At 50.1% G+C, this 68,740-nt stretch overlaps 11 protein-coding genes across 11 annotated transcripts in view; 5 read left to right on the forward strand and 6 right to left on the reverse strand.

Annotated features, from left to right (window-relative positions):
- Positions 1–4,114, forward strand: part of LOC101759057 (probable lysophospholipase BODYGUARD 3) — a 4,250-nt gene extending 136 nt beyond the window's left edge. Inside the window, exons 1-3 of the mRNA XM_004964379.4 lie at positions 1–1,119; positions 1,217–1,422; positions 3,359–4,114. The exon at positions 1–1,119 is cut by the window's left edge and continues 136 nt beyond it. Of these exons, the coding sequence (XP_004964436.1) occupies positions 130–1,119; positions 1,217–1,422; positions 3,359–3,686 (1,524 nt within the window). The 5' untranslated portion in view covers positions 1–129 and the 3' untranslated portion in view covers positions 3,687–4,114. The remainder of the gene's footprint in view (positions 1,120–1,216; positions 1,423–3,358) is intronic.
- Positions 4,115–13,161: 9,047 nt separating this feature from the next.
- On the reverse strand, positions 13,162–16,448 carry LOC101758651 (NAC domain-containing protein 43). Its single transcript, XM_022825674.1, has 3 exons — positions 15,966–16,448; positions 15,528–15,853; positions 13,162–14,259 (listed from the first exon to the last, which is right to left on the reverse strand). The coding sequence occupies exons 1-3, from the start codon at positions 16,135–16,137 to the stop codon at positions 13,531–13,533; spliced, it is 1,227 nt and encodes a 408-aa protein (XP_022681409.1). The 5' UTR covers positions 16,138–16,448; the 3' UTR covers positions 13,162–13,530.
- A 9,420-nt stretch (positions 16,449–25,868) lies between these two features.
- Positions 25,869–29,194, reverse strand: LOC101759460 (protein GPR107). The gene is made up of 2 exons (XM_004964380.4): positions 27,513–29,194; positions 25,869–26,331 (listed from the first exon to the last, which is right to left on the reverse strand). Exon 1 carries the CDS (start codon positions 28,985–28,987, stop codon positions 27,596–27,598), a length of 1,392 nt encoding a protein of 463 aa, XP_004964437.1. The 5' UTR covers positions 28,988–29,194; the 3' UTR covers positions 25,869–26,331; positions 27,513–27,595.
- A 4,731-nt stretch (positions 29,195–33,925) lies between these two features.
- LOC101759865 lies at positions 33,926–34,810 on the reverse strand. The gene has a single exon (XM_004964381.4). The coding sequence runs from the start codon at positions 34,689–34,691 to the stop codon at positions 34,155–34,157; it is 537 nt and encodes a 178-aa protein (XP_004964438.1). The 5' UTR covers positions 34,692–34,810; the 3' UTR covers positions 33,926–34,154.
- Positions 34,811–35,018: 208 nt separating this feature from the next.
- Positions 35,019–36,200, reverse strand: LOC101760280 (magnesium protoporphyrin IX methyltransferase, chloroplastic). The gene has a single exon (XM_004964382.4). The coding sequence runs from the start codon at positions 36,134–36,136 to the stop codon at positions 35,150–35,152; it is 987 nt and encodes a 328-aa protein (XP_004964439.1). The 5' UTR covers positions 36,137–36,200; the 3' UTR covers positions 35,019–35,149.
- Positions 36,201–45,401: 9,201 nt separating this feature from the next.
- On the reverse strand, positions 45,402–47,419 carry LOC101760685 (glucan endo-1,3-beta-glucosidase 11). Its single transcript, XM_004964383.3, has 2 exons — positions 46,141–47,419; positions 45,402–45,747 (listed from the first exon to the last, which is right to left on the reverse strand). The coding sequence occupies exons 1-2, from the start codon at positions 47,407–47,409 to the stop codon at positions 45,667–45,669; spliced, it is 1,350 nt and encodes a 449-aa protein (XP_004964440.2). The 5' UTR covers positions 47,410–47,419; the 3' UTR covers positions 45,402–45,666.
- Positions 47,420–50,748: 3,329 nt separating this feature from the next.
- On the forward strand, positions 50,749–54,959 carry WAXY (granule-bound starch synthase). Its single transcript, NM_001280821.1, is given in 14 exon segments — positions 50,749–50,860; positions 51,593–51,951; positions 52,105–52,185; positions 52,277–52,375; positions 52,501–52,590; positions 52,701–52,764; positions 52,888–52,988; positions 53,075–53,184; positions 53,299–53,542; positions 53,632–53,808; positions 53,915–54,106; positions 54,230–54,316; positions 54,465–54,593; positions 54,716–54,959. Coding segments are annotated over 13 exon segments (1,821 nt in total). The 5' UTR covers positions 50,749–50,860; positions 51,593–51,621; the 3' UTR covers positions 54,833–54,959.
- A 3,510-nt stretch (positions 54,960–58,469) lies between these two features.
- On the forward strand, positions 58,470–59,581 carry LOC111257005 (brassinosteroid LRR receptor kinase BRI1-like). The gene is made up of 2 exons (XM_022825879.1): positions 58,470–59,407; positions 59,491–59,581. The coding sequence occupies exons 1-2, from the start codon at positions 58,470–58,472 to the stop codon at positions 59,579–59,581; spliced, it is 1,029 nt and encodes a 342-aa protein (XP_022681614.1).
- A 2,286-nt stretch (positions 59,582–61,867) lies between these two features.
- Positions 61,868–62,392, forward strand: LOC101753115 (glycine-rich cell wall structural protein 1.0). The gene has a single exon (XM_004966559.3). It carries the CDS (start codon positions 61,871–61,873, stop codon positions 62,243–62,245), a length of 375 nt encoding a protein of 124 aa, XP_004966616.2. The 5' UTR covers positions 61,868–61,870; the 3' UTR covers positions 62,246–62,392.
- A 5,075-nt stretch (positions 62,393–67,467) lies between these two features.
- LOC101761874 lies at positions 67,468–68,011 on the forward strand. Its single transcript, XM_004964386.4, has one exon. It carries the CDS (start codon positions 67,590–67,592, stop codon positions 67,869–67,871), a length of 282 nt encoding a protein of 93 aa, XP_004964443.1. The 5' UTR covers positions 67,468–67,589; the 3' UTR covers positions 67,872–68,011.
- Positions 68,012–68,730: 719 nt separating this feature from the next.
- The window catches only part of LOC101761475, a 1,355-nt gene continuing 1,345 nt past the window's right edge, over positions 68,731–68,740 (reverse strand). The window contains exon 1 of the mRNA XM_004964385.2: positions 68,731–68,740. This exon is cut by the window's right edge and continues 1,345 nt beyond it. The gene's annotated coding sequence lies outside the window, so the exon portion shown is untranslated.

Consider the following 68,740-nt stretch of genomic DNA (forward strand, 5'->3'; position numbering starts at 1 on the left):
TGCGCCTCAGCTACTAGCTAAGCTAGCTGTACGCAGCCAGCTACAGCTGAGAGCCTGCGGCCGCCGTCGGTTGTGCTTGCTGACGGCTGCCGAGGTCGAGAGAGATCATCAGGAGCCGGCCGGGGAGCAATGCACATTGCCACCTGCGTGTGGCAAGAGAAGGCGGCGGCAGCGGCGGCGGCGGCCATGGGGGCAGGAGGAGGCGGTGGTGTTGGTGCTGGGAAGAAGGGGGAGCGGGTGTCGGTGGCGGCGCTGGTGGCGGCGGCGGGCGGCGCGCTCAACTGCGCGGTGAGCTTGGTGGTGTTCTCGGTGCTGGACGTGCTGGACGTGGTGCTGTGCCTGGTGTACAAGCTCGTGGACTACGCCGTGGAGGCGGAGTGGAAGGCGTGCTACTGCACCGCGGCGGCGCGTGACGGCGCCGGCCCGCGGATCCTCGTGCCCCCAGAGGCGGCCGCGGCGGCGCCGGGGCCCAAGGTGGTGCGGCTGTCGGCGTCGTCGGCCAAGATGCAGCTGGAGGACGTGTCCGACACGCTGTACGTGCGGCCGTCTCTGCTTGCCGACGCCACCAGGAAGGGCGCCGGCCCCGCCGCGCCGGCGCTCACCGTCAGCCCCGCAATCGCCGAGATGATCCGCGGCAAGATGGACCGCCCCCCGCGCCCGCCCCGGCAGGCCCCGTGCTGGTCCGACTGTGACTGCAAGGTCTGCCACGCGTGGAGCGCCGCGCCACGCTCGGCGTCCCACCTCTACGTCCACGTGCAGGCGCCGCCGCCGGGGGCGCCGGCAGCGGAGGGGGTGGCGGTGGAGGACGTGGTGTTCATCCACGGTTTCATCTCGTCGTCGGTGTTCTGGACGGAGACGGTGTTCCCGGCGTTCAGCGCGGCGGCGCGGGGTCGGTACCGGATGTTCGCGGTGGACCTGCTGGGGTTCGGTCGGAGCCCCAAGCCGGCGGAGTCGCTCTACACGCTGCGGGAGCACGTGGAGATGATCGAGCGCTCCGTGCTGCAGCGCTACCGCCTCGGGTCCTTCCACGTCGTCGCCCACTCGCTGGGATCCGTGCTCGCCCTCGCACTCGCCGTCAAGTACCCCGACGCCGTCAAGTCGCTCACCCTCCTCGCGCCGGTACGTCGGCGGCGATCGCCGGAGTTCTGTAATTTATTGCTAACTTGCTTATTTGGCCTTGGGTGACGACGGAACGGAACATGTGCGTTGCATGCAGCCGTACTTCCCGGTGCCGGAGTCGGAGGCGGGCGCGGCGACGCAGTACGTGATGCGGCGGGTGGCGCCGCGGCGGGTGTGGCCGCCGATCGCGTTCGGGGCGTCCATGGCGTGCTGGTACGAGCACGTGAGCCGCACCATCTGCCTCACCATCTGCCGGCACCACCGCGTCTGGGACAGACTCTTCAGGATCCTCACCAGGAACAGGTCCGTTCTTCTTCTTCTGTTCTCCTTTTTTTTTTCCATCTTCCTACTATTCCTAGTAACCGGTAGGCTAGTCTACCAGCTGCTGGTGCTCTGCTCCTGTGTGTGCCTGGCTGGTCTGTGCTCTCGTCTGGCCCCCGTGGGGACAGGGCTGACTCACTCGCTGACCCGCGCCCACGGCGCCAAGTACATGAATGCCACACAATCGGAAACGGCCACTAAGGAATGGATTTTCTTTTGTTCTTAGGAAAAAAAACAAATACATTTTCTTTCGAACAAAAAAAGGAAAAGCACGTTGGCCGCATTGAATCGGACTTAGCATGGTAGATGGTGGCCACAGCTGGCCGTGGCGTATTCTACACTCGCAGTACTCGTTCCTGTACCCAGGCCTGCACTGCACGCCTTTCCTCTTCCTCATTTCCTCTGCCAGTACAGCAGCAACGAAATGGCACACTGAATTCCTCCGAGTTTAAGGAGTTTTAGAGTGATTACAACTAGATTACCAGTTCATCCACAAAAGTGAGCGTCCTTTCATTTCCTGATGGGAAACGCGCGCGATATCTCCAAAAGAGACAGCGGTTTCAGCAACATTTGGAGGCTTGCATTGGAGCCATGCCATGCCATCGACCTATGATTATTTATTGTTGCTCCCGATCGCTTTCAGCCCCCATTAAATGGCGGCCACCGCGCCTGAAAATGCCGTTCGCCGGCGGCCGGCGCAGACGAGACGGCGCGTCGTGCGTCCCTCGCGCAGGCTAACCTGATCGCCAAACACGGCGGCATTCAATCCAAATTCGCACCGTAACCATCCACCGTCCTACTAATCCTAGGAACACGCCTAGGAAGCTTGGAATAGCAGCAGCTACCGTGCATGAGCGACAACCTTTCTTATAGTCTTATATGTGATGCATAATTGTGCCAAGTTTAAGTCCATTTAACCCCGGCCGCCGGGGTTTATGTGATGCTATATCATGTCATGCGGCCTGACCCAGAGAGGCAGAGACAGCCCAGCACGGCGGCGACGGCGACCCCCGGCCTAGATCGGCGGCGCCGGCCACATGGTCCCCCGCCTTAACCCCCCTCCACATCACGGTCACGCCCCGCAATTATTCGGCGCACCCGGCCGGGCCGGCCCTCAAAAATCTGTGTCATCCGCGGGGGAGATGACAGGGTTTCCCTGGGCATCCCCGCTTGGGGTTGGGGTTGCCGTTTCCGGGATAGATTCGGCGGCCGGCGTGGTCACGACACGGGGTGCTGCTGCGCTAGTGTCCTGCTACGGTGGTCTAGCAGGTTGGTCAGGGTACCGTGCACTTGCCTTCGTTTGTGGTAGCTGGGCTCACCCAGTACCCACCCACCCCACGTATCTTTCTTGAGGGCAAAGGCTTCGTCTCCGTCTTTTCAAGCGAGCACGGTCAAGGATGGGGGAGAAACGGTAGCCGGTAGGAGAAGGAGAGTACACTGGTACGGGCAGGGGGAGATCAGTGGGGGCCTAGCAACAACCTGCGGAGGCTGTCAGTGCCTGCTTGTCCTTTACGGCCAGTAAACAAACCCTGACGCTCTGTTCTGCTCGCACAGTTGCAGGCAGAAGGTTCAATTCCCTGCAGGGTAGGGCAGTGCAATCGCAACTTGCAAGTGTGCAGCACTGCAAATCTGCAATGCAAGTGTGTGTTCTGTGGGTCCGTCTCCATCCACATTGCAGTGACTGAGATCTGGTAGTTAAGTTGGTTCGGAGTTGCAAGATTGTTTTTTTATTTTTTTGTTTTGTTTTGCTTTACTACCGGCATGAGATTGTGCAAGTACACGCGCACGCATGGCCCACTCCAGGCTGCGTTCGGAGCTGCACTGGCAACTCGAGTTTATGGTGCGAGTCATGGCCGCCGCCGTGGGCCACACCAGGCCGCAATTCGTAACCATGTGATGATCTGATCATAACATGCAGGGTGCGGACGTTCCTGATCGAGGCGTTCATGTGCCACACCCACAACGCGGCGTGGCACACCCTCCACAACATCATCTGCGGCAGCGCCGCCCGGATGGACGCCTACCTCGACGTCCTCTCGTCGGAGCTCTCCTGCAAGGTGTCCATCTTCCACGGCCGCGACGACGAGCTGCTCCCCGTCGAGTGCACGCTGGCCGTCGGCGCCCGGGTGCCCCGCGCCCGCGTCACCGTCTACGACCGCAAGGACCACATCACCATCATCGTCGGGCAGGAGGAGCTCTTCGCCGCCGAGCTCGAGGCCATCTGGAGGAGCGCCGCCGCCGAGTAGCTAAAGCTAAAGCTAGCTAGCTTGCAATTGCAGTCACCCTGTGCTTCCTGCTTCTTGGACATGTATCGTCGTCGTTTACATACAGCTGGTTATCATCTGGTATACTGATCCGTCGTCGTCCGACAACAATGCACAGAAACGGGAGACGAAGATCGAGCGAGGTCGATTAATGGCCTGTAAAGAACAAAGATGCAATAACGTTAATGTTTTACCCTTGCAAATTCTGCAATGCCATGAGATCACGCAGCAAGAAAAAGGAAGAAACTATGTATGATAGGATGAGCGATTGTACGGTACCCTGCTGCCATCATTCCCAAAGAGTTTTATACAAAAAAGTAGTAGCTGTTTTAATTTCTTTTCTTTTCTGGTGGTATACAAAGTGTCCTGGATTATAATACGAGTCTGTATTGATTGTTTGATTGGACCAACAAGTTGGTTGGCGACTTGGCGTTCAGCTAGCTAGCTTTTGTCACCAACTCAACACCATCAATTTGTAAACGTCAAGGCGGAATTGATTAAGCTGCAGAAGTTGGTTTTCGAAACAGACTCGTGTTCGTACTGCTCTACTGCCACACGTACCTGTCTGTTGTGAGCTGTGACATGATAGACAGCCACGATTTCCTCCGTCGGGGCCTCCTCCTCCTATGGATTCATCCGCCGTTCGCATATTTCGGCCTTTAAAGGAGGCGAAAGGGACTGATTCCATCTCACCAATGTGGCAACCGATTCTCTGCTTGTCTCGCCATAATTTTCCCGGTGATTATGTGTCCGCATTGTTGTGCTCAATTGTTAAGACTTCAGAGTTCAGAATAGTCTCCATCTTCACGTCTGCAGACCTAGTTTTACTCCATCATTCCCCTGCATCCTCGCATCGAGACCTTGATCATCTTGTACTCTTGTTCAGAAAATTCAGCACGAAATTGGGAGGATGGTTGCAGCACTTTGGTGTCTTCAGTCCAATATAAACACGGAAATAAGCCATGTATACAGCTTAACGACGTTCACTTGAAGCCCAGTTCATTTAAATGATGAAGCCCAATCTATGGCACGTCTAAAAAATGTCTCTATATGGGCCACATTGGTCTGAAAGGTCCCTTTGGGCCCTTTTAAAGGCCCAGCCACATTGTACGAGTCGGCATTGTCCTTGGGCTATGATCCGGGACGCAGCCTAATGTTTAGGCGCTTTGGCTCAAAAAAACAAAGAAAGAAAACAGCAGGTGCGGCGACAACGATGCGGACGCGAGGTCGCTAGACCGAGAGTACTTGAGGTGGAGCTGTGGAGCGGGCTGCACGGCAAGTCTAGTTGTCAACGGATTGGGCCAAGGATTGTGGGCCAAAACTACTATGGTTCCTAGGCCATAATAGGGCCACGGTTTTTATGGCTTCTTATTGGCTGCAGCTGCTTGGGCTTTTGTGGGCCTGTTCGCTTCAGCTTATTTAGCTGGCTCCACCAAACAGTGTTTTTCTCTCACAATAAATCAGCCATTTCAGCTTTTCAGCCGGCTTATAAGCTGAAGCGAACAGGCCCAGTGTTTTTCTCTCACAACAAATCAGCCGTTTCAGCTTTTCAGCCGGCTTATAAGCTGAAGCGAACAGGCCCTGTGTGACTCTCCGACAATCAGAACAGTTTATTTTACCTCTCCGACTCATCCTCTCTCTCTCTCTCAAAAAACCCCTCTCCGACTCAAATCCATACGGGTTTTGTGTTAAGGAAAAAACGGCGCGCTATGCGTGCCTGTACCAAAAATCTTAATATGAAACAACAATGAATAATATTGAGGTACCAAAAATCTTAATATGAAACAATGTGAATAGCGTAATACCCTACATCTTGTGTGTTGGTTGGATTGAATTTTTTTTGGAGGGGTCCCTGCCTCACTTTATAATTGCTGGGGGTAGGGTTACAGGTCGGTTAGTTACAAAAATACTAGTTGGATTCAACTAAATGAGTTATACTCTTATTACCATCCCGCGCCATAGTCTCCATATCAGATACGTCTTAGTCATAGTCTTCATATCAGATACGTCTCAGTGTATAGTCCCATATTTAGGATTGTCCAAACCTTCTGGTAGACCCATAGATATATGTACAACACTCTCCAAATCCATAAAGATGATAGGTGCACCTACCATTTGCATTCTGAAGCATTTTCAGAGGCATTTCGATGTAAGATAATTCTAGAAAAATTATATTGAATACTAGGACTACATATTATTGCACACTCTCTGCAATTTGGAAGTGGCTACTCCATGACACATCCGCTATGACTGTGGAAGGGAATAGAGGAGAGACAGATGATGGCAGGCGACCAGGGACCATCCATCATAGATGAAATTGATGATGGCAAGGCAGAGAAGATGGTGGAAGCACAAGACCTTTTTAGTTGTAATCATCCGCTTCACTCCCGCTATATATGATTGATGGGGAATGTTAGAGATAACAGACTTGTAAACAAACTCTACCCCAAGGGTAGTTGCAATAGACAACAGATTATTAGGGTTTAACCATATTCAATCTAGCTAAACACAATTGGCAAGGCAGTAAGCAATGTTGTTTTTCCCATAAAGATGAGACAATTAGACACCTATTTTTCGACTGTCACTCCTCGTAGAGTCGCAAATATGTTTGGAATGTGGCTAGGAGGATTAGTAATGATCTAAAGCCATTTGTTTTACTTGGGGCTGCGGCTTTTTGTTGGTCCTTGTAGTTATGCAGGGATGATTTGGTTTTTGAAAAGAGAACTGTTGCTACTCCTTTACAGGTTAGCTATTCGATTATTCACTGGCTCCGTACATGGGCTATCCTACGGAAGGCAACCTCACAGGATTTGGTTATAGCGGCGTGTTAACGTTTGGCGCAGCTGGTCAAGAAGTTTTTTACCCAGGCACATGGGTGGCAGTCTAATCTGAGGATTACGAGTCACTAGTGTATTTTTTCTTTGAAATGTCTTGTAAGACTGTGTGCATCTTAACTGTGCAGAGGTCGGGAGGATCTCAAGATTTTTTAATTTTTGTATTACCTTGATGTAAGGATCTTGATTTTAATAAAACTTCTCTTATCAGAAAAAACTTAGCAAAATAGAAAAACATAACCAAGGGATTAGTTTTTTAGAATCTTCATTCAATGAATCTGATCGAAGTTGTCACCATATATACATTGATGACAAGCTGTGGATGATGCACATTTTTATATCAGTATCGCATTGCAACCAAATATTTTCAGCTAATATGAAGCAACTAATGTTATAGAACCAAATTATATCTTCAGCTAATATCAGTGTGTTTTTTCTTTCTTTCCCCTCTCGGCCTTCTAGAGGTCGATCGTCAAGGAAGCAGGTGGTCGTCTGCAGGATTCTGAGGCGGTAGACGGGAGAAAAGGACACGGCAGCCGCCGATAAGGCTCGTCGTCGCCGCCGGTTCGTTTCGTTATCTTTCCAGACCTCCGGCGTCGCTTTCCTCCTCCACGAAACAGACCTCCCAGCTCCGTCCGTCCCATCGTCGACGGGTTGGTTTCCCTTTCGTCCCCAAAAGGCGCTGCGTCACTCGCCTCTCTCTCCTATTCCATCTGCATCTTAAATTTAGACTTCAGTTAGGTTGGTGCAGAGACAAGACTGGCCACCGTCGTTGGCGTTACTCCCTGCACGTACACCAAGCATCCTACGTATCCATGTACCACAAGCTGCAAGCAGCTGGAATGTGCTTCAGATCATGCTGTTGCACTCGTCGTCTTCGAAGCTGCAGTAACATGTAGTGTGTATCATCGTTTCAGGGCACTGAAGGTGATCTTGGGGTGTGCGATGCGCTGAACGACAAAGCAAGCGTTGAACCGTCAGGATCCGAGCCCAGTAAAAATCCTCTTTGCCTTGACTTGAGATGTGGGCCGGAAACCGGTGTTAGACTTAGTTCGATACAGTAGCCCAAACCAGAATTAGGTGGACAAGATGGCCTACAATAGGTAGCTTAGTAGTAGTGTAGTACAAGTGATTGATCCATACCATGATGGAGTTCTTCCTAGTATGAAGAAAATAGACCTGAAATTGTACATCACCTCTATAAGTCAATTGCGCTCTTATCATCTCCAACCAATCCATGATACAGTATTTCACATGCATTTTTTGTGTCCTTGACTGCAGCAGGAGAGAAATAGAAAAGCATCGTCCTCTCATCAATCATGAGGCTGCTGGCCCTGGCCAGAGTGTGTAATCGTCAACAACACACTTGGTGCCGGCGAACTACCGATCGATCGATTGGCCCTCTTGGTTCCGCCAACAATAATGCAAGTACGTTTTTCACGTGAGATCGATCGACCGATCGGTTAGTTTAGAACATAATTCATTGTCACTTTTGGTAGTCGAAACCGATCATCGGTGCCCTCATCGCTTTCGAATCTAACGTGCTACATGCAACAATGTACACATCATCATGTATACTGTTGCGTACACCAGAGGTTAATTACGAGGTTGTTTTCTTTTTGGCTTATTCTTGGCTCTTTCTCCTTTGGTCTTTAGCATACACACTGTAGACATGGTCCATGGCGTTTGTAGATTTTTCTCTCAAGGAGTGATTATTCAAAGTGCCTTTCTTCATAAAAATCATTTTTTTTTGAGAAACAGAAGGAGCACTGCACATTCATGTAAGGTGGAAGCAAGCAAGAATTACATAGTAGGTTCAAATGTTCTATTACATAAAGGAAGAGCTGCACATGTACACATAAACAAAGAGAAGTGCATACACATGATAAACTAGAAAGGTTCATCAGGCCTTCCACAGGCCACAACTCGCTGCAAGATATCATCCTTGACCAAGCCAAATACCTGAACCGGTTGAAGGTTTTTTGTGCTTAAAGATACACCTGTTGCGTTCATTCCAGATATTCCATGCCGTGATCATCAAAATTCCGGCCACTGATCTTTGCTTCTTCAAGGAATGAATGAGGCTCCAGTGCCGTCTCCACCAGAGCTGGATGTCTTGCTCCTCGTGTGTGCATTGGTGTCTGAAATAGCTCGGTCATAAATCAAGAGCAGCGGCATTGCCATCAAATTAGTGAACGAGTAGTCATGCCTTTGCCCTTTTGTTTTACTTTGTTCTTTTAATGTAACCAATTTTCATGCCCGGCAAATTTCTTGCTAGTTTCTTTTTGTTATAAAAAAAATCCAAGACATTTGACACCACCAGTACTAAAACTTGTTTTAGTAGAGTAGGTATTATCTTGAAACCTGAGATGGCGATATACGTGCATATAAATAGCCAAGACATTTGACACCACCAGTAGTAATTAACCAGCTGGTTTTCTTACCTTGCATCATTTTGGTAGGTACATGTCACTCTTTTACCTACGCTTTTGAATACTCTAGTACATGCACGGCAAAGACTTTGGTTTATTTGCCAATTGCCATCAACCCCTTGGTGAATTGGTCGTCACTGTCCAGTATCAGTATCCATCTACCGCCACCATGCATGGTCGCCGCTGTCACCAAATTCTCCCATGCACGCACACATACCGTGGAGTAACTTTTTTTCTGACCGCAGCACAAAACTTTTACTTCTCCATCAGACCGACGCACATACACATTCTATACGTGCATGGGTGCGTGGCACATGTGGCAGTCCCTTGTATAAAATTGTCGTTAGCTATCATAGAGCAGTAACAAAAAAGCCAAATTAAAGGTATGGAGAAGAAACAAAACCCCAGATCGCGAGAGATTTTAACGCCACGGATTGACCGCGACAAGGCGATAAAAGTACTCGTCCATGTGGCACGAGGCTGCCGTCGAAGCACCTGCAACAACATTTCCAACACCATGAGCTAGCACAGCCGCCTAAAGAAACGCACTGCGAGCTAGCTTGGTGGCCATCCTTCACATCTCCTTTTCGCCCTGGATGGCTCGCTCCAGATTGAAATCTCTATAAAACAGCTGGAGGGGCCAAAGGAACTTGCCTTTTTCTCAACTATTTTCCCCTTGTCACGACACGAGAGACAACGATCTCCATCCAGATAACACTGTAAAAATTAAAGAATTCTTGTTTGTAATAAAATTTAAAAAAATGATGACGATCGCACTGTTATAACAAAATGCAGCACGCCAACAACACGAGGCCGGTAGCACTAGAAAGGAACTGACGTCACACCTCACTCCATTAGAAAAATCAAAAGCGGTCTTAATTATAATAGTAATTGTTGAGAAATCGGTGCCCCGAACTTGACACCAACTTTCTAGAAATGGCACCAAAGTAGTGTATTACCACGTCTTGTGTAGACTCTTACCCACACTACTTCGAGAAGACCTTCGCACTGACACTATTCTAACATGACACCACTACACTACATGGCTACCTTGCAATCTCCTACTTGAGACCTCTTATGTCATGTTATGGCTAGGAGGGAGGGGAGTGTCTCTATTTATAGGTGCTTATGGTCCTTGTGGTGTTGCCATGAGGCAACTTCCACACTCTTCTTTACAAATATCTAACTCTAGAACTTTCTCTCATCCTTATCCTACCATATAAATATCTTGTTCTAGAGTATTCATAAGTTGCCATGAAGCATGTCAACTCTAAACTCTTGACATCTCCAAAGTCTTCTATAACCTTCATACTTTGCCATGATCTTATCCTTATGCATGTCAAAGTCTCGTGATTTTCAAAACATTCTAGAATGTTCCAAGTATGCATTGTACATTTCAACACTCCCCTCAATGCATACTTGTCTCCGGTGTTCGAACCATTGCATGTCACTACCCTTGGATCTTCTATGCTCTGCCATTACGAACCTTTTTCTACACTTACCCTCGTGATTTGGTCTTCTCTTCTTTCAATTAGTCCTCTGTCTTTAGCTGGAGGTTTTCTGCAGTCTTATGTTTCTATTCAGTTCTTCTTTCTTCTTTACTCTCCTACTTGTCCGTCCTCTAGGTGCTTCCTTGTACGAAGGCAAAATCACAACAGGTGAAGCATTGGCATACCTGTGATCTTCACATCTACATCCTTCTGGAAGCTTCTTCACCACATCTCTTGTCTTCAAATCCTCATAGATCACCAATGCTCCATCTTCATCTTTGCCATGCTCTTGTGACTCCCCGTCATCATGAAGACTAGGCTCTATCTTCTCATCTTTAATATCTTCTTTCTCATCGCTTAGAGCCTCCCAATCTTCATCACTATCATATCCAAATAATACGAATCCTTCAGAAGTATCTGGATCTCTCACCTCCATGGAGAAGCCACCTTCTGCATCCTACTCTTCTTCTTCTTCAATGCTAGTTGATGGAGTTTCACCTTCTGTCAAGTCTTCCACGAAGTAAGCTCCATCATCTTCAATTGTGGTAGCTGCCTTAGCATCCCACACTTCTTCACTTGGGTACGTACTCAAGACTACTTTTGTTGTAGCCACGTTTCGTTCTGATGCCTCCGTGGACTCCGGTAGTCTCGTGCTAGATGTCCCTTCTTGCCATAGTTGAAGCACTCACTTCTTTTTCTCCTCTCGCTCTTAACTCACTCCTGGTCATCTTCATCGCCGTTCTCTTGTTGAGCTCCCCTTGAATAGCTGCTCTTCTTTGGGCAATGGCTATCACCTCTTGTCCACTCCTTCGCCTCTCCTTGGTCTCTCAGTGGACCCTTCTTCCTGATGAAGAGTGCCTCCTCTTCATCCTTCTCCTCCAAACTGATGTTGCCCATCTTCTTGGCTAATGCCTCCTGATTAGACAATAAGTTCTCCAGTTCCACCAAGGACAGCTGTACTGGCCATCCACTCACTGCAGCTATAAACCCACTATACTCGGGTCTTAGGCCGTTGATGATGATCCTTCTCATCCGAGCTTCGTTGACCTTCTCCTTCGGGTCAAGCTGAGATATCTCCCAGCAGATATTCTTCACCTTAGTAAAGTTCTTGTTAATGCTCAGAGTTCCTTGTGAGATACCTGCAAGCTCTTTCTCTAGGAGCTGGAATCGTGCCTCATTTTTCTTCGAGAATAGCTTCGCCAATGTCTCCCAGGCCTCATTTGGTGTCTCCGCGTCTCTGATGTGCTCCACCAGGTCTTCCTCGATTGTCATCTTCAACACAAACATAGCCTTGCCTGCCTTGACTCACCACTTCTGCAAGGTTTCTGCGTTCTCCTTCGGTGGAGGAGTTTTCTCGTGCCTGCTACGACCTCCCATAGGTCCTGACCCATCAAATAGGACTCTATACAGATCTGCCAATAGCCATAGTTGTGGCTATTGATCTTCCTCATGCCTCCTGTGCTTAAGAGATTCGCCATCTCAGTTGACACCCAGCATCACCTACGCTTGGTCCCGGACAAGCATTCCTTCACAGTCTCGGACTGTGATCTCCGGTAGAGTCTTCCCTTAGCGCCTCTTGGTGCCACATCGAGCAATGTAAGTGCTCAACAACTGCACCGACCACTATGAGTATCCCGCACTCACCACAAAACTCCTCCCAATGACGGTCCGAACTTGACACCGACTTTCTAGAAGTGGCACCAAAGTAGTGTGCTACCACTTCTTTTGTAGATCCTTACCCACACTACTTCGAAGACCTTTGCACTGACACTAATGCGGGAGACCAACTCTCTACAAGGAAACTCAAATTTTTATTCAGTACTCAATTTGATACAAGACTCACTTGCACGCTTTTTGTGTGGCTATCCTACAATGACACCACTATATTACATGGCTACCTTGCAATCTCCTACTGGAGACCTCTTATACCATGATATGGCTAGGAGGGAGGGAGCACCTCTATTTATAGGTGCTCATGATCCTTATGGTGCTACCATGTGCCAACTTCCACACTCTTCTTTACAAATATCTAAGGGCCTGTTTGGTTATGGATGCTTATTTATAAGTTGCTTATTTGCTTATTGTAGTTGCTTATTTATAAGTCTAGGTGTTTGGTTTGGGTTGCTTATTTGCAATAAATGAGACTGCTATTGACACATTTGCCCCTGCCATCCCATTTCCCACTACCCCTACTAATTACCAGCTCCTTCCTTGGCTGGCGTCAGAAGAAGAGGGCGGCCAAGCGCGAGCGGTGGGCGGGCGGGCGGCGGGCGCAGCGGCGGCGGTGGGCGGAACCGGCGGTCTGAGTGGTGACGGGATAGAGGAGAGAGAAAGGGGAGGGAGGAGAGAGAATGAGGGTAGGAGGTGTAAAAGTGCCCCATAAGCAACTATAAGCAACTCAAAAGTTGCTTATTTTCTTGCATAAGCAACTTATAAGCAAGTCTATAAGCAAGAGTGTTTGGGTTATAAGCAACTTATTTGCTTATTTTTAAGTTACTTATGAACAAGCAACCATAACCAAACAGGCCCTAACTCTATAACTTTCTCTCATCCTTATCCTACCATAGAAATATCTTGTTTTAGAGTATTCATAAGTTGCCATGAAGCATGGCAACTCTAAACTCTTGACATCTCCAAATTCTTCTAGAACCTTTATACTTTGCCATGATCTTATCCTTATGCATGTCAAAGTCTCTTGTGATTTCCAAAACCTTTTAGAATGTTCCAAGTATGCATTGCATATTTCAACAGTAGTAATTAAGCTATTGGTACAAATGATTATAGATAATAATACATGTGTTTCTTCCTAGCTACCACTATGTCCTTTCGATGATGTCTTTTCTTTTAATCCTGGGTTTAATTTTCTATGATCTCTTACAGATCACCATGCACACCTCGAGCTCGATCACTTGGGCACACGACGACATCAGCAACGGCTCTGTCTGTCACCCTAGGGATTATTCACGGACGTGTACACACGTGCGTGCGAGCGTGCAATACGGCCGGCGGCCATGCACGCATGTAGAAGATGATGGAGTTAGTGCGGCGGCGGCGCATGCATGTGAAGCAACTACACGTTGTCCATCGTCAAGTCCGCGTGCAACGACGACACCGACCGCGCGAGGCTCCACAGGTCGCCGTCGCCGACGCCGACGGTGGTCGCGTGCACGGAGGAGGAGAAGGCCGCGGCGGCGGCGCTGCCGGGCTCGTCGAAGAAGGAGACCATGGTCTTGGACGCGTCGGAGAGACCGTTGAGTTCGTACGCGGCCAGCCGGTCCAGCGCGTCCCAGTCGGCGATCCCCGACGCGTCAGCGGCGCCGCCGTAGTCGCCCGGCGGGCTCTGGAGTAGGCCGCCGGCGTGCTCGAGGGGCGGGAGCTTCATGAACTTCCCGTAGAGACCGCCGCCGGTGCACGCCGTCGCCGTAGTTGTCGTCGCCAGGTGGTGGTGGTGGTGGTGATCCAGCAGCGCAGGCTTGGTGTCGTGGTGCTTGGTGTTGCTGCCGCAGGGCCTGCCGCCGATGTACTGGAGGATGTGGTCGAGCGCGTCGTCGCTGGCCGAGTGGAGCAGCTGCGCCTTGGCGTGGTCGCTCACCGTCACCGACGAGCAGTTGCTGGGGCTGCCCTCCATGGGCGCCGCCATCTTGGACGAGGCCGCCCCCGTGTGGCCTGTCACCGATGCGGTGGCGCCGCCGCCGCTGCTCTGGCCGTGGTGCAGGAGGTTCTTCTTCTTGAACACCCTGCAGATCACCCACCCCTCCTGCTCCTGCGCCGCCGCTTGATCCCCCGCCGCGCCGCGGATCTGCATACGTTCATCAGCAAACATGTGTGAGAGTCTATTAATCTAGAAGGTGTGCCATGATGCATGGTAAATTTTTCCTTATAGGGTTAAAGGTGAATTCCGAAGCATCCAAAGCTGGTCACTGCATCCCCATTTCTGCCAAAAGGGAGGAGCTGCTCCCACTGGTACCAGACCACCTAAGCGGCCTAGAATCAGGCCATGTTTAGTTACTCCCAACTCCCAACTTTGACACTATGCAAAAAGAAGATTCCCCATCACATCAAACTTGCGGTACATGCATGGAGTACTAAATGTAGATGAAATTAAAAAGTAATTGCATAGTTTTATTGTACTTTGCGAGATGAATCTTTTGAGCCTAATTAGTCAATATTTGGACAATAATTCACAAATACAAACGAAACGCTACAGTGTGCTACAGTGCTGTAACAGTAATTTGGCACCTCCCAAATTCACCAACTAAACAAGGCCTCACATGCAAAGATTTGCCATGATCAGAGAGCCAGCTCAAAAGCCACCCCTCACTCAGTTGACCCCGGAAAAGCTACGGATGGAACAGAGACTACCTCGTTTGTCCTACGCCCTTGTCGACGCGTGCACGAGTCCACTGCCCACTGCCCCGTACGTACGTCCTCACTGGCCACTGGACCATGCACTACTACCATGTCAGTGAGTCTCTGCTAGCTACTCCTGCACTACACATGATTGGCGGTAGCAGTTTGTACTTGCTCGGTTTGTTAGAGCAGCTACAGCATTCTATTTCTGTGCGTGTCCCGGGGTTGTGATGAGGGTATGGTACGGCTACGGCGGCCGTGTTCGGTTGGCTCGCCGGCAGGCCGCGTGGCTGTGATCTTGCTGGTGGCGCGGGGATTCTGTGGCCGGGCCGGCCGGGCAGCCTCGACCCAAAGACGCCCGGCGCCCAACCACCCCCAGGGCCAAGGCACTGAACCTACCCACCACAACACCTTCGTCGTCGTCCCTGCTCTGCTTTGGTGACAGCGAGTGGGTGAAAGCGCCACCCCCACTCGCGGAAGCAGGCATGCCCCAGTTCCAACAACCAATGAGGTCGCCAGCCATGGATGGGTCGAGACGAAGCCTGCCGGCCCCGCCACCTAGCTAATCAAATGATTCAATCACCTACGACGACGTGTACGAGAAGATAACAGTCTTCGTCGTCGTCGTCGTCAGTTGAACAGCTGCATGCAGGTACGTACGTACGTACGACGTAGGTAGGAATAGATTGTGCTCTGTATACTGTATTATGTACGTACTGCGGCAGGCGGCGGCGAGGAGTAGTAGGGGTCGCCGGCGGTGGCGGCGGCGGCGGCGGCGGAAGGGTTGTGGGCTTCGTCGAGGCGGTACTCGTGCATGATCCAGTCGGACTTCTGGCCGTGCGGGGCGCGGCCCTTGTAGAAGACGAGCGTCTTGCGCATGCCGATGCGGCGGGCGGAGGTGTAGATGGCCTTGTCTCGGCCGGTGGCCTTCCAGAACCCCGCCGCCGTGGCGCGGTTCGTGCGCGTCCCCGTCGGGTACTTCTTGTCCTTGTGGCTGAAGAAGTACCAGTCGTTCTGGGGGCCCGACCCGATGCGGCACTTCTCTGCAAATTTACACCGGCCATGTCGGTCAGTAAGATTCAGTTCGGAGCTAGGTGGCATTGCTCATCGATCAGTCATCACTAGTAGGAAGAAGAAGAAGAATGCTCCTCGCACCTTGGATGTCCCATGGCTCGAGCTTGTTGAGGTCGACGTCGCGGATGACGTCGAGGTCGATGCGCTCCGAGGCCACCTTCTTCTTGAGGTAGTAGGTGAGGAGCTCCTCCTCCGTGGGGTGGAACCGGAACCCCGGCGGCACCACCGACTGTCCGTTCACCGAGATGCTCATGATCGATCACTTGCTATTGCTAGACTAGCAAGAACAAGGAAGAAGAAGGGTGCGGCAGTATGTAGTGGTGTATCAGCTGATCATGTACAATTCTTCAGACGTCGACCACCATTGAGAAGCTAGGCAAAGGGAATTGAGGCCGGCCGGTGATGGGGTACAAGGAAGCAAGCTACAATGGAGGGTGGTTATATATAGCTCCTGACACCGGCTAGTGGGATTAGTTTCACCAGGCTATAGGGAAGTGCCACCAACCATGAGAGAGAGAGCAACCAAAGCTGTGGACCCCAGCCGGGCCTGGGGATCGGAGGAAGAAGAAGCAGCAGCGGAAGAGGAGGAGGAGGAGAGGGGAAAGGCGAGCGGCCGCCATCGGCAGCCGTGACGCACGACCTTAAAAATCTCTGGGAAAAGCACGGCCGGCCAGGCGTGCAAAACCTTCCTTGGCGTCACGCCGGGTCGCCGGGGTAAAATCGAAATCGGAGTGGCATGTCGGGCATGGCCAGCATAACCACCACCGCGGCAGCAACATAACCACCACTGCTGCTGCAGCAACTACAACAATAACAGCAACGGCAACAGCAACGGAAAACGATATGCGACGCTGTGCAAGCTCTTTTCATTTCTTTTTTTTTTCCAGATGGCCTGCTCAGGATGTTCCAAGTAAGGTTGGTTTTGTAGTAGTGACGAGTGAATGATGAATGATGAAATATTAAAACGGGTTTTGGTTGCACTTGTTGCTGGTGGCAAAGGGAAAAAAAGGCAACAAGGTTATTAAGATTTTTAAACTAGTTTTGGTTGCACTTGATGGACAAAAAAGATTGTAACCAGTACTATGCTAGTATTAGAGAAGCCAGCGAGCAAATTAAAGCTAATAGCTTTTTGACTTGTTCAGGAAAACGATAAACAAATGACCTCGCGAGCATGCTTTTTCTAAAAAAAATTGTTATTGTTGCAGTTCAGTTGTAGTGCGCAATAGCACTTAATCTTTTTTTTTTTTGTAAATTCGTCTCCCTCTCATTTTTCCTTGATGAGCAAAGAGAGCACAAGGGGGATGGATGGAGACTGCAGCCAGCAATCAACAACAGAAATAATTATCTTTGACAGTAATTGCCCATATTAGTCATCACATGAGAACAACAGGTGCTGACTTTTACTTTCAATTATTATCTAGTTAATAAACACTAATTAATGGTAATGAAAGAACACAGAGACATATTATATATCCTTGCACACTCACTTTTCATGCATAGTTTTTATTTGTTATATAGGTTGTTGGTTTATTGCTTTGTGGAAAATGGGAATGAGGTACTTGAGATAATTGGAACACATGTGCTAATTTAGACTTCAATTAGCTAGAGAGGCTAGCTGTTTAATGATGGATTAAATCCTCATTGCAATGCTGCTTCCATGCTGACCAGTGTTATGCATGTCAAGATATATAATATCTCAGAACTAACACCACTAATCTATAGATGAAAAAGATGGGCTGAGCAATTTCTTTGACAAATTGGTCTGGTTGCCCGTACTTGCATTTATATTTCTTAGATATGACCAGTACTTAGATTGTTTTTCTTAAATAGAGTGCATCATATTGAAAGTGTCTTGTGTGTCAACGATTAATAGACGCCCTCACATGATGTATGGTACTACTCAATTTCTTCTATTATCAAAAGTGGATGGTTGTTGGAATTCCACTAGAAAATTTTAAGTGGCTTGTTATCCTACCGATACCCTTGGAATTGTTATCCTTGTATTCACCCCTTATAACCATAAGATCAAGGGTTCATGTACTACTAAAGGCTCCTTATAATCGTCGGATCGAACAGCGGTAGCCAGCGGTGGGTCATTTGCTATAGATTGTCCTCCCTATGATATTTGTTTGGTTTCGTCTCTAACCAAAGCTTGCAGCATTCTTTGAGGACAGCAAGGTATTGTTGAATCATGGAAGATCCCAATTAACAATTTATATAGTCATTGGGGTCAATTAACCCCTATGAATTTTGCTAATCCTACTATAATTCCACTAAGGGAATAGAAATTCTCTCTTTCAAATATATTAGATTTCAACATGTATACCCTAATGGCACAAACAAAATAAACTTCTACCTTTGCCCCTGGTTAGGTTGGAAACTTTTTCTCTAATTCGGATTGTTTCTCATGAGAAGGTAAAAGTGGAGCTAAGAACCAGAGGATGAACAAGGAGGATTTATCTTTTTGAAAATTTTAAGGTCGGATGTGGAGCATTTATTTTGGGCTCAAAACCTTCTGATGTCGGGTTCCAAAGTTTTTTTTGCTAGTTCGGGTTAGAAGTTCCTGATGAGAGGGCCAGGGTGGAGCTTTGGAATGGAGGTGTATGTGTGCGTGGTAGTGCTCCGTGTTCCCAGTCGTGAAACCTAGCTAGGTTCCCGTCTCTTGAGGATCGGATACCGACCTCGATGTGGCCTTGTTGAGTGCCGAACAGAACACACACACACCCGAGCCGCACCCATGCATGCTATGCATGTACGTCTCCGCATCACCTACATGCTGACAAGCGACTGCAACGACCCATCGATGGATGCCCGCTTCCGGCACCACCACCCGACCGGCCGGGCCCGCCTGCCAGCGAGCGCGCGTCGCCGTCCCGCGCCCGTGCACGCCCACGCCCGCCCGCCTCCTCCTCCTGCTCCTCCTCCGACGATCCCTCCCCGTCGCTTTCGCCTTTCGTGCGCCATATCTCCGGGCCGTAGCTTTCCGCGGAGATCGCGCAGATCAAACAGTTGCCGGCCGCGCGCGCGCGCTCGCAAGTCGTCGCCGCCCGCAACCCATCCAGCTGGCCCGCGTCGCGCGTCGGCATGGCACCATGGATCCGACGAGTTGTTGCTACTAGCTGAGCTCGGCTTCCGCGAGAAGCTCCATCGATCGAGCTCTCCGCTGGTCTTCGCCGCGATCTCCCTGTGCTCTCGCCTCGACGACGTGTTTGGAGACGGGTCGATTTCGGGGCGGGCATCGATCGGTGTTAGCTCGCCGCCGCTTGTCTGATCTGACTGCACCGTCGATCGATCCGTCACGAAACCACATTATATTACCCTGCTGCTGCTGACCGCTAGGTCTTCAGAGCAGTACTACTGTACTGCTTCCTGTTCCAGTAAAGAATGCTCTGCATCTGGAGTGACCAATTCGCTTCTTTGTTCGATCCAGAGGAACGAACGAACAGTTCCCACAGCACAGTGTCTCATGTCGTGGGTGACTTGGGGTCCAGCCACAGCCAGCCCAGCCCTACTGCCCTAGCAGCAGCTGCTAGGTCGGTAGCTAGCTGGGCAGCTAGGACACTGCACTATGAGCCAGAGCCCGTGTCGACCCGGCGACGGCCGCTGATGTGGCCCGCCGCGGGCCTCACAGAAAACATGCAAGAGGCCACCGGGTGGCGCCACCGATGGACGGACGCGATCGATCGGTCCGTGATGTGAATCTCGATCCAACGCCTCTTGACTGATTTCACTACTGACGCGGACGGTAAACAAAAAAGCATTCAGTCCCCGCAGAAGGCGATGGGGAGCCAACGGTGATGGACGCATGTAAATATAGTTTACTTTTCATTCATCAGTTTGATAAGTTTTTTTTTACTTTTTTAGAAAAAAAAGAATTTGGACGTGTTGATTGACTAGTGGTTGTGCGTGTGTGTTTTTTACTCCTAGCCAATGGATGATGGATCGTCAATTAATCTCGAGTGTTAAAAAAAGAGAGAGAAAATGTCCAGAAGCTAGGCACAGGTGGACGCAAACGGGCGATTACGGGGTAGATGGGTAGGTTTTTACTAGGGTGGTAGTAGTATAATATAATCTACCTATGGAGGATTTGACGGGGCTATTTTTTTTCCAGAAAGGTGAGGATTCGACGCATGATCGTCTCGGCTACCGGCCGGTGGATTCGACCGGTTGACGCGCCCCTTTCTCGCAGTATTTTACTCGGCGGTTACATCCGTCCACTCACTCACCGGCTAACCTCTACCTGTAGTCGGCATGTTGCCGTACGTAAACAGATGGACGGACCGTTTGCATCTGCAGCAGGATGAGTGAGGCATTTATTTTGTTTTTTCTATAACCCTGATTGGTTGGATACTTGAGAATTAAACCATAAGCTAGACTGTTTTCAAACAAGTAAGTGCTTGTTTTAGCAGCTTTGTATTACCGTCATCGACGATTACAAGTATGAAAAAAGATCTTTTGCATCATGCATTACCATCGTCGGAACCTAGGAATTTTGCCAAAAAAAAACAATAATCAGAAAGCCGTGCGTGGACAGTGTCACGTCATGTCGAGAAGAGGAAAAGCAGCAGGGCACGAAACAAAAAAGAAAATCAAAAGGCTTTGGTGTGAACCGTGTGCAAATTGGCCAGAGATTACAGCAGAGACAAACAGTCGGGTGATGGGGATCTCCGGTTACCGACGGTAGGGCCCCCAGCTCTTCCCCGGCTAGCTAGATAGCTGGATCCCAGACGCGAACGCGGCATCCGAAAGTGATGAGCGAGCGAGGCGAGCTGAGCTCGATCGGCCAGGATGGCACGTCGTCGACGGGTGGCACACCGCCTGCAAAGCCTGCTGGGCCCTGCGGATTCTGCATCCTGCACTCTGTGCTAGCGACCAAACATGGGCTTTTTCGCCGTCACGGGATGTCTGTCCCGGCCCCCAAGAATATTTCTCCATCCGCCGTGTCCACCCGTACGCGAGACGAGCGAGCCAGCGCATGCCACCCGTCGCCGGCCGGCGATCGTGCGCCGTGACGACGGCGAAGAGCCGGTTCATGAACCCGAGGAGATCGACGAAATCCCCCCCGGCGCGCCCGCGCGCGGCCACGGCGAGCGCACGTCGCGCCGTGGCGACCGATGATGGCCTTCGTGTTCTAGACGCCGGTCGTGTTCTAAATCGCAGTGGCAGCTCGTGATGCCGTGGTTAGCTCAGTGCGCGCACCGTTAAAACTGACTTGTCACACATGAACCATGGTCCCTTTAGTTTTCCTTTGCCAGGAGAAGAGGGTGTTGTTGGGTTGGATTAGTGGAGGAGGGCTTGTTCTAGAGCGTAATTATACGGGTTATTTAGCGCGCTAATCCCCTGCCTTTCCGGGCTCGTAATCATTGCCGCGCCCGTAGATCGTGCAGACGATCGCCGCCCGAGCTCGACGTAGCAACAACGGCGACGGCCAGGTGATGGACGGAATGGTGGCTGACATGCAGTAGTGCCCGTAGCTACTACACATGCATGTGGGGGCTAGCTTGCATTGCATGGTTTGTTCGTGGATTGTGAGTGGCATTTCCGTGTCAACCCCCGCTTTCCGACGGCGCCACGCGAATTCCGTTACTCCAGCGAGACACCCAGGCACAGTAAACCCTTCTCTCCTTTTTTTTTGCCCCGGTCAGTGATGAAGCTACCAGTGTCAGTGAGCGAGTGAGTGAGGTGATCGTGCAGGGTGGTAGCCATCGTGACAGAGCAAAAGAGCACGGAAAGGGAGAGGGCCGGCGAGGTGCGTGGCAACATCTGGCGGCCGTGTCGGGCCATGTGTCTGTCCTCCCTTCCTTCCGCCGAGGAATTTCTCGGTGGGGTTCGGAGTTAACGTAGGGAATAATCTGACACCAACGTTAGTGATCATCCAGAGAGGAGATCATGGGTCAGCCGGTGGCAGTGACGGACGATGGATATTGGACAGACGATGCTGCTAGCTGGGGGAGTGTGTACGTGTCCGAACGCGTAGATGATGGATGCTCTCTTTTTGAGCTGAAAGCAATTCGATCCATCTGTGTGCTTGTTTTGGTGTTTCTTTTTGTTCACTAGAGAGCTGATCGAGCTTCTGGATAGTCGGGGAGGGGTAGTGGGGGGATATCGAGAGATGATTCTGACTTTGCACGAGCTAACACTACTAGCATGTACTGGTAGTGATGGATTGGAAAAGGGACGTGTGGTTAACTAGTGTTGTGTTATGGCTATCGACGCTTGCTTCGTTCCCAATTTAACTGCATGCGCTACCTCCATGCATGGAGCGTACGTGGAGCATGGAGCATGGAGCAGGGAGCAGGGCCGGCCATCCCCCTCTTTTCTCTGCGACCTTTCTTTATTGTAGGCTCACTACTCCCTCGCTTTTGTAACATGCATGATTGTGTACTTTGCCGTAGTGATTAGTTTACTAATACAATGTAAAGGAAAGGGAGCAGCAAGCAGGGGAGGAAGGTTTTGCTTTTCTTCGTTTTCAGAAAGATCTACTGGGCTCACTCGTTCACTCACTCCAGTACTACTTCTCCATCCAGTCTTCAGGAGCATCATGTGCTTTGATTCATTCTGTCCCTCCAAAGCCGTGGGGAATTGCTTTACATGGACATGAATATCTCATCTACTCCATCAGATATCAGATATGATCAACGAGTCATAAACTTTAGTAAATTAGGTAGCTGAAAAGAACTGTGGCAGTTTCCAATCTGTGCACGGGCTCCCATAATTGAATCGATATCCCTTTAACTTAGCTCACTGCTCACCCTATGTGGGGCAGTTCATTTGAGTAGTAGCAGTATAGTTTGAGATCAATAGTACTTTCAGCAATGAACAATTGGTTGTCCATCTTCCATGGCCATGATTACCATGCATTTCCCTTCTTGTACTTTGCCATTTTGACTGCCAATTTAAATTCATCTGCTACTCCAACCAAAAGCACAGCCACAAAAGCACACACGACGAGCAGCAGCATTAAACAAATTACCCAAAGCGAGTTTGATTAGTTAAATTAGCATGATAATCTTTCCGAGTTATGACAAAGTTTTGGCATCAGGATGGCATCATGCGCGGGGCGTACGCGGGTGTGGCCTACACGGCCGATCATGCGCGCCAACGGCACAACTCGTGCATGGCGCACCGGGGCGGAAAAGGGCTCCGATTCTCGACATGCAATCATCACGGCGGCGAGCACCCGGCGTTCGCTCGCTGCATGCGTCGACGCCGCTGCCGTTGCCTCCATGGCAGTTGCCCGGGAGCTCGGGCGTCTCGTTTCCTTCTTTTTCTTCTTTTTTTCCTCTTGAGCCCATGCATATGCGTCGCACCAGCTAGTAGTAGTACGACCGCTATAGGTAGTAGGTCGTGGACGCGAGCATTAGCGAGCGAGATCTGGCATTATATTCCTGGAATGATTGATGATCCATGCTTCAGTTGATTCGCTGACATGCTTGAGCCCTTTTTCGGCTCTCATTTATGTCCAAAGTGGGGGGAAAAAGGGTGCCAAAAGAATCTTATTCCCTGGCTGCCCTGCTCTGCTTCAAACCAGCACCTAACGCCCACACTGCAAGAGTTCCTAAGGTCACATAAATGAATTTCGTTGTAAACATTTTGGCTTCCAGTTGATTCAGGGGAAATAAAGAAATTGGCTCTGCTTGCTCAATACCTTGGCCTGAATACAAAGAAGTAAAGATCAACAGCCTCAACCTTGGTTCCTCGATCCTGCCTAACCATATCCAAGTGCCTTTCCTTTCCAACCCCATCTCACCAAACGGCGGCCACCAAACCGATTACCGAATACTCCATGCTGCACGATCATGGCCCATCACAACGGTGTCCATCCGCCATTCATCAGTGGTCGCCCCAGATCTAGGCAATGCCTGAACCTGAAGCTTCAAGGAATCAAGGGCAACCTGGTATCTCCTCTCCTGCACACGTGCAAGCTGCTGTTGCCAGTTACTCCAGTTCATGGCACATATCAGTTGTACTACAAAACCTGCGATTAACTGCTTAATCTCCATCCTTTGTTGACTACAATACATGCTTTAGTCCAGGAGCTCTACAACCATCTGGCTTGGCAGAGCAGCAAAGCCAAAGTTTGCACACCACACAGGGAGACTCATCCGCAGCAGCGATATTCCCACATGCCACCTTGATAACAAAACCTGGGTTGCTTTTTCTGAATGGTTGAGTGAGTCAGACACTTGCATGCTAATCTACAGGCGCCGCAGCTGACAGCAGCCGGGGATTCAGATATCGGATTCTCGGGCACTGTAGCTCACTTTACAAGAACGTAGCTACAGGGACATAACATGAAGCGTCACCTTTTCCTTTCTTCCCATGAAGCGGACAGCTCCCACTGCATGGCTTCTCCAGTTCGCCTTTGGCATGTCTACCGAGCATGAGACCCAGGGAGCAGGCGAAGTGGCAGCCTCTATCAGCAGAAGCCTATGTGCAGGCTCTCAAGATCATCCAACTTGCAGCCCAGGGCTCAGACCAACTCCCACTCTCAGTGCAGACGCACTATGCATAGGATGGGGAAACAGGCAGGCATGCCTGAGCAACAAGTGCAGATCAAGCCAGCACCACCTGGGAATCGGATTGCGACTCATCACCAGAGCCATTCATGGACGAAGATGCATGCAATCCTCCCTGCCCAAGCCGCAGCACAACAGAAAAGAAAAGGGTAAAGAGTCAGGAGCAAGAGCAACCCAGACAAGGTAACAAATATGACCAAGCCAGCAGGTAGGGGCTAGAGTGCCCAAATAGAACCAACCACACAGCAATAACAAACTTCTAGTTTATTTTAGCAGCATGGTTCTCCACGATAGGGAAGCATGCAAATTTTCAACACCAAATAAACTCAAGGCACTAACCAGATGGAGGTGTGAGTGACATCCCTGGAGATTTGATGTCAACACACCGAAAGGAAATCATTTACTAGGCAAACTATGACAGAGGCTGTCCTTTTAGCATGCATAGCTCCATCCACTTGCAAAGTTGCTCCACCTTGTTAGTGATCAAACCTCAGTGCTTCCACCGTTATGACCTGTTTACACGCTATAACGAACTTTTATTAAATTCAAGACAAGATTCAGTAAGGTTCGTGCCAACATGCATGATAGAGACACTCTTTACTTTTTCCCCGTCAGAAACCGATGTACATACTTTATTACCATGATGTAAATACTTGCCCAATGAATTCACCATGCGATCAAAACTTTACTGCAAGCACATAGGCCTGCATGCATCGTTGCAGCTCCATAGTAATTGCCTGAGATTAAAATCAGCATCCTTTCAGACCATAATCACAGTCACTCCCTAAACTCGAGGGGTTACTATAATATCTGATAATAGGTCATTTTAAATTAAAACATCAACCTTCCAATTCATGCTATAGAATATGAACTGAGCAACTATTAAGTTGACCTCGATGACTCTTGACTTCTCTTGTTCCTATGTCTTCTTTTGTAGATCCAAAGCAATACAGCTAGCATTAAGACCCAAACTAATACATATTTTATCATTCACATTCACAGGTACACATGCGTATTTTGGTCTTACCGTCGTGCCCAGCAAGTAGTCTTAGAAATACAAAACCGGAACAGATTAAAAAAATGGGCTATAACTGAATTCTCTTGTTCAAATCAACCAAGAATGCTGAACTGGAATATAAACCAACCAGGCTTGAGGCTTCGGTACAAGTTTAATATCAGATCTGACATTAAGCTGCCAAGACCAAGACTGGGCCAGGCCTACCAATATCATCAAGTCCTAGGCCCATTGAATCTGTGCAGAGAAAGATTGAACTGACTGCCCATCTGCCCCTAGTTAAATACTAATTCAGTGTTGCCAATGGGAAATGATAAGCACACAAATATCAGTAACCACCAAAGTTTTGTTTCCATAAAAATAGAGTTATGCCATGAAATTAATATATACGAGGGAAATCTAGAAATTGATCTTACAGCTACATAATAAAGTCAACAAACTATGTGCAGATAAAAAACTGAGCCCGAACCTTTACTATTATATGAGTTTTGCAATATGGTAATGTCTGATGCCATAAATTAAATCTTATCATAAAGAAAAGACCAAATCAAGAAGATGTTCAAAGAGTCCTCATTACATGAATTCTCGAGCTGTCAGCTGACAAAATATCACTGCATCTTAGATGATAAAAGGGGCTACCTTGGATAATTATGTCCGACAGAGATTACCTAACTGAAACAAGACAGAACAGCCTTCCAATAACAATCTACCATTGCCAAGTAAAACACCTGCTTTTCTTTATCCCAGAAATACAACAGTTCTAACACCATTTTTTTAAAACACATCCAGCAAAGCAGTTCAAACGTTAATACAACTTGGCCTCTTTCTTCTAATATTCAAAACTTGGACAGACTTGAATTACAAAGTGAGAAGAGTAGTGACTTATAATCTCAGACCTTGTAACAGAGGCACCCTGTGAAATGATAGCATATAAAAGGGGCATCAGAACACCTCAGTGCCAAAAATTTCCACTGCTACTGCATACCAGGCCACTAAAAGGTAGAAGAACTACTCGGCAGCAAGGTCAATAACAGAAGGACTAAGGGCTTGACTTGAATATTAAATGCCCATCAGATGTAGCAAAATACGAGGTACTTTATACAAAGCCTAGATTAACTTTAATGATAACAGTAGCCCGTAAAGAAAAGCAAGGAACAATAGAAAACATGGTAGTCAGGTAGTATCAACAAAATTCAAAATTACCATAAGTGTTTTGACTAGGGCAGGCTAAAGAGAAAGCAGGGAGACAGGGGATGAAGGAATTAAACCAAAACTAGTATCTACAAAAATGGAAGGTCCGAATATCCTAGCCCAAGTTAAATTTCAGAACTATGATGTGCCCTCAAGCAGTCTGAGTCTCCTAGGTGGTCATGGAAATGCCAAATTACATAAACTGCTGAGGGCCAATTCAGAGAGGAGTAACACAGTAGCAAATTCTGCTTAAATTACAAACCATTGTGATTCTAAACATTTCATAGAGTGCATCCAATGTGGAACCTTCATCTTCCATAAAAGCATATGTGACTGTGACAATAAGGGGGCACAAAAGGCATATACATGAGACTCGGAACTAGGTGACAGTGAAACTAAGGGACTGCTTGGAAAGGGGAATTTGGATCCAAATCCTTGGAATCCTGAAACTCTGGAGAGCAATCCCCTTGTTCCAAACAGGTCCTGATGCAAATTACACAACCAAATAGCATCTGCAACTCCCTGTGGTGTTTTGGTGGCAAAACAACATTTGTCTTCCAAGCGAACAGAGGAAACATCAAACTTTAATACTCAAGTTAACATGTCTTCTGCCTCTAAAGAAGAAGGGATTCCTATAGCACAAGAGCAAAGTGAAAGTACACAAGTAATCTTGAACAGGTCAGAACTCATAAGTACATTCAGTATCATATGGTCAAGTTCGTTTACTATGTAAAGAAATTAAACATCTAGAATGAAAACAGCTCATCTCAATGATTATGGGTAAAACTAAAGCAAAGGCAAGCTGCATTGCTTAACACACACTGAGGGTTGTCGATACCCAATTACAGTAAGACAAAATGTAACCAACTCCAAAGGGAAAACAAAAGGATATGAACTAGATACCAGTCTATGCCCTTTTTCCTGTGGTGGCCCATTCAACACCAATATCACCGCTGGAATGAAGGAGGATGCCAATCCCTAAACCCTTATAGCTCGAATTCATCATCCAGCTTGAGTGCCTCAGCTGCAGCCTCCTCTTCCTCATCATCGATCGCAAAGTATGGGTTATGCACCTCAGGCCGGAACTTGTACCCAGTGAACACGTAGAAGGCAAGTGTGGCAAGCTCGCCAGCCACGACGCTGGTCCACAGATACCGGTATGAGGTGATGGTCTGTAATGCGTACACCACAACGCGCGTGAAGTAAATGTAGCAAATGACGACCACATAGTACTGGCGGAAGAGAGTCAGCTTCATGAGGTTCACAGCTGCCTTCCCATCTGAGCGAGCAGCCTCCCGGAGGTTCTTAATGGACCAGACAATGGGGAAGAGCACGGCGCAGCAGCAGACCACATCGACCAGCAAGAAAATTTGCTTCCAGGTGACCCAGTCCCGAGCATAGGGTCCAGATTCGTCGATGACCACCTGCGCAATATTGGCCACGACTTGCAGGGGGATGACCACCATGAGCACCTTCTTCTCCTTGTCGGCCAGGTAGGGCTTGAGGAAGGACCAGCCGGTGCCGATGAGCACTATGAGCGTGAAGAGCGAGATCCCCTTGAGGAAGCTGAAGATGTAGAAGAGCACGTCCCATCCGTGGGCGGTGCCGGTGCGCTCGATGCAGGACTTGTCCTCGGCCTCGGCGAGGAGGTTGAGCGCCTTGAGCACGAGGACGGCAAGCATGAAGTAGTGGATCCGGAAGACCGCGGCGCGCTTGCGCAGCAGTATGGCGACCCAGGCGGCGGCGAGGCCGGCGTAGGCGAGGCAGAAGAGGAAGTAGATGGAGGGGAGCGAGGAAGCCCCCGCGGAGAGGTACTGGCGGTCCCCGGTGGCCGGGTCGACGTTGTACATGGCGGAGCGGACGTCCATGCCGACCTTGAGCCCCCCGCCGAGGCAGTTGGCGAAGACGAGCGTGTACTGGCCCGGCTCGGAGACGCGGAAGGCGGTGGAGAAGGAGGAGGAGCGCGCGACCTCGACTCCCGCGGGGTTGGAGGGCGGGCGGAGGCGGTCGAAGGTGAAGGCGAGCTTGACGGACTCGGACTGGAGCGCGCAGGTGACGTCGAGGTCCTGGAGCTGGCGGAGTACGTGGACCCAGGCGTCGAGCGTGGAGAGGAAGAAGCCGAGCTGGGAGAGGTCGAGCTCGGCGGAGGCCGGCGGGTCGAAGGTGATGCCGGAGACGTTGAGCTCCAGCACCCCCGAGTGGGAGAAGCCGAACTCGTCCAGCGGGATGATGCTCCGCGGGTCGGACCGGATCAGGGTCTCCCGGATCTCGGCCGCCGCGGGGGGCACCAGCATCGCGGCGCCGAGGACGAGGAGGAGGAGGACCGCCGCGGGGCGCCTCGGGAGCGCCGCGGCGCGCGGCGACGGCGAGGCGGCCATCGTGTGGGTGGCGCGATCTGGGGGAGGAGGCGGCGGCGGTGGTGCGGTGGCCGGTGGGATTTGGGATTTGGAGGGTGGGCGAGCGGCACGCTGGGAGGAGGGGATGGCGTGGTGCGTCGGCAAAGGCACACGGTTGACAAGTTCGGGCCCGCTCGACTACGCGACGACGCAGTTCACGTCTCCCTTTGATTCCGGTTGTTTTTCCCCCCACTAGAAAATATTAGAAAAAAAAATAATTATATTACACTTAGCTTGGTCAATGAAATGGCACGATGGCACGAGTTGTAGAAAATACGCAAGTCCATTGCTCTGACTAGTGCCTGCTGGGAAAGTGCCCTTTTAACCTTGGTACAAGCAAGCTTGTTCAAGAATTTTAGTGCAGCAGTTTAGTGCAATTTTAATGTGAATTTTGCCAAATTGTCGAGCTATGCAAGACCAAGGACAAGACCAAAACACCATAGAAGCAGGCTATCTTTGTAGGTTTTCATTGTGAGTAAAATTGCACCCAGGTTTCTTATGTACAAGGTTTTGCACATTAGTTTCTTAGAGACAAAGGTTTTCTCGTCGGAATTGTTAGAGAAAAATGTGTTGAACTCGAGTATCGGCCAACTTGTTTCGACATAATCTATGACTAATTGTAGTTTCCATTTTTCTTTATTGCATTCTATGGTAGTTGTAGACTTGTAGCCTTGTAGGTAATTTTCCGCAATTTAGAACGGTACATACTCCCTCGGCGATAGTGGTTGACGTTTCAGTGTCAGTGTTGGCACGACGTGCTTTGAGATCAGTGATCTGCGGGGCTTACAGAAAGATCAAGAGGTTTGTTGGGAGTGATGCTTCAGTCGCCGTCTCAGCAGCAGACTGATTGATTAGTTTACAAGGCGGGTGGCTGGCAAGCTGATTATTTAAGCGTAAGCTTGATGACCCCTCCTAGCCACCTTCCTGGTTCCGAGATCTAGCCTTGCTGTAACACCCCTGCAGTTGTTCCTGCAACTCGAGCAGGAAGATGTTGTCACGTTCAGCTACTAGATCCGGCTCCCAGCACTGCCAGCATGATTAGTTACCGGAGAAACCTGGAACGATCCTTCGAAAAATGTTGCTAGATGCATGACAGAATCTGCCGTCAGGGTCCGTAGAAGAATGTTCTAGTTCTCACTGAAACGCTGCTGAGTCTGCTGTCAGAGTCTGTAACTACCACATATAGGATATGCCTGACGAAGGTGTGCGTATACATTGAGTGCAGGAAGTTCAGACTTCAGAGTAGCACAATTTGTCTGAAAACGCATGGAAAATTTCAGTGCAATCGCAGGCACAGATGGGCAGAACAGCAGAGAATGTAGCGCGCAGTGCGCAATCTATTTAGCGCGAACTGTCAGATGATGGCTTTGGTTTCCTAACCTTCGTTACATTCTGAATCTTGATTGGCAGTGTCTCACAGGAGAAATGAGAAAGCAGAGCAGTCCCTGCCCGGCCAGTAATGGACTAATGGTCACAAGCCGAACAGGGAATTGCCTCATCTTTCAGGAAATAAGGAATTCTCTCTAACTAAAACGATATACAATATGAAACGGAGAGAGTAAATTTCTAAGAGTAAAATCACGCACTGATTTTTTTGAGACAAAATTTTTGCACATTGGTACCATGGAGATAAAGTTTTCTCATTCGCAACGTTGAAATCGGAGTCCCGAGTATTGTCAACTTGTCTTCACATAGACACGTAACCTATGAGTCTATGACTAATTGTACCTTTTCTTTTGTTTTTTTCTTGCATTACATGGTATAGTTCGTGGTAAAATTCCAGCTACTTCAAACGTGACAGGCCATAGCATACTGGTAGTTTTTCCCTTCTAGTATTTCATTTTTCTGTGAGACGTTGGTTGGCGTTTCAGTGTCGGTGTTGGCACGACGTGCTTTGAGATCGGTGATCTCCAGCGCTTTAAAGAAAGATTAAGAGGTTTGCTGGGAGCGGTGCTTCAGTCGCCATCTCCGAGCAGACGGATTAGTTTACACGGCTATCGGTTTGCAAGTTGATTATTAAAAAAAACACCTTGATTACCTCTATCCACCTTCCTCCACGTTGCGATCTAGCCTTGTTGTAACAGCTCTGCAAGATGTTGTCAGATTCAGCTACTGGATCCAGCTCCCATCACTGCCAAGTGCCAACATGCTAGTTGCCCAAGGGATCTGGAACGATCCTTCGAAAATTGTTGCTAGATGCGTACTGGCAGAATCTGCCGTCAGGGTCAGTCAAATGGTTCCAAGTTCTCACTGGATCACTGCTGTAAATAGTGTCAGAGTCTGTAACCACCACATATGGGATATGCCTGACGAAGATTTGCTTGTACATATGGGTGCAGGAAGTTAAGAGACATTCAGCGTTGCAAGCCACCCACTGAGCTCCGAGCCTCCGCGTTGCTCACCGCGGGTGACACGGGCGGCGCTCCAATCGCCGCCGGCAACCCACCTCACCGCCTCTCGTCCCCACCTCACCGCCGCCGGAGGGGGTCGCCGGAAGCCTGTCCGGCTCCCGAGGACGGCGGCGGCGGGGCATACCGACGGCTCCCGAGGATGATGACGGGGTGGGATGGTGCTAGGTGCCGGGTGGCGTGCCGGAGTGGCGGCGGCTCGAATCCGGCCTCCCCGCCCCCGGATCCACCGCCCCAGGTCAATCCCGGCGCGGCGCGAAGAAGCGGCCGTGCGGGGCCGGTGAGAAGGAGCTGGGGTGCATGGAGGACCCGGGCCCGAGGATGAGGAGGACGTGGCGGTGGCAGCAGTGAGGAGGAGGAGGGATCGGGACAGCGGCAAGAGAAGCGGTGGTGGTGGCTACTCCGGACGACAGTCGTCCGGCGTGTCTTCGTCGTCGGGCTTCAACAGCAGGTTCCGGTCTGACGGGGCGCGCAGAGGCCTCACCGTCTGGCGGGGGGGACCGATGGGCCCAAGCGGTGGCGGAGGGTCTAGGCCGTGGTGGTCGAGGCTGACAGCAACGATGCGGGGGACGGCAACAACGTGGAGGTGAGGAGGCACCGCGCGGGGGAAGGAGAGGATCGGCCAGCGGCAGCATACGGACGGAGGCCAGCGCGTGGCTCCACAGCGTCAACGCAAAGGAGGTTGAGTGGCGCGGCTCGCGGAGGCTGCCCCGGGCGTGGAGGGAGGTAGCGCCGAGCGGGGGAAGGAGAGGACTGCCTAGCGGCGGCGGACGGAGGGCGCTGGCGCATGGTTGCACGGTGTCAGCGCGATGGCGGCCGAATGGGGCAAGTGACAGGCCGGGGCACGACAGCTCCTGTGCCTTCAACGACAGCGGCGTGGTGTCGCGGCCAGGTGGCCTGTGCAAGGTGCGCCAGCGACGCCATGGAGGCGCGGTAGGGAGACTTGGCGCAGGGGCGAGCTGGTAGCACCGAGGTGGTGCTGCGGGCATCGTTGGGCCACCTCTTCTTGGCTGAGGAGTTGCGGAGGCAGTGACAGGAGAGGAAGGCGGCTGAGCTTTGGTGGGGTTCGCGTGGCATGGAGGAGGCTGTGAAGAGTGGGGGCCCGGTGTACTGTGCGGTGACACGGCGGCGAGCAAGCGGAGGCGGAGGTACGACGGCGTGCTGTGTAGAGGTGCGGTGGCGATGTCGTCCCAGATGGGCTGTCGTGACGGTGGTTTGGGAGTACCGAGCCGTGAGCATGCAGTGAGGAGTTGGGATGCTCAGGGCGAAAGCCCTCGCCGGCGTTTGCAGGTGGAGATGACGGCGGCGCCCTAGGGTGTCGTTCTCCCCATTGAGAGCGTCATGTCTGAGCTATAGCCTTGCTGCACGGGGTAGAAAACCCTATCCAGACCTTGGACGAGCGACGGCGGCGCCATTGGCGTCGTGCCCTCCTTGGAGGTGTCATCTCTAGAGACTCATATCGGTTTATGACAATGCTAGTCCGTTGGTCATGGACGGTTGCAGCTGGTGGCGGCACTTCCGCCGCGTGGCAAGCTGGACGGGCGTTGTCGAGGCCATGTGGAGGCGATCGCAGGTAGGGCGGCAGCCAGGGGTTGTCGTATGGTTGTCGGTTTTGGCTGCTTCCAGCGGACTGCGACGGCTGGCGTTGCTTGGCAACGGTCAGTGCAGCGTGGGACTGCATCGGAGGATGGTACTTGCGGCAACAGCATCGTGAGAAGCCTAGGCTTGCAGCGGACTACGGCGGGTTGCTCAGCTTGGCTGGACTATCTGGTGCGGTACATTGTCGGAAGACGACGCAAGCAACTTTTCTGGTTTGCTGACATGGCGGTAGAAGCTTTTGCGAGGGTGAAGCAACAAGGCGAGGTCAACTTGCGGTGGCGACTTGGTTGATCGATGGAGATCTTGTGGAGCGGGGCAACATTGCTCACCACTCAGGACGGCAATAAAAGAAACGGATCCGTAACATGGAGTACCGTAACGGGCGAGGTGAGACTCCCGCGCATGGTGTTTCTTTGAGGCGACGGAGTGAGGTGGAGTCCAACGACGGATGTGGTGAGGCTCCCGCGTTGTGTTATTGTGGTGGCGACTGCGAGACAGCTTGCGAGAGGTCCGGATTCGGTGATATTACTACATCAGGTGGAGGATAGTGTTGCAGTGGCACTACAGTTGAGGATCCCGCATGGCGGTGGCCTTCTTGGTGCGGTACAGTTTGCTTCTATCGGTTCTCCATCGACATAGGGCCACGCCTGGAGGTTTCGGCAAACACATGAGCGTGAATGTTGGTGGGTGCCGCCGTGGAGAGTGGAGTGGAGAGGCTACATTTGAGTTGAGTGGTTACCCGCGTTGATGTCTCAATCCAACCGGGTGAGTCTTTTTTTTATTTTTTCTTTTCTTTCCATGACTATCGTCTCCCAAAGACTGTAGGCTTGTATTTTCTGCTATATCAATGCAACACGCGCTATCTTGTGCATCATTCTTTCAAAAAAAGAGTGCAGGAAGTTCAGACTTCAGAAGTAGCACAGTTTGTGCCCGAAACACTTGGAAAATCTTTGCGTTGTGCAATCACATGCACATATTGGCAGGAAATGAAATGCGCAATCGCGTTTCGCGCGAACCGTCAGATGATGGCTTCAGTTTCTCAACGTTTGTTACATTCTGAATCTTGACTGGCAGTGTCGCACAGGAGAAAATGAGAAAGCAGAGCAGTCCCTGCCCGGCCACTGCCAGTAATGGTCACAAGCCTACTGGTGGTGGTGGTACTTGTCGGCGAGCTGCTGCACCCTGAGCTCCAGCTCCCGGATCCTCGCCGCCCACTCGGGCCTTATCACCACTGGCCTCACCTCCCCGACAACCACGTCGCCTGCCCCCGGCTTCTCCTTGGCCTGCCGGCGCGCCACGGGCTTCTTGTCTTTCCTCCTGGCCGCCTCTTTCGCCGCCGCGGCCCTCTGCAGCGCGCGCAGCACGTCGGACCCCCGCAGCTGCCCCCCCTCGGGCGCCGGCGCCGGTGAGATGGGCCGTCCGGGTGTTGCCTCCTCCCGCTCCGGCACTTCGTCGTCGTCGTCCTGCTCTTGCCCGAAGAAGCCGTCATCGACGTCGGAATCGAAGCCGCCGCCGTCGTCGTCCCATGAGCGGTCACGACGGGACCCTCCTCTGGTCCAGCGCCGCGGCTTGGCTGACACGACGGTGGGCGCCGGCGCGCGGCGGCAGGGGATTGCCGCGTGCGGCTGGGGATGGAGAGGGACGAAGCAACGTGCGGCGGAGAACATTGGATGGATCATGGCGGAATGGATGGACGGACACACTTGGAAGTTGGAATTGGATGGCCCAAAGGCTCGGATTAAGGCAACCGGGCCCAGCCCAAGAGATTATAAAAGGCAGAAGGCTCCAAGCTTTTCTTTTTCAGTGGCAATGACAGAAACATGAGATCGCATATGAACATATTTCTGAACATCATAGCTCGGACGTGCAAAACAACCGATCGTGTAGTTGGTTCGTCTAGCCTAGTCTCTCATCGAATTGGCGACCTTGACGAGCTTGATGCATAATGAAATATGAACAGCGACGATGGCGCCTTCGGCATGAAGGTTTCTTTCTGACCACAACTCTTCTTCAATCTGCAATATTCTACAAGCTCGACAGCAAAATTTGCAAGTACAAACAGCCACCGATGCATCAACACCGCGGCGGCGTCACGGTTCTCTATCAACAATTTGCGCCAGCGAAACACGCACGCACGCTACGACGACGAGCCGGCGGGCACGGCCTCGAAGAGCTTGGCGAAGTAGAACTGCGTGGAGATGAAGCCCCGGTTGGCGACGCGCCAGCCGGCCTCGCGGAGCGCGTCCTCGATGTCCCGCTCGGCGTGCAGGTAGGCGCGCGTGGCCTTGGACGGGCCCGGGAACAGCTCGCCGACGCGCTTGAGGAAGTCGAAGTAGAGCGTCCTGGGCGCGAAGCTGATGAGCAGCCGCTTCTCCGCCAGCGACGCCAGGTGCTTGATCATGGCACGCGCCTCCTCCCGCGGGTAGTGGATGAGCACGTCCAGGCACACCACCACGTCGTACCGCCCCTGCAGGCTCTCCAGGTCGCGGACCTCGAACCGCGGCATGCGGAACGGGGACCCCGCCGGCTGCGACGCCAGCGCCAACTGCGCCTGCCGCTGCGCCTCGGAGACCATGGCGGCCGAGATGTCTGAGGCCAGCACGTCCGCGCCCTCGGCGGCGAGCGGGATGGCGAGGGACCCCGTCCCGCACCCGGCGTCGCACACCGTGGCGCCCGCGAGCTGGAGCGGCGAGTCGCGGAGCATGGACAGCGTGGCGGCCACCGTCTGCGCGTGGCCCTCGCGGATGTCCAGCTGCACGCGGTTCACGCCCTCCGTCGCCGACCCGTAGATCTTGCGCCACCGCTCGAAGCCCGTCGAGTTGAAGTAGGCGCGGACGGCCTCCTTGTCGCCGCCGCCCGCGGCCTCGGCCTGTGCGCGCCGCCGGCGCTCGGGATCGGAGAGAGAAACCGCCGCCGCCAGCGCGGCGGCCGCGGCCGCGGCGGCCGGCAGGGAGAGCGGCGGGAGGTCCGCGGCCGGCGGCAGCGCCGCGGCGGTGGTGCTGGGAGCCTTGCGCTGCGGGCGGAGGAGGACGTGGGAATGAGGGTGGTGGAGCAGGGCGGGCCGCGGCGGCGGCAGCGAGTGGAGGCGGGAGAGCGGCGCGGTGGAGACGCCGGCGCGCGCCATTGCCGGAGCGAGGAATGGGGGGGATTCGACTACGAGTGGTTCGCGGGTGATGGAGTTCGGATTTTGGGGATAGGGTTTTTACAGATTGCCCCTCGTGTGTGCCTTGCTTTTTTGTGGCAGCTTGTGGTTGAGGATGCTCTTTGGATTGGGGATTAGTGTAGGGATGTAAAAGGTAAGTGGGCCTGGTTTTGCTTGGTTTCCGGTACTCTTCTGGGCTTACGATCGTAGCCCAACACAGTCCAGTAAGTTTGTTGCCTTTTTTATAATTAAAAAATGGGTTATCACAAGAGTGAGTGATATAGCAGAGTGTTAGGCTGCAAATGGCCTATTTCCAAATTTTATAGTGGACTGAAGTAATGGAACCGAGCTCCCACTTTCGTGCTGAATTATCGGAACAAGAATACAACATGTTCAAACAGCTTGGATAAGTCTGCTCTACACTACTGTTCGCTAATATTGGGTAACTAAGGGCCTGTTTGGGAAGGGGGTGTTAAAGTTTAACACCCCCTTTTTAACAGATTTTAACACTTTTGGTTGCCAAACACAAGTGTTAAAGATGAAGTGTTAAAATTTAACACCCCTCTTTTCATAAACACATGGAGGGGGTGTTAAAATGTGCTAAAGGTGTTAAAAGTGGTCCCCCTCCCCACTTATTCCCTGGTTGCCCCCCTCTCTCTCCTCTTCTCTCTCCTCCACTGCCCCCATCTTCCTTCCCCGATCCGCACGTCGCGCACCGCCGCCAGTCCGCCCGTCGCGCCGCCGCTGGTCCGCCCATCGCGCGCCACCGCCGGTCCGCGCCGCTCCTGCGTCGGGATGCCACGCTGGGCAGCACGCGGCGGGCTCGCGCGGGCGGCAGGCGGCGGCCAGCGCGGGCGGCCTCGCGTGGGCGGCGGCTGGCGCGGCCGGCGGGTGCGGGCGCGGGCGAGGCCGATCCGGTGGTGTGGGGACCGGCGGGCGGCGCAGGTGGTGGCGGTGGGGGCTCGGGCGGGCGCGGTGGTGGCGTTGGGGGCTCGGGCGGGCGCGGCCGCTAGCGCCGCGGTAGGGGACGCCGGCGGCGGGGCGGGGCCGGAGGCGGCATGCGCAGGGGAGGGGCCGACGGGGCGGCCGGCAGCGCCGACGCCGACGTTGGCGCCGGGCACGGCGTGGACCGAGCAGGGGTGGGGCCGGAGGCGGCAGGCGCAGGAAAGGAGGAAGAAGGAAGGAGGAGGAAGGAGAAGAAGGAAGAAGGGGTATTTGGCTGCCATTGAGAGGAGTAATGAGGGGTAAAGTTGTCAATTACAACCTAAGGTGTTAAATTTTAACAGATCATCCAAACACCTCAAGATACTAAAGTTTAACACCTTTATTTGAGGGTGTTAAAGTTTAACACCCTGTTAAATTTTAACACGCCCTTCCCAAACAGGGCCTAACATGTGGGTTCGGACCCAAGTGGCAACTGTCCAATATTACAGGACAATACTACAGAAAGGTTGCTTTCTCTCGGCTTGGCTTTCACCTTTGCGGTGATCGAAGAATTGTAACCGGAGGAATCTTGGTAACAAGATAATATATCTTTCTCGAGCTCTAACGTGAATCAGGGGGTCATATTTTTGCTCATTTGATACCACATGATAAATTCTTAAGTCAAGTTAGAACCCTTTTCTTTTGTTCGTAGATGCAAGAGCACTAGATAAATCTTAGAAGCATATCTAGATAGGCATAAATAGGTCTATCCACTACGCAAGATTTGATTTGTGCTGGCATAAGGAATTTAGCGTGCTGGTGAGCGTGATTAGCACCCACCAAGTTTCCTTGGACCGGCGGGCGACCTAAGCACCCACCAGCACAGATCTCGCTCAGATAAAGCCGTGGGCATCTTCTTCCGCAGTCAACCTTCTATTTGGAGCTTGCCTGAGAGGAGCTCGGGAAAAGCTCCCAAAACAAGGGGAAGTTTTTGCTCTTGATTTTTTTGGAGGAGGTGGCTATATAAAGTGAGTTTGTGCTATTCCAACTTTCTTTTTCAACTTCTACCCATCATTTCTAGCTTCATTAGGCTGTCATCTAGATCTAGAAGAGAGAGGAGGGAAGAGAGAGAAAATAACTAGAGATGAATTATTTTTTAAATAAAATTCTATGGTCATATTATAACCATTACAATGCTATGTTTGTTATTTTAATGTAATATAGAATTGAGTTTGATTATATTTTTTCTACTTATTAATTATTGCATCCATAGTTTTAATTAATGAAGTGTTTGATTTTTTTTCCTTTTTCTTATTAATTATTACATCCATGGTCTAATTGAGTTTCATTTAGGGTAATATAGAATTGATTTTTATTATATTTCTTCCTGCTTATTAGTTACTACATTCATAGTTTTAATTAATGAAATTGATTGAATTAATATATAATTGAGTTTGTTTTTTTCCTTCTTCTTATTAATTATTACATCCATGTTTACTTGAGTTTCATTTAGGGTAATATAGAATTGTTTTTTATTATATTTCTTCCTACTTATTAGTTACTACATCTATAATTTAATTTAGTTTATAAAATTACAACTCGTAGCTCATTAAATTAGTTAATATAACATAGGATTATTGTCATAGGTTGTTAAAGATGGATCATAAAGTATGGATGTATGGCATACGGAGATATTCGCATACTTTCATGTCAGAGGTATCAAAGTTTGTGGAGGCTGCGGAGAAGCACGCTCGCATTTGCAACACAAAGCAAATATGTTGTCCGTATTTTGACTGTAGCAACAATATTGCATGGGAGGATACTGATGTCATCAAGAGACATTTGATAAAGTGAGGTTTTGTGGATGGATACATAATTTGGTCCCACCATGGTGAGGCAGGAGGTACTTTCAACAACACAGACATCGATACTAGCTCTGATAAAGTGGGTGGTGATGATGCAAATGAAAATGAGCTATTCTTCGAGCTGGGCATTGGCAACTTGGAGCCGCGCCTGAAGTCATCGAACTTGGTCTGAATTTGAAAAATGCTCTAGCTCAGCAAAGGCAGCCCCAGGTTGGCCTGGGGTGTGGCGAAGATATTGTGACCAGCCTGCTCAAGGCCGGCTAGTAGATTGCGGGCGCGCATAGGGCGCCTGCATCTTTCCCGACCACCACTATGGTCGTCGTTGTCCCAGTCGTGGCGCGGCTGGTGGTGCTGGTCACCTGCCGCATCTGCGTTAGTGACAGGTTGCTGCTGGACGTCACCTTGCTCCTGTTGTCGTCGTTTCGCGCGATTTCGGTTCCTGGCATTACGGCTTTCTTCTTGAGATTCTATTTCGCCATCCTGAGGTGTCTCGTCAGCGGAGACAATGAAAGTTTCGCGATCTGACGTGGAAGAGTAGCTCTCGGCATCGCTTCCATAGGAGTTTGGTGTCAGGATGATGCAAGGCACCTGAAATTCACTGCAGTCTGGAAACTGGGCGGGTTCGGGCGGGTCTCTAGATTGAATCTGGAAAACTTGGTCAAGCTTGGCGGAGTACTCGGCGGTCGAGTTCCGCAGACCGAAGGGGACGCGGGACGGACCCTGCGCCGACCTAGTTTCATGCAGCGCTGCCTCGGACAACTCTATGCACTTAGCGATAGTGCTGCTGATGCGATCTAGCCCCGCGATAAGGTTGGAGGGTATAGGTGGGCGGACGCTGATGACTAGATCTGCAACCCTCTTAGAAAGGGAAAGTTCGCCGACTTGCTGGGCAAGTGGCATGATGATCCTTGGGTGGAGAACCTGTTCTGCCGGAACGGATCCGGCGGAAGCCAAATTGGAGCTGGACGCCGAGTCGATAGAAGTCGCTGAGTCGACGGAAAAAATGGTCGGAACGGAATCTGCCGACATAGTCCCGAATTGAATCTGGACCGGGTTGGCGAGGAAGTCCTTCATGCTCTTGGGAAAAACAACATTGGGACGAGATGCCATCGAGGTTGCAAAATGGATCTCGCAACCTCCCCTATCTGGCGCGCCAACTATTAGATTTAGTAGCCTGGCAGTCCACCAGGAGGTTACCTGAGTGGTTGATTTGTATGCAAAGGTTATTGCGAGACTAAGAACTCGAAAGTGATCGCGAGAACATAAAGGGGACACAAGGGTTTAGACAGGTTCGGGTCTCCGAAGAGTAATACCCTACGTCCTGTGTTTTGGTGAATTGTATTGCTTGATGGTTTGATCTGATGATTCGTGCCCTTAGGTGGTGTCCTTGGCCACCTTATATAGTCCGACGATCAAGAGTTACAAGTTGGTTTCAACTTATTCTACTCGGTATTTACATGGAAGGTAATCTAAGTCGGATTACAATATGCATCCCATGATGTCCAGGTAGATTTTGATAGTTTTGTTGCCTCACTCCAAGTAACTTCATGTCCTCGGCCCGCACGCCCTGGTCGGGCAGGCCCACTTGTCAGGTCCGACCAGCACCCTGGTCGGTGGGGACCCATAGGGTACCCAAATCCCTCAATGATCATGTTATGATGGAGATCAAAATGGTGATCAAAGAGATGCGCGTGTGGAACTACAGGTGGACGAGGAACGCCATGTTGATATGGAGTACATGTTGCACCACATTGAACCGGAAGTGTTGCTAGGGAGTGCTAAAGGGTTAGAGAATTTCGAGACACTCAAGAAGGCAGCAAAGGACCGTATGTATGAGGGATCTGGGAAGGAGTAGACAGTGTTGCGTTTCGTCCTTCAGCTTCTAATTCTGAAGGTTAAATTTGGCTGGTCAGACAATAGTTTCAATTATCTCCTTACTCTACTAGGCAATTTGCTCTCGAAGCCTAACTTTGTGCTAAAAAATATATACGAAGCAAAGAAGATTATCAATCCATTGAAGATGCGTGTGCAAAGAATACACACGTGCAGGAACCACTGCATATTGTATCGCGGTGAGTACGCACCATTGGAAAAGTGACCAAATTTCGATGCTAGCTGTTACAAAAAATAATACCGATTTCTGTGAGAACCGTGCCGGTACCTCCATTGGAAATAAGAGGAAGAAGGGTGCAAAGAAAAGTGCTGGTGCTCAAGTGGAGGATGAGTCCTGTATAGGTACTGACATGATGACTCAGTGCAGAATCCCTGCCTTGGTGATGTGGTACTTGCCGATGGTGGACCATCTGAAGCGTTTGTTCTCAAACCCAAAAATAGTTAAAATTATGACTTTGCATGTTGATCGCCCAGTAAAGACTGACGGAAAGCTTCGACATCCTTCCGATACTTACCAGTGGAGGACCTTCGATGTCAATCATCCAGAATTTTCAGATGAAAAAAAGGAATGTATGGTTCGCATTGAGTACAGATGGCATGAATCCGTTTGGTGAAAGAAGCAGCACGCACAACACATGGACAATGCTGATGACCATATATAACCTTTCTCCATGGTTATGTCACAAGAGAAAGTTTCTTTTGCTAACCATTTTCATACAAGGCCCGAAGCAACCTGGCATCGACATAGATGTTTTTCTTGATGATCCAACATCGCCTTCGCTAGCATCTCCACCTCCCAAGAGACGAGCGGTACCTCGTACGGTCAGCACATATGATCAAAAGTCTCAATTAGCAGAGGTCCACAAGTTTTGAAACGTATTGAAGAAGAAGGCTTCATCTTCCGGTGAAAAATCTGTAACTCGCAGCACCTCTCGGCAAAAGGAAAAGAATCAAAACCTCAATTTCTTTGCATCACATGATGTCCCAATCGATTATGAGCATGGCAAACCATTCTTGTATCAATGGGATCTGCTGGAGGGCCCATGGGAACTGAATAAGATGCATGGATGGATCATGAATGCAATGAAGCAAGGCATTCGAGCAAGCACCGTGCATGTCCCAACTAAGGTTTTCCTTGGCGTTCTCGATTACCAGATTGTGATCGATTTCGAGGATTTGCATAGACTTTACCGTTCACAACACCTCGACGTGAATCTCATTTCCGTATGGTGCTTGTAAGTCCGAATGTACCGCATACACGAGTTTTAAATACATATGTATATATTTTAGATGTCAAGTACCTGAGCGACCTATTCTGCACGATGCAATGGAGGGAGGAAGAATTGACGAACGACAGATTCAAGGTAGTGTACCTTGACCCAGCATGAATAAGCAAGCTAGAGCACAAGCTCAAAATGACAGAAACGATCAAAGCACAAATAGAAGCAGCAGAGACACAAGCGGAGAAAAATATTATAAAAATAAAAGCCCATAGAGATGAAATGCACAAGATGTCCATATACATTGCAAGAGTAATGAGGAAAAAGGATGACAAGGATCATATCATGGCTGCTTACAATTTAGAGTAAGCTAGTTTTAATTACTATATATACTAGGAGCTATTTAATACCGTCTAAAATATAAATTATTTTAATATAATGCAGAGACCACTGGATTCTTAGAGGGTTGATCTATGGTACATGATATAAATTATTTAATCTATCTCTATGAAAATATTATATGAAAATTATCTATGATACATGATACAAATTATATGAAAACTATATGAAAATAAATGATATCTACGATACAAATTTATAAATTATTTTCATATAATGCATAGGTTCTTTTATCTATGATACATGATACAAATTATCTAAGAAAATTATCTATGATACATGATATAAATTATTTAATCTTGGATTATTAGACTTATCTCTATAAAAATAATATATCATAGATTCGTAAGAACATAAAAACTTGATTTTTTCATACAATGTAGACTTGTTATTAATAATAACTCATTATTTTTCTATTTGATTGCAGTGCCACAAGCAACCTCCCAAGCAACCTCCCAGCTCTATGCTATGTGAATATTACGTGTGCAAGTTCCTCAGAAATAATGGGAGGTACCGGACGAATCCTGAAGACGTAAGTCTCTTATACACTGCCATGTGCTAACTTTCTAATGGTAATATATCCTAATCTTCATTTACTTTATACCTGCAGATGTCTACCATCAACAGTAACTATAGCAAGGTCGAAGACAAACAAATCGACAACATTTGTACGGACATGGCGAGATTCATCCTACGCGAGATTTGTCATGAGGATGGAACATTCTTTGATAAAGATGGCGTGTTGATAGAGGATGAGTGCTCAAATCTTCGTAGATGGGCGTAATAGTTTTAATATTAGTGTGGCAAAGAATAGCTCTATTCCAAATATGTATTTTTAATAGCTCTGTTCCCCTAACGTCATTGCTCCCACGCTTCTCCGATGACGCCGTCGGATCATCCGGTGCTGAAATTATTCTGGCCAAAACCTTCTATTTGGAATCAAAGAAAATATGCTTTATCCGACGCTCCTCTTACGCATACCGTTGGATCATTATGTGTTATTTGATTTTCTTTGTCTTCCAAGCCTATCCCTCAGAATTCATCCGACGCTACTAGAAAAGTGACCATCAGAATATCCGATGGTTGACTTTACCTGATCTTCTTCGCAACGTACCAATTACTCCGACACTTGCTCCGACGCCTTTCTAGAACCATCGGAACATCCCATGATGCTATTTTCTTTCTGATTCATCCAATGCCATCACCATAAGCTCCGCTGCTCACCCAGTCACCGCTGCACGCAGTAGCCTAATCTTTCCGCGAGATGAGGGAGTAAACCTTGGATTGGCCTCTCCAGGGGTCCGTGCAATCTCGTCCGTTACTCACCTTTTGGACGCTTCATATGAAATTTGGATTCGAGTCAGGTGTTTTTTTTCCTCTGACAACTTTGAAACTACTGCCTGGCAGCCATGTAATTTGCCCCAAAACATGCCAAATATTTACGAAATTTAGATAACATGGTGAAAACATAACACTAAACTGCAGACTGGCAACATTCTTCCAAAACAGAGATTTGCTACGAAAGCAGCTCCCTATGTAAGCGGGTCAAATCACTAATCCATGAAATTTGTGCCTTTATTGTGTTTTTTCCTGAAATGTGAAATATACATCGTACACAAGATCTCAAAGTCGACGAGGCAAAGATAAAAATGAGAAACAGAACTATAGCTTCTCTGCATACCCGCTACATTCAGATCAGGTGTTGCCAACAAGATGATTATTTGACCTTTTAGCTCCCATGGACTCAAGAAAATTGTGTGCATGTTTGTCAGTTTGTACGTTTGTTCTTACTCGCGCTTCTTGTTCTTGGCATAGTAGCCCTCTATCGTAGAGAACCAATTCCACTGGAAACAAAGCGCTGCAAACCGCATGAGTCCAGCACCAATCACCTCGAGGAATGCCATTACCGGTGAACTCTGCGGGGACAAACCAGCAGTTGCTCACCCTCAAAGTTGCAGGGGACAATAAACTTTGCAGATTTGATGCCATCCAGAGCCTTGTTTGCAACATCATTGGCCTTCATTCCACCTGATGAACCCACTATGATGTTCGTCAATTCTGGCCTCCTCTTATGCTTTGAAACCGGACAAATAACATGGTCAGCATTCGTAAAAAAAATGTGCAGAAGTGAAAAATATCTTCAGCACTAGAGGGATGCCAAGTGTAGGGAAAAATGTTCTTCCTTCTACCCCATTTTTGGGGCTGTACTTGTGAAAAATGGTACATAAAACATATACCCAATGAAGCAAATTTGAGAGTTATAGCAAGACGTTTGGGTCTATGATTTTTAGTATACTAAATCACAAGCGACTGATCAGTTGCTTTCAATGCTGAAGCCAGAGAGCAGCCCCACGTGTAAGGAAAATATACCTAAGGTATGAACCAACCTTGGGTGACTTTAGCACCACATGTGTTGGCTTGGAAGAGAAGGAGGAAGCTTATGAAAGAGGAGATCCACGAAATTCAGAACAAGGCCTCGACAAGGGTAACAAGAAGTGAAGGAAAATAAGGGAGATTGGAGAGGAGAACTTGCACGAGAGCAAGAGGGTTTCGTCTCAAGGTTGAGAAGTAGCAGATCCTTATTTTTATGCCTCCAATATGTTGTTCCACCACTTTTAGTTGAGGTCTTTCCATACCCTAGTTTGTAGCCCTAAATCGTGTTTTTGCTATCCAAGATGATAAAATCTTGATGTATGTGAACCTCTAGTGCAATCTAGAAAAGAACTTGTAATCCCACGAGCATATAGTGGAAGAACATTTGGCTAGCTTGGTCCCATAATTTTCCCCAATTTGGGGTTTTGCATGTTAAATTCAATGTCTATTTAGTTGATGTGTTCTTGTTGCAATTGTTGATGTATTCCTACTGCTGATGTGTTCCTACTGGAATTTTCTCCAAATAAGTGTGATGCATACGTAGCCCTTCCTGAATAAGTTGGCACCTTAGGCTGGTTCAAGTGTTTGCTGAATTTATTCGCTTCCGCTGTCACTAACCTGCTGTGTTAGTGTGCTTATCCCAACAGCATAGTCCCTAAAACTCTACTGAGCAGGAGTATCAAATGTGTATCAATTACAAGACGCTCTTTCCTCTGCATAGCTACAAGACATACACATGAAACAAGAATCACACGTAATTGGACCCAAAACAATGATGAATCAACCAATAGCGTGCCTCAATTCACTAGTTTTAATCTTTTGTATCTCTCAAAGCGACTCATGACCAACAGAGCCCCGACACCATGGCTAGGACGGCAGCCACCAGCAAGCTCTCCACGCACCGCCGCCGCCTCTTCACCTACGAAACAGAGGAGGGAGCTAGTGAGGATTACAAAATTCAAAAGGGGAAGACGCATTGCTTGTAAAGGAGGGCTAGTATAAATCACAGTGCACTCGTACGTATGCTGCAACACGCAAGCAGCTTTACTAGTGCCATGCATGATTGCTCACTTGATGATCAAATCTACTCTTTTCTTAATCATTTTTTGACTAAAGAGAGGACCATGATCTTAGAGCATGGCATCTTTGTTCCTTTTAGAGCCAAGAACACTAGTGCCAATTGCCATATCAAATCTGTTCCACTTCTAACTTCGCAAACTGATTATATCTTCTTCTACCAAGCTCAACCACCATGGAGATTTAATCAATTATCAGTGCACAAAGCTAATCATGGATTGCGAATTGCAGTTACCTTGTTTGCTGATGCGGCAGACACGGTGTAGAATCCGGTGCCCGGCCCTACGCCGTCGGCGCCGCCGGGTCCTTGCGCCACCACCAGCCCGGCGCCGCCGCCCGTGCCATTGCCGCTCCCGCCCCCGCTGCCCTTCCATCCGCTAATCGTCGGCGCCTTGACGCCGACGTCGTACGCGGGCGTGCCGTCGGGCTTGAACAGCCCGTAGTGCCGCTCCGACGCCGGCCCGGGCTTCTGGTCCTCGTTGAACAGCGCGAACACGTACACCTGCAGCGCCTCGCCGGGCGCCGCCGGGGTGCCCTTCCCCTCCGCCACCATCCGCATCAGGTTGCCGTTGTACCTCGCCGCGTTCTCCGGCGTCGCGCCGGCCTCGTCGTCGTCGCCCTGCGACGGCCACCCCGTCTCCGACACGCGGATCTCCAGGGCCTTGCCGTAGTTTGCCCTGCAGATCGCCGCGCGCACGGCGTCCACCTGCGCGTGCAGCATGTTGCCGTAGCGCAGCCCCGTGGCGGCATCGGACACGCCGGCGTTGGGCTCGAACAGCGCGTAGCTGAGGTCCACCCCGTCCGGGTCCGCCTTGTACGCGAAGTAGGGGTACGCGTTGATGAGGAACGGCGCGCCGTTCTTGGCGAGGAAACCCAGGAGCGGGGACATGTACGGGAGCACGTCGCGCCGGAACGCGGCGGCCGACGGCGGGAACGACGACGACAGCACGCCGAGGGAGTGCGCCGTGGTCACCGCCACGCGGGAGGTCAGGTTGCACGCGGCCAGCGCCGCGTGGAGGGCCTCCATGGCGGGGAGCAACGACCGGAGCATGGTGGTGTCGGTGCCAGTGAGTACCTCGTTGCCGACGGTGACCGCGGTGATCGACGTCGCCGGGACGTGGGGCAGGATGTTGGCGCGGACCCACGCGGAGGCGGCGGATGGGTCCGTGGCAAACCGCGGCACGAGGCGGTCCGGAACGCCGATGGTGAAGTCGGCGCCGGAGCCCGCGAAGGCGCTGAGCACGCGCGCGTCCGCGTCGTAGAGCTTGACCTTGGTGGCGTTGAGCGCGCGGAGGAGCACGGCCGCCGCCTGCGGCGGCGGCAGGTTGTCCGCCACCTGGCCGTAGTTGATCCCCAGCGCCGGGGCGCCAGCCGCCGCGAGAGCCGGTGCGAGGACGGCGAATGCAGCGGCGAGCACGAGCCGGAGCGCCATCGCTTGCGGCGGCTTGCCGGAGCACGGAGGTGGAGTGGAGTGGAGTGGGAGCAGAGCAGAGGCCTTTGGCATCGTTGGAAATGGCTGCCATATAAAGCGCGTGCATGTGGACGCCGATGCCAAAATGGCAGGGCTCGCTTTAGCGATAAAGCCTTGCTGTGTTCGCCGTGCTTTGGGGGCGGCGGTGTCGTGTCCACCGGTGTTTGGGTTAGGCTATGCCTTTGGCAACGATCGTACAATGCTGCGTACAACAAGAATGTGTTCTCGTGTGGCCGTTTTGGTGCAGGAATCACCATGGTCAGATACAGTTCGAGATGGAGTGATGGACAGATCAAGTATGGAAGCAGTCAGAACGAGACACAGAACGGGATAAAATTGCAGGATCTGCTTACCTTCGTTTTCCATGCCATTTCAGGTGCACTACGAGCCTGCGAGGCAATCATCATTTCTTTCGCATTCAGGAAACTTGTGTTCCCATGAACCGAAGTCAGAGATCGGGGCTCCTCTAGATTCTAGATTTTTTAGAAGCGGCAGAAAGAAGAATGTTTCTCTTTAGGGCCTGTTTGGCTCCCTGGTGTTAAAGTTTAACACCCGTCACATCGAATGTTTGGATGCTAATTAGGAGTATTAAACATAGACTAATTACAAAACTAATTGCACAGATGGAGTGTAATTCGTGAGACGAATCTATTAAGCCTAATTAGTCCATGATTTGACAACGTGGTGCTACAGTAACCATTTGTTAATGATGGATTAATTAGGCTTAATAGATTCGTCACGTGAATTAGCACAGGATTATGCAATTAGTTTTATAATTAGCTCATGTTTAGTTCTCCTAATTAGCATCCGAACATCCGATGTGACACTGTTAAAGTTTAGCACCTCGTATCCAAACACCCCCTTAGTATATGTTCTTTCCTTCCGCTGGGTGATCATCGGACTATCTGAACAAAGAAACGGCTAAATGATGTTCAGATTGTTGTCACTTACAACCCAAGTCGGCAGGACACAAAATATCGGTCCCAATTTGAACCAGCACTTCGCGTATCTTTCACCACTTTTTCTCCCTGGCCGCTCGGCCTCTGTTTTACAGCTGCATCCGGGCTCCGGCCCATACCATACGAGAGAGAGCCGAAAAGGCAAAGGAAGAAGACCAAGGGAAGCATCTATCTCGAACAGTGGCCACCCCCATCATCACTTTAAAGTGACGGTGCGCATTGCACTTGATGCAGGCCGATCGATCCAGCTCCCTGCAGGTTGCCCCAGTCCATCTCCTGACCGCCTCGATTCCTCGTGCTGAAGAAGATTCAAAATCATTTATCGCCTAAACTACTCATCATTTTTTGAATCAGTTTGAACCATGAGGTTAGTTAGAATTAATGTGACAAAATGAGATTCAATATGCATACTTTTTATTAAAAAATAAATATTCAACATTTTTGCATGAACCATTTCAACATTTAAACTAACTGTTTCAGCATTTTTCAACATTTTTTTGAAGAGGAACTTTTTCAACATTTAGACTAAGTGTTTCAACACTTTTATGCTGTTTCAATATTTAGACTAATTGTTTCAACATTTTTATGCTGTTTCAACATTTAAAAAATGTTGAGCCATAATGTTGGTGTGTGTAAAAAAATGTGGAGCCATAATGTTGGTAAATGTAAAAAAGTTGAAGAAAAATGTTGGTGCATATAAAAAATGTTGCTCAACGTTAAGAAATGTTGTTGACAATTAAGCTCGGCTTTAAATAAAATGTTGACGAATGCCATGAATGTTGATGAAAGTCAAAAAATGTTAAAGAAAAATGTTGGTATATGTAAAAGAGTTAAAGGAAAAATATTTTTTTGACCGAAGTCAGCATGGAAAGCCCCTACATATTTTTTTTATTCTAAACCCGTTTAATTCGCTCCCACGAGGAGTCGAATCCAGACCTGCTGGGTGCTACTCAAGTGATCTAGCCACTAGGCTAGAGGCCGTTTAACTAAAGAAAAAATGTTGAAAAAAGAAAATGTTGATCAGCATCAATAAAATTTTGGTATATTCAAAAAATATTCAAAAATAATTTGATTCAAAATATGCTCAAGTGTGATCTTGTTTTGTAGATCTCATCGTAAAATATACAACGGTCTAATCAGAATTTGATTTGAATAGCTGGTTTGGAAACTACGGATTTTTTTCTTTAAATGTTCGTTTTGCAAAAAAAACCGAAGTATATGTCAGACGCTTGTTGTCCGTAGCTGGTTTCAATGGGGAAGTCAAAATTTAACAGGCCGGCCGAGATGGTTGATCAATGGCCCTGAGCAGACCGTGCGATACAATGCTTATTCACCTTCGGAAATACATATAGGAGGCAAAAAAAAAATCCCAAAATCTCTTCTAGAAGCAAAATTGGTATGCACAGTTGTCAGCATCGAATATTCGGATTCATAGCTTGAACGAAATTTTGTAAAATCCGACATCTTCACCACACACACGTCCTACGCGGGTTGCCGGTATCTTGTGTGCTCATAATACTTGGGAGATGCGAAGCATTCCTGACGAACCTTGTTTTCTTTACGTTTTTTTGCCTGAAAAGACAGAAGACACACAACTGTATCCTGGCGTAGTGGCGTCCCCAGCGCTACTACCCACAGGTACATTTGCCCTCACGCGAACCTTGTCACGGCATCAGTAGCAGCCTCTCCCACCGTCACGTCTTGAAAAAAGAAAAAGATAAAGGAAAAGAAAACACACGTCGCATTATCCGGTCATCGGCACCGCAGCAACAACCGGCACAGGAAATGTGAGGAGAGGAGCCACGTCGTCGTCTCGCAAAGCTCACGTTGCCCGGCCGCCCATACATGGTGGGGACGGCTCCTCGCTCACATTTCCCATGCAGGGACGCCGTTCTGGAAGGCATCCGCTGGTACAGCACGAGCCACCCAGGAGCGCGCTACCGTGCGAGCGATCAGCAGGCAACGCTGGAAAACCAAAAGCGTCGTAGCAGCTAGAGGCGGCGGCGGCCCTCGGCGGCCGTGCACGCCACGCACACGCAGCAGGACGAGCCGAAAGCCGGCGCATGCAATGCAAGCCGCGGGCGATGCGGCCAAATGCTACGAGCCAGCGAGGGAGAGCGCGGAGACGAAAGCGCCCAGCGACTCACAACAAGCCCCCATAGCGTTAGGTGCGCGGGCCTTTGGCCGGGGGCGCTGCCGTGCGGGTCAGCCCCCAGCCCAGCCGTGCAGCGCGTGGGATGGCCTGGCGGCCTGGGACACGACGACGCGGTGCACGGCACGGGGAGCGGATCCAGCGGCGGGAGAGCGTGGCCAGGAGGGCGCGAGAGCAGCGCGCGGGTCACGCAACGCCAATACAAATACCCCGACCCGATCCCCCCCCCGGCACCCACCCATCGCAATCGCAAACACATCACTCCACACCACCACCAAGGGTTTGAAGAAGAGGAAGAACTAAACCACTGCAAGCCAGTGACGGATCGACGACGACACGCCCACCCCGGGCTCCCTGCTCATCCATCCGTCAGGTACGCCGCACTCCCTGCTCGACCGAATCCTGGGCTTTCATTTCCCGTACCAGTTCCTGAATTCAGACATGTATTTGAGTTGTTCATGTGGTAAATGTCTAGAGATTGGGTCATCAGATCCTTAACTTGTGTGGTCGTACATATTTCCGTTTCGGTCGGTAGGAAGTGCAGGTGCATGCCTCTAGTTTACATCAAGTTTTTTTTTTTTCCTTTTTCGATCCAGTTCGTTTGCCTGTTTCGTATTCTGTCTGAAATCTGAGTCCATGCCGATGTATAGGAAGTGGATGCCTTTAGTTTAGATCAAGGTTTCTAGATCCAGTTTGTTCGTGTGCTTCGTGTTCTGTCTGAATCTAGCTAGGCCTCTGTTGGAGTGGATTAAGTTAGGTTAATTTTGTTTCATGGAAACTGTTTAGTACAACTCATGTTCCTCATTTCGATGCATGCAACCACACACTACTGGAAATATAAAATCTTCAGTTCGTACTCACAAGTCAGAAGCACCCCCGGATAATCCGAATCTGACCTCCAGTGGTAACTGTAGCACAAGTCCACACTTAGATCCGTCCGGAGGGATAATAAATCTGTAATTACTTTTTGACTTGTTGTAAATATATTTGTCATTTTCATGCAGTCAAATCCAAATTTAAATCACCTGAATCACCCATGGTTCAAACATCGAACCCACTGTTTGTTACTGATGACTCAGAAAGTGCATCCACCTTTCCACCGCAGCTAGCTAGCCCTCCACGCTGGTCACCGGCATGGCGGCTCTGGCCACTTCCCAGCTCGTCACCACCCGCGCCGGCTTCGGCCTCGGCGACGCCTCCTCCTCCATGTTCCGCCCCGGCGTCCAGGGCCTCAGGGGCTCCCGGGCCTCCTCCCCGGCGGCCACGCTCAGCGTGCGGACCAGCGCGCGCGCCGCGCCCAGGCAGCAGCACCGCCGGGCGCAGCGCGGCGCCAGGTTCCCCTCCCTCGTCGTCTGCGCCACCGGCGCCGGCATGAACGTCGTCTTCGTCGGCGCCGAGATGGCGCCTTGGAGCAAGACCGGCGGACTCGGCGACGTCCTCGGCGGCCTCCCGCCGGCCATGGCCGTAAGTCCCATCGATCGATCATCTCTTCCCTTCTCTTGTCGTGGACTCAAAGCTCATCGTGTCTTGTTGTCGGATGTACGTGATGGCGTGCATCGTGTCATTGGTGCATGCGTGTGTCATGTGTGTGACGTGCACGTGTGTTGGCTTGTGCAGGCGAATGGGCACCGGGTCATGGTCATCTCCCCCCGCTACGACCAGTACAAGGACGCCTGGGACACCAGCGTCGTCTCCGAGGTACTTGACTGCTCACACCTTCAGAAGAGAATGAAACTGTCCATCTCTCGCTGACAAAAGATCTGAACGTTTGTTGTGCGTCTCCATGCAGATCAAGGTGGGAGACAGGTACGAGAGGGTGAGGTTCTTCCACTGCTACAAGCGCGGAGTCGACCGCGTGTTCATCGACCACCCGTCCTTCCTGGAGAGGGTGAGATTTCATTCATCGTCCCTTCTTGTTGTTGTTGTTTCTGACCATGGCAGGTGAAAAGAAATACTACCATCCGATTGGCAGTTTCAGTGAACCTTTTTCTTTTGGACGGTGATTTCTTTCAGGTTTGGGGAAAGACTGGTGAGAAGATCTACGGGCCAGACGCTGGAGTGGATTACAAGGACAACCAGCTGCGTTTCAGCCTTCTTTGCCAGGTCAATCACTAGCGATTGTAATACTGAATTCGGATCGGTCTGTATGTACTGCCATTTTTGTTGTGCTAACTCTTGGAAATGTTCGAATGAACGCTACTGAATGAATGCAGGCAGCACTTGAAGCTCCTAGGATTCTGAGCCTCAACAACAACCCTTACTTCTCAGGACCGTACGGTAAGAACATAGTAGTAGTTGTGCTCTCTGATCTGCATGAACTTGATAGTTCTGCACCAAGAATGGTCCATCAGACATTCTTTCAGACTGCAATTTCACACCGATTACTCTGCATTCATCCAGGGGAGGACGTCGTGTTCGTCTGCAACGACTGGCACACCGGCCCTCTGTCGAGCTACCTCAAGAGCAACTACCAGTCCAACGGCATCTACAGAAACGCCAAGGTTCAGTTCTTCTCTTGGAAATCGTTTGATGTTCGTGTACACCATTTCGTTCTGAAACTGACCGTCTGCCCCCCGGCACGTCCTAGACCGCTTTCTGCATCCACAACATCTCCTACCAGGGCCGGTTCGCATTCTCGGACTACCCGGAGCTGAACCTCCCTGAGAGATTCAGATCATCCTTCGATTTCATCGACGGGTACGTGCAGACTTGCAATCTTTCTTTCAACTGTTTTTCATCATATCGATACTGTTGGGGTCGATATAAGTTGACGTGATCAATACATAGCTCACTGTCCACTCTGGTTTGCAGCTACGAGAAGCCTGTGGAGGGCAGGAAGATCAACTGGATGAAGGCCGGGATCATTGAAGCCGACAGGGTCCTGACCGTGAGCCCCTACTACGCCGAGGAGCTCATCTCCGGCATCGCCAGGGGCTGCGAGCTCGACAACATCATGCGCCTCACCGGCATCACCGGTATCGTCAACGGCATGGACGTCAGCGAGTGGGACCCCAGCAAGGACAAGTACATCGCCACCAAGTACGACGTGTCAACGGTGAGCTCTCGCCAAATTGTCTGTTTGAATTGTTGTGCAAGTGTTCAGTGCGTCGGACAGACCCTGACAGCATGACCCACCATTTTCAGGCCATTGCGGCCAAGGCGCTCAACAAGGAGGCGCTGCAGGCCGCGGCCGGGCTCCCGGTGGACCGGAAGATCCCGCTGGTGGCGTTCGTCGGCAGGCTGGAGGAGCAGAAGGGCCCCGACGTCATGGCTGCCGCCATCCCGCAGCTCATGGAGGAGGATGTCCAGATCGTCCTTCTGGTACGTAGCTACTACAGCTTTACATCCGAGTGCTGTGGCTATACATTCAGATTTCAGAGCAGTGTGGTTGATTTGATTTGATCGCGGTGAACAATGAATGGTGCAGGGCACTGGGAAGAAGAAGTTCGAGCGCATGCTGATGAGCGCGGAGGAGAAGTACCCCGACAAGGTGCGCGCCGTGGTGAAGTTCAACGCGGCGCTGGCGCACCACATCATGGCCGGCGCCGACCTGCTCGCCGTCACCAGCCGCTTCGAGCCCTGCGGCCTCATCCAGCTGCAGGGGATGCGATACGGCACGGTACTTTCACTACTACTGCTGCGCGCAACTCCCCCTACTGAACTCTTTCTTGCCTTGCCAATGGCATCCTGAAAACGATGGACCGTGCCTCGACTGATCGATCTCTTGCAATTGCTCTTGCAGCCCTGCGTGTGCGCGTCCACCGGCGGGCTCGTCGACACCGTCATCGAAGGCAAGACCGGATTCCACATGGGCCGCCTCAGCGTCGACGTAAGGCTCTTTTCTTTTGTTTTCTTATTGGTTGCAATTGAAGATTCAGCGTCGACGTAGGGCTCTTTCTTTTCTTTGTTGCAATTGTAGATTCAGGTAACTTCTTCTGTATATCAATGGTGTAACTAAACCAACGCCTCCTTCCCAGTGTAAGGTCGTGGAGCCGGCCGACGTGCAGAAGGTGGCGAGCACCCTGAAGCGCGCCATCAAGGTCGTCGGCACGCCGGCGTACGAGGAGATGGTCAGGAACTGCATGATCCAGGACCTCTCCTGGAAGGTACGTTACGTCAGAGCAGAACAATTAAGCAAAACATCTGCAGCTTAGACGATCACATTTGTATGCTCGTGTTGGTGATGGTGGTTTGACTGACAATGCTGCATCTGTACGCGTACGTGCAGGGCCCTGCCAAGAACTGGGAGAACGTTCTGCTGAGCCTGGGCGTCGCCGGCAGCCAGCCGGGGATCGAAGGCGAGGAGATCGCGCCGCTCGCCAAGGAGAACGTGGCCGCTCCCTGAAGGCGGCCAAGATGATCCAGTGAACACCTACATAGTATATAGTTGCTTGTGGTAGTGTATTGTAGTGGCCAGCGGCATATATGACCTAATAAGTATGAACTATATATATACACTATATATTGCGAGTAAATAAAAGGATATATTAGTATAATCTCTGCTGCTGTTCTGTGTGCTCTCTGTGTGATTACTGAGGAGTGAGTGACCATCAGAATTCAGAAGTGGATCGGAGCAACTTGGACAGCGTTGTTTGCAAGAATGACTGACGACTGATGAGAGCACCTTTTTGTTTTTGCCTACCCATTATTCCCATCGATCCAACGAGCACGTAGCAACGTTTCGCCGCGCCCCTTCACTGCGCTTCCTTGCCTTCTCAAAATTCGCGGCGCCTCGTCGGCGTCCTCGCCTCCCCAAATCCACCGACCTCCTCTGCAATTGCACGGAGCAAACAGCCTGTCACCAAGCTGCCGGCCGCTGGCATGCAGCCGGGGAGATGAGAGCGTCAAGTCTTCAACGCCCGATCGCCCAATTGCCTGAGATGTCTAACTGCCCGAGCCGCAAATCTCCGTCGTCACTCCGGCAGGCAATCAGCGATCAAACCGTCGAGGCAAGGTGAATCACTTTGTAAAGTCATTATCGTGTAGCTAGTAGCTAGTAGCCTATAAACTGTAGTACGTATTCTAGTTCTAGTTGCTGATTTCACAGTTATTTTTTAAGGATAATCATGATACTTAAGAGGAAGACACTTGTTTTTTTTACAAGAAGAAAGACAGTATGGCTGATTTTCTTGCTATATATCCATGCATATAAATATATAATAATTGAAATTTCTACTGTACTAGACGTGCATTTTGATTGTTTGCCCCCCTCTTGGCCTCGCCCATGAGTTGCGGTGGCGGCACTGCTCGACTCCGCCGGCGGGGACCTCCTCCCGTCCTCCCACGAGCGCGCCATCTCCGTTCTCGCCGCCTTCGCGTCCGGGGAGAGTTGGCGGCGTGGGACATCGGCTTCTTTGCGCAGGTCCCCTAGCATAGCGGCAGCGGTCCGCTTCCCCTGTTCTTAGCAGCGCAAGCTGCCGATGGATGGTGGCGTGGGGGAGAGTGGCGGAGGTACCAGCGCTGGAGCCGGTCCACGCGAGCGACGCTGGTGCCCGTCCCTACAGGCTGCCTGCAGCGGAGCCGCGGAGGAAGCCAGGAAATCTCCAGCGTGTTCACTCCATCGGCGACATCGCTCCGCAAATAGCCCAGCCTGTACGTGGTGCCGTCAACATTGCTCGTCTGCAGGTACGTCAAGGGAGGGGCAGTGCAAGAAACGAGCCAGAGAGCGGGCGGTGCGGCGAGCAAAGCACAAGCACAAGGGGTTAATTAATGAGGGGCAAATCCTTCATTGTTTGAAGTAAGACTAAATTTTAGCCTATGGATCCAAACACCCTAGCAGAAGTAAAGTTTAGGGACTAAAGTTTAGAGCTAAAGTTTAGCTCATGAACTAGTGATCCAAACACCACCTAAGGAAGATAAAAAAACCCATAAGAAGTTAGAGCCAGCAATCAGAATTCAGGACGGTAACATGACCTGTGCTCAAGCACCCTGCAGAACGGTTACAGGCTCCTGTTAGTACACCTTTACTAATTTGAAGGATTTCAAGGCTCATCACTGGAAGCAGTATCAACAAGCAAGCAACAATGGTCCTCATTTTATCCTTCTGGAATAACTTCCAAGGATCACACAGCACCAAAAGGAATCAGCAAGAACAGTGTCGGTCACAAATGTCCTCAACATCAGTAATGTTTAATCAACACTTCAGAAGATCCCTAGGGGTGGGGGAGGGGGGAACGGGAAGGAGAGGCTCTGCGAGCCTCGAGTGCCGTCAGCATCACGGGCTCTCCGAGGGACTCATCATCGGATCCGGTCACGTTAGCCACGAATCCGGGCCACCATCACCGCTCCACGCCAAGGGGAAGCACCAGTGATGGTGGTGCACCAGGAACATCCGCATCGGATGACCTGTGGAAGATCCACAGCGACGCAACGATGCGCAGCCAGCGAGAGCACCGGTACGAGATGCCGATCCGGTAGTAGCACCTCACAACGCCTGGTTCCATTTGTCTCTCTCACATGTTCAAATTTTTTGCAACAAATGTTGCAGGAATAAGCTGGCACGCACCACCTTGTGATGATTGCGCACACACGGACGCCAGGGGACAACAACAAGCCAGTCCCTGCCGTATCTTACTCCGACTTTCAGACCAAAGCCGTGTATGTTTTTTTTAAAAAAAATTGTTGATGATGATGCAATATCATTTCTCTAAGAAGCATCATAGACCTTATAAAAAAGCAGCATCGTAAAGAAGAACTATACTACTTCACCAGAGGATGGACGGGAGATGATCAGGTCGCGTTGGTTCAGGAGGATGAAACAAGTAGCAATAGCAAAGTTATATTATAGTTTGAATTATGAGGGCAGGTGATGTGGGTCTGACAAGGTCCAAAAGGAATTCCATATAGTACATTGTCACATCGAGTTAGGAGGTATTGCCACTTGGAGCGGGTTCATCTTTCCCTCACTTTGGGGTCTACAAAGATATCCAGTCAGGAAATTTTCTAGTAAAAATTTCTTCTAATCTTTAGGCTTCCTCCAAAAGAATCTAATCTTAACACTTGGAGCATACAAGTGAAAAGTTCAATCCAATCCTAATTTAAATATAATTATAATAACCCTTCCATTGATCAGGGGGTGATGACCTAGTCAGTGTTGATTCAGGAGAGATGATTAAGCACCATACAATAGGATGTTATAATAGTCTTCTTGGTTGGTTCTGGACCTTTTTGGATCCATTATTGCTAAAATAGTTTGCTGGTTAATAGCTAATAGTTGCTAGCTGACTAACTATTAGGAGGGGCATTTGACTAGTACTCCTCCGTTCTCTTTTAATAGGGCTATTTACAAAACTAAATTTTTCTTTTTTTATAGTCCTATTTAAGTTGCCACCTCGTGTTTGACACATGACTGTTCGATTCCCGTGGAGAGTAACTTTTCTAAAAAAATAATTGGTGCATGCATATGATGACATGATTCATTAGATGATAAGTAGAGCTGCTAATTTTAGCTTCTAGCAACGGTGGCTCCAAACAAATCCTTAGTATCCAAACTTGTGTAATCCTTAAATTGTTAGGGTAGTATTACGTAGGATGAGAGGAGGCTATAGACTGCAGTAACGAACTTCAGGAGGGACTGGACCAGTTGTTCTCATTGCGTGGTGTAAACACCACTGCTCTTTCTTTAATACAGCTGCATTCTTTGACCATCTTGGCATACTAGTGTGGAACAGGTGCCTTCTCTGGCACTTCTTGTTGTTTCTCATATAAACTCCTAAAGCTGCAGCAGGGCCAACTTGAAAAGCATCATGCGCCTTTCACTGCTTTCTTTGTTTCTTATTTTGCTACTAGTAACCACCAAAACCACAACAGCAAGCGGGTGCATTGGAAATGAAAGGAATGTGCTATTCGACTTGAAGGCCACCCTGAAGGACCATCAGGGCGTACTTTCGTCATGGAGGGGTCTAAATTGTTGCAGCTGGTATGGTGTGACATGTAACAAGACGGGGCACATAATCAAGCTCAACCTCGGCAACAATAAAAGCATGGAGTATGCTCTTACAGGTGACATCAGCCCATCATTGGTTAATTTGACTCATCTAGAGTACCTTGATCTTCATGGCAATGATTTTGGTGGTGGAAGTATCCCTGAGTTCATTGGATTGTTCAAGAACCTTAGGCATCTTGACTTGTCTTTTGCTGGCTTTGGTGGGAAAATTCCCCCTCACCTTGGAAACTTGTCGAAGCTGAATTATCTTGATATAAGCAATATTCCTGATAGCAGCTTCACTTCCAGTAGCTCTGTGGACAACCTTCTGTGGCTCTCTGGGCTTTCTTCACTGGCCTACCTTGGCATGTCATCGTGGAACTTTTCTGCTGCTTCAGACTGGCTTGAGTCCTTGAACATGCTTGCTTTCCTTGAGGAGCTTCATTTGTATTCTACTCATCTTCCACCCACCGACCTGAACTCTCTATCACAGTCTAACTTCACGTTTCTCAATAAAGTTGATCTGTCAGGCAACTACCTCAGTTCTACCTTCCCACATTGGTTAACAAACATAACAACTATGACACACATTGAGTTGTCCTACACTGGACTTCATGGGTCGATTCCTGAAGCTGTAGGAAATTTAACTGCCCTTGAATATGTTTTTCTGTCCGAGAACAGTTTGGAAGGAGCAATTCCAACTTCAATAGGCAAACTTTGCAACTTGCAGGTCCTAGATTTGTCCTCAAACAATCTTGTTGGTGATATGGACAACCTGGGGAAAGCTATGGCCAGGTGCATGAAGCAACTGGAATTCATCCACTTGGAGAGTAACAATCTATCTGGAAGTCTAACTGGATGGCTTGGGTCCTTCAAGACGCTCTTGTCAATCAACCTCCACAACAACGCACTATCAGGTCCTGTACCTTCCGATATCGGTCAGCTCACAACCTTATATGAGCTGGATATTTCTTACAATTTTCTGCAAGGCGTCCTGTATGAAGAACACCTAGCCAATCTATCCTCGTTAACTGTGCTTGATCTATCCTCTAATCTTTTGAGGATTTCTGTACACACAGACTGGGTGCCACCTTTTCAGCTGCATCAACTCCAATTACGTTCTTGCCCACTAAAATCGGGAGTGCCGCAGTGGCTCCGGACACAGACTAGTATTTCAAGAATAGATTTGCACAACACGGGAACTGTAGGCACTTTGCCTGATTGGACTTGGACTTCTCTGACGTCTCTGACTGACTTGGATCTCTCCAACAACCAGCTCACAGGCACTCTTCCAGCCTCTATGGTACACATGGAGTCACTTAGAATCTTGGGGCTTGGTTCTAACCATTTAGAAGGTCAGATTCCTGATATGCCAAGAAGTATTGAAGTGCTGGATCTCTCTAACAATTCTTTCACTGGGCCGTTGCCCTACCATTTAGGAGGTAGCGGATTGCTATTCGTTTCCTTGTCGAACAATCATCTGAACGGAAGCATACCTGTGTATTTCTGCGACATGGAGTTGCTGTCAGGTATAGATCTATCAAACAACAACTTATCAGGTGAGCTTCCTAATTGCTGGAAGCAGAACACACGCCTATTGGTGCTGGACTTCTCGAACAACAACCTTGAAGGAGAAATTCCATCGAGCATAGGCTCTCTTACTTCGCTTTGCTCTTTGCATTTAAACAAGAACATGCTCTCTGGGGTGTTGCCCTTCTCTCTAAGCTCATGTGACTCTTTGATTTTACTTGATCTTGGAGAGAACCATTTCGAGGGAACCATACCTACATGGATAGGGAGTAATATGCACTTACTTGTTATCCTCAGGTTGAGATCAAATCAGTTCTCCGGAAATATTCCTGATGGATTATCACAACTTCAACGCCTTCAAATGCTGGATCTTGCAAATAACAAGCTTTCTGGGCCCCTGCCGCGAAATATTGGGAATTTAACTTTGATGGCTTCACGACAATCAGCGCGTATTATATCGTTAACGTTTCGAGGCCTCCCTGCTGATATTATTGTATATTACAATGCGAGCTTATACATTACAACCAAAGGATATGAAAGATTATACTCTAGGATTCTTTACTTGATGAAGAGCGTTGACCTTTCTGATAATGCTCTAACCGGAGAAATTCCTGTTGAATTTGGAGCTCTTGCACAACTCAAGAACCTGAATCTGTCAAGAAATCGCCTTAGTGGACGTATTCCAGAGAGAATTGGCAGTATGGATTCATTAGAGTCCCTTGATATCTCATGGAACCATCTCTCTGGTGCGATTCCTCAGAGCATGGCATCATTGCACTCGCTAAGCCACCTGAACATGTCGTACAACAATCTTTCCGGGAAGATACCTCAAGGTTCTCAGCTTCAAACTCTCGGTGATGAAGATCCATACATATATGCTGGCAACAAATACCTCTGCAGTCCTCTTGTTTCTGAGAGCTGTTATGAACACAAGCTAAACCCAATATACAATGACGAAGACACACATGGCCATGATGTATTTTTGTATGTAGTTTCAGGACTTGGTTTTGGACTTGGATTCTCAGCTATATGGTGGCTACTTATATTCAGCGAGGCAGTAAGAAAGTTGTACTTCCAGTCTATCGACTCCGTATGTGAGAAATTTTTTGTCCGGATGATCCTACTGAAGATAAATGTGAGCAGTATATTAATGGACAGAAATCGGAATCCAGTCAGTTGAAGCTGTATAGGTAGAAAGGGATCCAGAAATTATTTGCAGATCCTGTACAGCTGCTATGACTAAGCGAGAATGTGCATGGTACCATCAGGCTGGAACTTGAGATTTGAGAACGCCAATGCAGTGTACAATGTGTAACTTTTTGTCTCAATCTTTGCATGTAGTCTTCAGTATTGTTATTGCCCATTTGTTGAAACTGGCGCATGCCTGAATGATAGATGCTGCACGCATAGCAATATTAGTAGTGCTCGATGCTTTCTAATAGCAATTCTGTCCATGGTTAACATGGGCTCTCAGTTGCCGGCAGCAGTTAGGGATCGTTTAGTTGCTTGTGATAATGTGACAACGTAATAAGCTTTATGAACTAGTAGTTGCTTGCGTGTGTATTCAAGTACATCAAAGGATTGTTGTAGTAGTTTAACCTGTGCTGTTCTGCGTGGTTGTTGCTGTCCGATGCTAAGTACCTCTCTGTGCGATGAGTGTCCATCACAATTCAGAAGTGGATCGGGGCAAAGCAATTTGGACGTTGTCGTGGAAAATCAAAATGGACGTCGTGCAGAGGGCACAAACCTATTCCGTGGCCAACATGGACGGCCGCCGTCGTTGACTCCTACTCGGAGTCGATCCGAGCGCGATGGGACACGTACCCGCCATTGGCGGCGGAGCGTGATCCGACTCGGTTTGACCATAGGGCGCAGCCTATACATGTCAGAGTCAGACGCCATCGTTTCCCCGGCCGTCCTGTCCCGTACATGCAACACAGCAACCGCCGCCGCGTCGCGTGGGAAGTGGGCAGCAGTCAGGGCGGCGGCATGGACAGGATCCTGGGGTTGTCCCTCATCGGCGCGGGGCCCGGCAACGTCTTCGGCCCGGGCATGAGCGCCGGCGTGCTGGAGAGCTTCGCCCGCGGCAAGGCGGAGGAGGGCAACGGCAGGGGTGCAGCCGGCGGGACTGGATCGGCGGCGGCGTGGAGTGGCGGGAAGATCGCGGCCGAGAGGGGGAGCGAGGCGGAGACGAAGGGTGCCGGTGGCCAGGAGCGCCGCGGCGGCGAGGCGGAGGCGCGGTTCTACCCGGCGTTCGATGGCGTCCTCTGTTTCGACGCCGTCGCTCCGTATTGGCATGCTTAGCGCGCGCGTGCTCTCTGTTCTTTAATTTGGCAAAAGTTCTTTTGGTTTGGACAATTTCGTAACGTCTACAAAACTTGGATCCGATTTCATAACTTCAAGTCGACACGTACGGGTGTCTCCTAAACGCTAGCAATCGAGGGGGCACATGGCCTCACATAACGCAGGTACATGCTTTTTCACATATTATTTACTGTGTTTACCGCTAGGTTTCTTTGTACCTCTTCCTGCAATCCTTGCCTCAGCAAACCGGCGCACATGAACTTTCATAGGATAGCAAAGTTAACTAAACGGAGCTAGGTTCTAAAATTTAAATTTTAAATAAACTGACTCACCTAAGCACCAAAGCAACCTTAATGTTCACTGGGTACAACGGAGGAGCCCCCCATGGGAGCCCCCCACCAATGCAAGTTTTCACAAAAAAGTATTCAAAATTTCAAATGGAACTACAATTTTTTAAAAAAATTTAATACTATTGCCCCTCCCCTTTTCAGTTTTTGGCTCTGCTGCTGGATGGATACGCAACTTTTTTCACCATGCCATGGCACATTTCTTTTTAAGAGGGAAGAGAATAACATGCCAATATTAAAAAAGCTTATGGAAATATAGACTTTGCTAAAGAAATGTATCCGCACGCGCACCCACTGAAACCAACCTTAGATATATCATGTTGCAGAACCGTCCGTAGGTCCGGCTCATAAAACTAGTCAACCACCAATGGAGGTATTGGTTCTCCCTTACTCGATTAGAGAAAATATCACGTAGAGGTGACATGACACACATATGCACGTCATGTCACATGCAAGTGTCTTGTGGCACGGCTTGCACGACACTCGTGAGCCAAACACCTTGACCACGAGATGGTGTCAGATTCATAATCACAACCTCATTATGTAGTAAATTAAATATATTGTTAAGTTGATCCATCCATATTTGGATGGAGGTCATCTATGAGAGCATCTAGCTCCCTGGATGGAGCACCTGGAGGGTTGAGTGCGCTTTTGCCCCCACCCTCCATCCCCATCTCCCACCCAATATGAGACTAAAGAATCTAATATCCTTGCATCTTGTTTTTTCAATGAATGCATATTTATTGAATATCTAAATAATCAAACACATGATGTGAGACTTTCGGTCAGAACAGCATACCATCATTGATTAGAGACTTGTTTTGGAATTTTCTCAAGACTAGCAGTACATCTAAGATTTGTTAGAGATGTACTTATTTTGAGGAGTAGGCCATTATAATTAGTGCAAAACTACACCAACATTAATCAAGTGATTCAAATTGAACGAGGAAATATAAGCATACCTTGGAGTATTGCTTAGTCATGTCCAAATTTTACCGGCGGGAGTTACCGATGCTAGTCCTGCCCTCGTCCATCAAGACGAATCAGCACCGCGAAAGTGGAAACACGTGCAGGAGATCGAGAACGGATCTACGATAGGGGATGAATGGATGATGCCGGGAGGCGAGAGACGTCGTCTTCGATTGTTGACGGCTCAGTGGAATGCGAGATGTAACTGTGGCGCACCACCACCTGACCACCGCCTCTAGTTATTTGGGAGTAAATTAAGGGATGCATACGTATACATGAACTCTGAACGATCAAAATAAACATCTTGGACTAGGTTCTGAAATGTCAATCAAATAAATTAACTTACCTAGCAGGAAAACCAACTGAACGAGGCTTATTAGTTTCTTCTTCCAAAAAATAACTTTTATTTTAAGCAAAACACAAAATTTCCTGTTTTGAATTTGGTCTTTGGGGAGTTTGCACCTTGCTGCAAAACCGACTGCAGGTGTGGCCCGATTCTTAGGCCTCGTCTGGATTGAAGGAATTTTAAAGGAATTCCAAAGGAATGCAATTCCTATGTTCCACTGACATCACATGCCACTTGGAACGGAGGAATGAACATCGTCGTTCCTCCGGAAAGACTCTCCTTTCTTCACAAGAAAACGCAGGAACCAGAACATCCACTCAAACCTAAAGTTTTCGCGGATGCCCGAGGCACACGCGTGTGCAAGAGAAATGGAGCGCGCGAATAAATGGAGGTAAGAGAAACCAGAAGAGATTGGATCCCGCTGGCTGGTTGCCGTCAGCCCCAAATCGATATGTAGAGCTACAAAGACACCTCACCATCAAGCGCCCTTTGTCTCACCTCTACACCAACCAAGTGCCTGCTCAAGAGCGGGCGTCGAGCTTTCCGATGGGAAAACGTTGAGGGTCTGCTCTAAGTGCGTGGGAGTCAAATGCAGAGGCTACACTTGACGCGCTTGAGATGAGCGAAAGGCCATGAATCTAGAGCTGGAGGAATGGACAAAGCTTGCGGAAGAGATAAGGTTACCTGAGAAATTCCTTTATTTTGTTTTCCTTTTCTATGTTTCCGTTCTTCCATTCCAAATAGACCCTTGCACCCCACAAATGGACCGTTGAGCCTCCGTAAGGTTTATATATCGTGCGGATCACACAAACAAAACAGGTCACGTCGCGTCACACCCAACCATATATTGCGGCACGTCTTCCGCGTGCGTGACCCTGACACGTGAGACAAACGACCAGACTGCAGGTTGCAGGCAAATTCAGCGGGTGTCCAAGGCAAAGCTGTTGCTGTCTCTACATTCGCACGCGCGCGCATGCCATCCGGGCTCCTCCTCCTCCTCCTCTGGCACTAACGGTGACTGAAGGCTTGCCTGGCCCCACCTCTATAAAAACCTGCACAGGAGCGTGCCATTACAAACGCACAGAACGATCCATCGATCCATTCCAACCAACCAAGCTCTTCTCCGCTCCAACTCTGACTAACGACCCATTCCGAGCTCTTCTCAACGCCGACGCCGATGGAGAGGCTCCTGAGGTCGCTGGTTTTTTTCCTATATAATATCTGAAGAGCTGCACATCTTTATATTAAAATGAAGAAATTAAAATTTTACAACATAATGAGCTAGAACTCATGCAAAGCATTAGTCGCCATAGGGTCCAACGAAAAACAACAAGAAAACTAGACCCTATTACTCCCCTTTTAAACTTTTCAACCGGTGAGCTCCTGCCTGTATCCAGAGTTCTGCCTCCTCTCCTATGCCCTTTAGTAGCTGTTGCACCGTCGAGGAACAGTCGTTGAACAGGTGCACATTGCGTTCTTTCCACAAGCGCCAGATGATCAACATGAAAAGTGTATCAAATCCTCGCCTCATCCCTCTCAGCTGCAGCCTCCTCACATGAGACCGCCAGTCCTGCAATGAGCTAGGTTGATCCAGAAAGGTGCAAGCTCGCCCCAGCTAAGACAGTGCACCCCACCATATTTGCTTGGTGTAGGAGCTGTTCACTAAGATGTGATCCCCCGTTTCATGCGCCTACTCACATAGCCAACAAACATCATGTGCCTCTAGGTTGTGTCGTCGTTGCAGTTCCGCTGTCCAAAGCTTGCCTTTCGTTGCCAGCCAAGTGAAGAACTTCACTTTCGGTGGCGTCCAGTTCTTCCAAATGCGACTGCTTCTTTGCAGCTTGGTGATACCTTCTTGCATTTTTTGGTAGGCAGATGCTGCAAAATACTTTCCATCAATCCATCGCCACAAGTACCTATCCTCCTATCCATGGTTCAAGGCCGCAGCTGAGCGACGGTGCCGACGTATTCCACGAGTGCTTTAACTGACAGGCTACCGCGGATGTCTGTTACCATCTCTGGTCTTGGAGCCCTTGTGCGACTGTTCTTGTGTTTCTCGGTCGTTTAGGAATGGTGACGATCAGGTTCGGTGCAAGGTGCTCCACCTTCTATCCATCGATCTAACTGTCGGTCCAGAATATTGCTATGCATCCATTGCTAAGCTGCACCGTAACAGAAGCGTTGACGAAGGCATGTAACTCGAGCTCGATCTTGATACGAAGCTCAAACCAGGCCCTCTCGTTGTCCGTTTCTTTAGCGCACGAGGCGACACGGCATCACGGCGGAGCAATGGGCTCGGGTGCTGGGTGCTCTCCACTGAGACGGGCACGTTCCCATCTCCTTGCCGAGGGAGACCCGGGAAGGTGCGGGAGCAGCAATAATGTAAGGGAGGGAGACAGAGACATGTCCATATCCGGGCGAGCAGTCTCCGGACGCCGGGTGACGGTGGCGAGGAGATAAACACGGGCGTGTCATCCTCCACTGCCCACTGGCCGGCAGGGGGTGGAGATGGGTGCGTGCGCGGCCTTTGCCGTCCCCGTCGAGTCAAGCTGCCACGGCGCGCGCCGTCCAAGTCAAGACAGGCCAAGGCCGCCGTATGGGTATCGGCGTGTGCCGGCAGCCGCACCCGCATGCGTTCGTGTTGACCTGCCCGGCCCGTCTGACCGTTCGAACTGGAGGATTTTCACCACACTCCTCTGAGCCCTGAGTGACTTTTCGGCGATTTCGGCTTTTACCACCCTCTGAATTGGGGATCGGAGAAGCTACTCGACCGTCGGCATCGCCATGTGGTCGGTAGACTGACCGGTGTTCGAACAAACAACCTTATCCGCAGACCACTCTAGTTAACTGTTTTCTTGGGATGGTGGACAGTGAACACTATCATCAGCAGGCCATTGATTGCTAGACACAGCGAAAAGAAAAGAATACAGACGTCGCATCCCAGGATCTCACACTCACACTCGTGTTGCCGTCCCCGCACCGCGCTCGCTATCGCTGCCGACGGCGAGCCGACCACCACCATGGCCCCCCGCGCCCGGCACGTCACCGCCGCGTTCGTTGCGGCGGGGGGCTAGCCTAGGCCAGGTCTGTCTGCCGGCAGCGCGGCACCGGGCGGTGGCCTGCCCCCACCACGTCCCCAACAGGCGGGCAGTTGCCGTGCGCCAGAGACACCTCCAAGTGTCGCCTCGCCCAGGGTCCCCGAAACCGCTCGTCGCATCAGCAGCTGCCACGTCCCCCCGCGTCTTAAATTTTCTTTTTTCGGTCGGAACGAGCTTGACCGACTCGCCGAGCCACCCAGGCGGCACGGCGGCAGCGGGGTCGTGTTGGGGTCAGCGCCTCAGCGCACGGGGACCGCGTCGGCCGAGTCACGGCCGCCTCAGCTTGCTTGCTTGCCGTGCGCGAGTCGCGGATTCCGGCCGCGTCCGCGTCCGCCACCGCCCGGGAACTTTCCCTGCCGCGCGCGCCACGGCTTCCCCCACCCAGACCCAGTCCACCGCGCTCCTCCCTCCCTTTCCTCTTCCCTTCTCGCACGCGGACACGGCGCCTATATAAAACCCCGGCGCCGGAGGAGCAGCAAAGCACACAACCAAGCTGAGCACTTCCAAACAGAGCACAGCAAAGAAATTCAACGAGTCAAATTAGCAGCAAGCGAAGGGGCTCTGCATCTGGTCATCAACTCATCATGGACAAGATCCTGGCCTTCTCCATCCTGAGCTCGTCGCCGGCCGACATCTCGTCGACCGGCTTCTCCACCCGCCTCTCGTGGAGGTCCTCTTCCTCCGCCGTGACCCAGAAGCAGCAGCAGCAGCAGCAGGCGGAGAAGCCGGCTCCGAGGCAGCAGGAGAAGAAGGCCGCGGAGCAGCAGGCCGGCTCGCGCCCGGCGGCCGCCGCGGAGAGGAAGCAGGCGCGGTTCGCGCCGGAGTTCGACGGGATCAACTGCTTCGAGTCCATAGTCTCCTTCTGATCCTGCGGTTCAATTGATTAATTCCCCTCGCCAATTTTTTGGGTTGTGTCGCCGAGAAATTTGTATAGAGCTCTGTATACACCAAGCAAGTGAAATGGATGATGATACGTTCGTTTGATTTATTGATAGTTTCGATTTCTCCATAATTCTTCTGAAGCAAGAAAGAACCTTTTGGAGCTTGAACTTGGGGCTATCATGGTCAAGCCTGCTCTGTTCTTGTTGAAGAATGTTTGCATCACCCGCATGGATCGGATCATCCATTTCAGCACGGCGATAAAACCAGTTGCTGAATCGTACCCGTTTGGTCGTAAACAAACACGTGCCAGCGCGTACACGTTACCTTGATCGGGACACCAAACTTGCTCCGCTCTTGCCATCCCTTCCTTCTCGGCAGCAACAGGGGATGTTCCTGTGGTCCTGTCCCAGGTCACGTCATCGGATGGAGCCGAATATCCATTTGAATAAGCAGGGGACCTGCCGCTAGTTAATTGCCCGTTTAAGTTTACTAGTCGTAAACAATCTTGTTCCAGCGCGTACTACACGTTACCTCCCAGCTTTCGAAATCGACGCGTCGTGTGCCGTGAGAACCAGACACCTGGCCAACTGCTCCAACAGTTTGGTTTGTGCTCGTCCACCGTTGATACTCGCCCCCATCCATGCCAATCCTTTTCGAAAAACAATAATTGGTGTCGCAAAGTTCATTACACAGCGCAATTAGTTATCTTATCCGGCCTTTCGCGCGGGAATCATCCGCCAAGCATGGCAATTGCAAGCTTGCTGGCGATCCCAAGGCAATGAACCGTGCACAAGGGAGAAGAAACAACCCATTTTTTTTTGGGTACAAAAGAGTAGAGAGTACTATTTTTCGA

This window comes from Setaria italica, chromosome IV (genome assembly GCF_000263155.2).
Source record: "Setaria italica strain Yugu1 chromosome IV, Setaria_italica_v2.0, whole genome shotgun sequence".
NCBI lineage: Eukaryota > Viridiplantae > Streptophyta > Magnoliopsida > Poales > Poaceae > Setaria > Setaria italica.

Bases quoted from the DNA above. Each gene is read 5' to 3' on its own strand.
- LOC101758651 (XM_022825674.1), bottom strand. From the start codon at position 16,137: ATGAGCATCTCGGTGAACGGACAGTCGGTGGTGCCGCCGGGGTTCCGG. The intron at 15,854-15,965 runs GTGCGAGGAGCA...GTAAATTTGCAG, and splicing joins CGAGCCATGGGACATCCAAG to AGAAGTGCCGCATCGGGTCG. The intron at 14,260-15,527 runs GTACGTACATAA...GAACGTATGCAG, and splicing joins CCTCGCCGCCGCCTGCCGCA to ATCCGCGGCGCGGCGGGGGA.
- LOC101759460 (XM_004964380.4), bottom strand. From the start codon at position 28,987: ATGGCCGCCTCGCCGTCGCCGCGCGCCGCGGCGCTCCCGAGGCGCCCC.
- LOC101759865 (XM_004964381.4), bottom strand. From the start codon at position 34,691: ATGATCCATCCAATGTTCTCCGCCGCACGTTGCTTCGTCCCTCTCCAT.
- LOC101760280 (XM_004964382.4), bottom strand. From the start codon at position 36,136: ATGGCGCGCGCCGGCGTCTCCACCGCGCCGCTCTCCCGCCTCCACTCG.
- LOC101760685 (XM_004964383.3), bottom strand. From the start codon at position 47,409: ATGCCAAAGGCCTCTGCTCTGCTCCCACTCCACTCCACTCCACCTCCG. The intron at 45,748-46,140 runs GTAACTGCAATT...TCTGTTTCGTAG, and splicing joins CTGCCGCATCAGCAAACAAG to GTGAAGAGGCGGCGGCGGTG.
- LOC111257005 (XM_022825879.1), top strand. From the start codon at position 58,470: ATGGAGTATGCTCTTACAGGTGACATCAGCCCATCATTGGTTAATTTG. The intron at 59,408-59,490 runs GTATGAAGAACA...CTGTACACACAG, and splicing joins AATTTTCTGCAAGGCGTCCT to ACTGGGTGCCACCTTTTCAG.
- LOC101753115 (XM_004966559.3), top strand. From the start codon at position 61,871: ATGCAACACAGCAACCGCCGCCGCGTCGCGTGGGAAGTGGGCAGCAGT.
- LOC101761874 (XM_004964386.4), top strand. From the start codon at position 67,590: ATGGACAAGATCCTGGCCTTCTCCATCCTGAGCTCGTCGCCGGCCGAC.